General features: G+C 48.2%; 1 protein-coding gene across 4 annotated transcripts; it reads left to right on the top strand.

Moving 5' to 3' along the window:
- Positions 1-21,149: 21,149 nt before the first annotated feature.
- Positions 21,150-31,896, top strand: CD40 (CD40 molecule). 4 transcript variants are annotated; one of them, XM_032606841.1, is made up of 9 exons: positions 21,150-21,274; positions 24,328-24,433; positions 24,756-24,881; positions 25,152-25,298; positions 25,655-25,748; positions 28,383-28,444; positions 30,476-30,562; positions 30,684-30,712; positions 31,209-31,896. In XM_032606841.1, exons 1-9 carry the CDS (start codon positions 21,224-21,226, stop codon positions 31,374-31,376), a joined length of 870 nt encoding a protein of 289 aa, XP_032462732.1. In that variant the 5' UTR covers positions 21,150-21,223; the 3' UTR covers positions 31,377-31,896. The 4 variants fall into 4 exon arrangements, with proteins under 4 accessions (XP_032462732.1, XP_032462731.1, XP_032462735.1 ...); XM_032606840.1 differs by having other exon boundaries at positions 30,476-30,574; positions 31,209-31,526; XM_032606844.1 differs by lacking the exon at positions 24,756-24,881.
- Positions 31,897-50,914: the final 19,018 nt, after the last annotated feature.

The raw sequence follows: 50,914 nt of genomic DNA, 5'->3' as shown, positions 1-50,914 counted from the left end.
TTCACTGAATGTTTATTATACACCTACTAGGTGGCCCTATGATTTATTATACACCTACTTGCTAGGCACTATCATAAGCAAAGGCAGACCCATCCCTGCTATCTTGGAGATGCTGTGCAGTGGAGAGATAGAATTAGGCGAATAATCACACTTGTGTACAAACAAAAATAACTGAAGGAAAGAAATAGGGATCCACTCTTTTGTCTAGTCTTTCTCCTTGTGAATAGTACAGGGTGTGTCTGATGCCTATGAGCAGATATGTTTGGCCTTCAGATCCTTCCCATAATTCATCATGGCACCTGGGAAAATGGAAGCTGTGTGTTTTCTTCCGACTCCACTGAGAGGTTCTGAAGGCAGATAGGGACTTCTACTCCCAGGAGTTTCCCCTTTATCCCAGGTTGTTCACTCACTAGGTGAGAAGGCTCAGGATTTTGTGGATTCACCTGCTTTCCTGATATCCTTTTCTGGGTCAGGTTAAAAACCACACTGACTCAGTTTAGAATCTTCTGTTTCTTTCCTTGATTACCCCTTTTTGATGTTTATGCCATAAAGTTGTACCCTTTTCTTTAAAAAAATTTATTTATTTATTTATTTATGGCTGCACTGGGTCTTTGTTGCTGCTCGCGGGCTTTCTCTAGTTGCGGCGAGCAGGAGCTACTCTTCTTCGCGGTGCACATGCTTCTCATTGTGGTGGATTCTCTTGTTGAGGAGCACGGGCTTCAGTAGTCATGGCACACAGCCTTAGTTGCTCCACGGCATGTGGGGTCTACCCGGAGCAGGGCTCAAACCCATCTCCCCTGCATTGGCAGGCGGATTCTTAACCAGTGCGCCACCAGGAAAGTCCAAATTGTACCCTTTTCACTGTTTGGTTGAATTCTCTTAATTTTGGGGGGTATACTTTAACTTAATTTTTTATCTTTACTTTTTGGTTAGATACACAAGGACAGAGATTCTGTGACTCCACTGCATCCTGCTATTTTTACCCACCCAGAAGTTTCACATTATCTCATTTACTCTTCACAACAACTCTATGTGATAGATACTATATATTTTTAAATTTTTATTTTTATTTCTGGGTTCTCTATTCTGTTCTGATACTATATAATTTAAACTTTAAAAATTCCTTAACATTTCAAACATGCGTTAAACTACATAAAATAATATAACACATACCTTTCTACTCACTACTAAGATTCTCCTTCCATTTCCTTCCCCTCTCTTCTAGAGATAATCACTCTCCATACACTTTCAGGTATATTTTGTATCTTTATTATAAAGAAAAAAAATATCCATAATCTGTGTGCTATTGTTTACTGTGTTTAGAGATATATTATGTATCTTTTCACAACTTGCTGGAAACTGGACTAGGTTTTCAAGATTTAACTGTGTTGAAACATATAGCTAGTTTAGTGGTTCTTAAATTGTGGTCCCTCGGCCAGCAAGCAGCAGTAGTAACATTGAGAACTTGTTAGAAATGCAAAAAATTGGCTCCACCCGCGATCCATTGAATCAGAAACTCTAGGGATAGGATCCAGCAATTTGCCCTTTGCCAAGCCCTTCTGGTGATTCTGATGCACCCTAACGTTTGAGAACTACTGCTCTAAATTATGCATTTTTTTGTTGCATAGTATTTTATTGTATGAATCAGTCACAGTTTATGTATCTGTACTAAGGAACACTTAGACTTCTATTACAAGGAGTGCTACATTGAACACATTGGTACATACCTCCTTGTGTATACATGTCATACTTTTCTAGAATACAGACTTAAGAGTGGAACTGATGACTTTGTACTATATCACATCTTGAGTTTTAGGAGGTTTATAGCCAGATTGCTCTCCAAAGAATTGTTAATACATACTTCTGCCAGCAATGTATAAGTACCATTTCTAGATATCTTTGCCAACTTTTGATATTTTCAGACTTTGTTCATTTATTTTTGCTTATGACAATAGGTGTGAAATGATATCTTTGTTGTTTTAGTTTTAACTTTCTTGAATTTAGTGATATTGAGCATCTTTTCTTACAGGCTATCCAGGTTTCTGCCTGTTGATATTTCCAGACCATTTTTCTAACGGGTTTATTTATGTTTTTCTTATTGATCCACAGGAGCTGTTTACATATTCTGGATACTGATCTTGCGTTAGTTAGGTCTTCTATCTGTGGTTTGTCGATTTACTTTGTTAATGGTATCTCATCATTCAAAAGTTTAAAATTTTAATGTAGTCATATGTTTCAATCTTCCCCTTTACTGTTTGTAGTGTTCAGTGTCTTGTCTGAGGATTCCTTCCCTCTTGTGATGTCATGTAGGTATTCTCCTAGGTAAATACTATTAGTATGTCAATCTTACAGGTGAGTCAGTTGAGGCACCGAGAGCTGATATGACTTGCCCAAGGCCACAGAGACTGGAGGTGAGTGACTTGGGCTCTTGACCCCCCGGGTTGCACTGCACTCCACAACTGAGGAGTCTCTTGCCACCCCGCTCTGCTAGTTGTCTCATGAGACCACTTCTCAGCCTTTTTCTATTGATGTGGAGGACGTGCAGAGTTCAGACAGGCTGCAGGTTAAGTGCAATTCTCATTTACTACATCACGGAACCCTCTGGCTCTAGACTTCATGATTCTTAGAAATATTTTGAAATTTTTCAAATAATTTCAGATTTACAATAGAGTTGCTAAAGTAGGATGAAGAATTCCTGAATGTCCTTCACCCAGATTCCCCAAATGTGGACTGTGGAATCAGACAGTCCCACGTCCACTACTCTGCTTCATCACTTTCTAGCTGGGCAAACTTGAGCTTGTTGTTTAACCTCCCATGTCTCATTATCTTATTTATTTATTTTTTAATGTATTTTATTGAAGTATAGTTGATTTACAATGTTGTGTTAATTTCTACTGCACAGCAAAGTGGTTCAGTTGTATATATATATGTATATATATATACACACACACACACACGTATGTATATATGCATTCTTTTTCGTATCCTTTTCCATTATGGTTTATCACAGACTATTGAATATAGTTCCCTGTGCTACACAGTAGGACCTTGTTGTTTATCCATTCTGTATATAATAGTTTGCATCCCGTCTCATTTTCTTCATCTGTAAGTTGGGGATAAGAATAGGACGTACCTCGTAAGGTCAGTATGAAGTAAGTTAAATTAAATGAAGTAGCACATATCATGCCTGGCTCACCACGTGGCCTCATCAGCTCATAGATCTCATCTAGGTTTATTTTATGACATTATGGTTTGCACCTTTCTATAGATTTGCTTTTGCTAACAGTTGTTAGATCATCCCTAGAAAACAGAGGCCCTTGGCTTTTCATGGCCTACTCTGTTCACAGATGGAACAAATGTCGCTGGAAGCTGGTCCGTGCGTCCTTTTCCCCAGGACATTGAGGTGGCGGTGGAGGGGACTTTATTGTGATGATAATGAGTTCCTGGTGAGCCCAACAGACCTAATACTCCTCAAAGCAAGATTCTGCCAACAAAGCGGATCAGAATGACTTTGCCCCCACTTGGCAAGTGTGTTGTACATTGAAAGAGGTGGCTCCAGAAATGCAGTGCAGTCACCCTAAGGTCCCTCCCAGCCATCAGGGAGTCCAGCCTCCACAACACACCCATTTATGTCAGGATAGCTCTATGCAACTGTGGTAGTCAGAATAATGTCCTCCAAAAGATGTCCACAGCCTAATGTCTGGAACCTGTGGATATGTCACCTTATATGGCACAGGGACTTTGCAGATGTCATTAGACTAAGGATCTTCAGGTGGGGAGATAGTCCTCAATTATCCAGGTGGACCCAGTGTAATCACAAGGGCCCTTATCAGAGGGAGGTAGGAAGGTCAGAGTCAGAGACGGAGATATGACAAAAGCAGAGCAGGGGTGAGAGACAGAGATAGAGATAGAGAGAGGGAGGGGGAGAGAGAGAGATCAGAAGATGTTACTGCACTGCTGGCTTTGAAGATGGAGAATGGGGCCATAAGCCAAGGAATGCTGGAGGCCTCTAGAAGCAGGAGAGAGGGAGAAGACAGATTTCCTCCTAGAGCTTCCAGAAGGAACACAGCCTTGCTGACCCTTTTTTTTTTTTTTTTTGCGGTACGCGGGCCTCTCACTGCTGTGGCCTCTCCCATTGTGGAGCACAGGCTCCGGACGCGCAGGCTCAGCGGCCATGGCTCACGGGCCCAGCCGCTCCGCGGCATGTGGGATCTTCCTGGACTGGGGCACGAACCTGTGTCCCCTGCACCGGCAGGCAGACTCTCAACCACTGCGCCACCAGGGAAGCCCAACTGACCCCTTTTTTAAAAATAAATTTATTTATTTATTTTGGCTGTGTTGGGTCTTCGTTTCTGTGCGAGGGCTTTCTCTAGTTGTGGCAAGCGGGGGCCACTCTTCATCGCGGTGCACAAGCCTCTCACTGTCGCGGCCTCTCTCACTGTGGAGCACAGGCTCCAGACGCGCAGGCTCAGTGGTTGTGGCTCACGGGACCAGTTGCCCCACTGCATGTGGGACCTTCCCAGACCAGGGCTTGAACCCGTGTCCCCTGCATTGGCAGGCAGATTCTCAACCACTGCTCCACCAGGGAAGCCCCCCAAGTGACCCATTTTTTACCTTTGACTTTCCTCCCTCCAGAAAGTTTATAAATATATATTTTTCTTTGCTAATTTTACCATGATTTACTTTCTTCTTTTAAATAACTAAATCTTTAATTCAGTTAAGATTGGTTTTGATGTATGATGTCACAGGTAGGTGCCATTTTTGTATCTTTTCTTTATTATAAAATAGAACATTCTTTTCTATAGGAGGATTAAATTAAAGGCTATTCATTGTTTTCATAGTATTCCTTTTTGGGGCGATTCACACCATTTCAATTATTGTTACTCTAGATGGAATATATTTAGTTATTTTATTTCCAGAGCCATGTAAAATATACTAGTGAAAACATTTAAAGAGAATTCTTTGACATAGGTAATTGAATGCTGTTTGTACTCCTCAGATGACCAGGGAAACTGATTAATGCCTCCCTTCCCTTGAAATTCTCAAAGGATCCATCTCCTAATTTGCCTACACAGGTTGGGGTATAGAAATAGAATATAAATATAATAATCATAAAACTGTTTAAGGATAATATCAGAGAGTAAGACAGTTCAGCTGAGTCAATGGCTCACTCTTTCCTGGCGATTATGATTCAGCGAGTCTAGGGTAGAACTTGAGAATCCATTTTTTTGTTAAAGAAACCCTCCCAGATTTGCAAACCACTGGGCTGGGTAATTAAAATTGCAGAGATAGCATAAGTAAATGCTAGTTACCATGTTTCAGAGTCCCTTACAAATAACCCCAAATGAGAATGTTGACTCTCTCTTACCAGGTTTAGAACTGGAAAACCGGCCAAGTCAGTAGAGACAAAATCTGAAGGCTGAGTGTTCCAGATTCTAACTTAGTGATGTAAAGCAGCCATTTTATCCTTGTTCATCGTTTCTGGGAATCAGGAATTTGGGAAGGGCCTGGTTGAGAAGTTCTGCTTCAGAGTTAGTCAGACAGTGGCTGCAGCTGGAACAGCAGGGGGATGGAGTCGCTGCAGGCTGGCTGGACATCTCGCTTCACATAGTCTCAGGGCCTCCCCACGTGGTCTCTCCACATGGGCTAGTTTGGGCTTCCTCACAGCATGGTGGTTTCAGAGCACTTGTGCTCCTTAAATGGAGCTCAGGGCTCTGAGAGAGTGGCTGAAAGAACCAGGCAGGAGCTGTATGGCCTTGTATGACATTGCCTTGGAAGTCGTATCGCCTCATGAGGCTGCCCAGATTCAAGGGGAAGGAACATAGGCCCACCTCTCCATGAGAGGAATAGCATGGTCCCACTGTAAGAAGAGTGTGTGAAGAGGCTTAATATCATCAAAACAACCCAATCCAAAAGTGGGCAGAAGACCTAAATAGACATTTCTCCAAAGAAGACATTCAGATGGCCAAGAGGCACATGAGAAGATGTTCATCATCGCTAATTCTTAGAGAAATGCAAATCAGAACCAAAATGTGATATCACCTCACACTAGTCAAAATGGCTCTCATCAAAAAATCCACAAACAATACAGGCTGGAGAGGGTGTGGAGAGAAGGAAACCCTCCTACACTGTTGGTGGGAATGTAACTTGGTACAGCCACTATGGAGAACAGCATGGAGGTTCCTTAAAAATCTAAAAATAGAGCTACCGTATGATTCTGCAATCCCACTCCTGGGCATATGCCCAGAGAAAGACATGGTTCAAAAGGCTACATGCACCCCAATGTTCACTGCAACACTGTTTACAATAGCCAAGACATGGAAGCAACCTAAATGTCCATCGACAGAGGAATGGATAAAGAAGATGTGGTACATATATACAATGGAATATTACTCAGCCATTAAAAAGAATGAAATAATGCCATTTGCATCAACATGGGTGGACCTAGAGATTGTCAGACTGAGTGAAGTAAGTCAGACAGAGAAAGAGAAATATCAAATGATATCGCTTATATGTAGAATCTGAAAAGAAATGATAGAAAATGAACTTATTTACAAAACAAACAGACTCACAGACTTAGAGAATGAATTTATGGTTACCAGGGGGGAAGGTGGGGGGAAGGGATAGTTAGGGAGTTTGGGATTGACATGTACACACTGCTATATGTAAAATGGATAACCAAGAAGGACCTACTGTACAGCACAGGGAACTCTGCTCAATATTCTGTAACGTCCTAAATGGGAAAAGAATTTGAAAAAGAATAGATACATGTACATGTATAACTGAATCACTTTGCTGTACACTTGAAACTAACATGACATTGTTAGTCAACTCTGCTCCAATATCAAATAAAAAGTTAAAAAAATAAAAAGAAGAGTGTGTGGATCGGAGATATAGCTCTGGCTGTCTCTGGGAAATAGAGTCTGCCCCAGAGTTATCCCTTGCCTCCACATTCAGTGCACCTGACCCCAAGTCTTTCTCAAATCTGTCCACTTCTCTAGGTACCTTCTCTAGGTACCTCTGGCCACCACCCAGTCCAAACTATCATCACTCCTAGCTTACCTCCAAACGAGGCTCCTTGCTTCCACTTTTCTTGCCTCCAATTCTTTCTCTTCTACAGCTAGAGTTTGTTTGTATACATACATATTTATAAGAAATCTGATTGTCACTTCCCATTGTCCTTTGGGATAACGATAAAACTGCCTTCAAGGCCCTGCAAGATCTGGAAACCTTCTGCCATCCAGCCTCATTTTACACCACTGTTCCCCTTGCTTTCCAACCTGCAGCCCCATTGGTGTTATTTCAGGCCCTACATTCACAGCATTCTTTCCACCTCAGGACCTTTGACCCTCCCATTCCCTCTCCTCCCTTTTCTGCCACATCTTTAACTCCTATTCATCCTGAGGGCTTTAATTTAAATCTCACTCCCCCTCTCCATTCAGAGTAGAGAGATAGTATAGCATGGTAGCTAGGAGAACAAATTATGGATTCAGACTACTTGGGTCCAAATCCTGGCTCTACCATTTACTAGCTGTGTGACCTTGGGCATGTTACCTAACCTCTCTGTGCCTCAGTTTCCTCCTTTGTAAAATAGAGATAGTAAAAAGACCTATTTCGAAGGATTATTGTGAATGTTGCTGAGTTAACATATTTAAAACACTTAGAACAGTGCCTGCCATGCACTGCTCAATGAGCATTAGCTGGTCGTAGTTTGCCAGCCTATTGCACACTCATAGAACTGTGCTCTTCTATCTTAAAATTACCTTTCCAGTCAGAGGTTATGCAATGGGATATGCAATGGGTTACCTCCTAATCCCACAGCTGAGGATAAAGAGGTACTAAGTATAAAGCAGGGGCCCTTGACCTGAGGTTCACGAACTGGGAAAAGCCTACTTCCATATTTTCATTTACTTCTTACTGAAATTAAGCATTCATTTCAATTAGGAATGTAGTCAACAAACAACAGTATTAGCAGAGCCTGCTATATTGTCTCCAATAGAAATCACAGATATTTCATATCACAATTATTAGAGATGTCTTGAATTATTGTTTGCACATATAATTACTTTGAAATTATGTAAATTTTAGACTCACCACTAGATCTTATTAGTTAAACCATTAATAAAGAAGCACATACAGTGCTATATCACACATTTGTCTTTTTTTTTGATGACTGTATTTCAATATAATTGATTTTCTTTGTAACCCTATTTATCATATTTTATGCATTTTCAAACATTTTCCTGAAAGGGTCCCTAGGCTTCTCCAGATGGTCAGAGGGGTCCATAACACATAAAAAAACTTAAGAATCTAAAAAAAAGTAGTCAATCACTCTTAGACATAAATCGTAGCAATGTTTTCTTGGATCTGTCTCCTAAAGCAAAGGAAATAAAAGCAAAAATAAACGGGATCTAATTAAACTTGAAAGCAAAGGAAACCATCAACAAAACAAAAAGAAAACCTACTGAATGGGAGAAAATATCTGCAAATGATATGACCAATAAGGGGTTAATATCCAAAATATATAAACAGCTCATACAACTCAACATTAAAAAAACAACCTGATTTTAAAAAATGAGCAGAAGACCTGAATAGACATTTTTCCAAAGAGGAAATGCAGATGGCCAACAGGCACATGAAAAGATGCTCAACATCAGTAATCATCAGGGAAATGCAAATCAAAACCACAGTGAGATCTCACCTTACACCTGTCAGAATGCCTATCATCAAAAAGAACACAAGAGGGGATTCCCTGGTGGCGCAGTGGTTGAGGGTCCGCCTGCCGATGCGGGGGACACGGGTTCGTGCCCCGGTCCGGGAAGATCCCTCATGCCGCGGAGCGGCTGGGCCCGTGAGCCATGGCTGCTGAGCTGAGCCTGCGCGTCCGGAGCCTGTGCTCCACAACGGGAGAGGCCACAACAGTGAGAGGCCCGCGTACCGCAAAAAAAAAAAAAAAAAAAACCACAAGAAACAAATGTTGGCGAGGATGTGGAGAAGAGGAAACCCTCATATGCTGTTAGAGGGAATGTAAATTGGTGCATCCACTGTGGAAAACAGTATGCAGGTTTCTCAAAAAACTAAAAGTTGGGAATTCCGTGGCGATCCAGTGGTTAGGACTCTGTGCTCTCACTGCCGAGGGCCCGGGTTTAATCCCTGGTTGGGGCACACAAGCCACGCGTGGCATGGCCAAAAAAACCCCACAAAAACCCTGAAAATAGAACTACCATGTGATCCAGCAATTCCTGGATATACATCCAAAAATACCAAGACAATAATTCGAAAAGATACACACACCCCAATATTCATAGCAGCATTAGCTGCTATGAATATTACAACAGCCAAGGTATGGAACAACCTAAGCGTTCGTCAGCAGGTGAATGGATAAAGATGTGGCTTATATATACAATGGAATAGTACTCAACCATTAAAAAGAATGAAATTTTGCCATTTGCAAAAACATGGATGGACTTGGAGGGTATTATGCTAAGTGAAATAAGTCAGAGAAAGACAAACACTGTATGATGTTACTTATATGTGGAATCTAAAGCATACAACAAACCAGTGAATATAACAAAAAAGAAGCAGACTCACAGATATACAGAACAAACCGTGGTTACCAGTGGGGAGAGGGAAGGGGGAGGGGCAATAAAGGAGTAGGGGATTAAGAAGTACAAACTATTATGTATAAAATAAGCTACAAGAATATATTGTACAACACAGGGAATATAACCAATATTTTAAAATAAGTATAAATGGAGTATAACCTTTAAAATTGTGAATTGCTATATTGTACACCTCTCACATATACCCCAACTATATTTCAACCAAAAAAAAGAAAGTAGTCAATGACTGGGATGAGGCACTCTTCTCAGGGTACACTAAGAGGTGAGTCAGTCACTGTCTGAGGACTTTATACATATCCTTATTTAATCCTTGTAAGACCCTAATAGGTAGGTAGGTAGGTATTACTATTCCCATTTTATAGATGAGAAAATAGAGGCTCAGAGAGGTGGGTAAATTACCCAAGGTCACGGGACACTCTACTAGTGGTGAAGTCCATGCTTTTAATGACTTCAATATCCTGCTTCCTATATAAATCCTCTTAGTCCTTCCACTATCCTGCCAAGTAAGTATCCTATTCCTCCATTTTACAGATGAGGAAACTGAGACTCAAAGATGATTAGTTATTTTTTCTCACAGATAAACAACAGAGTCAGGATTCAAACCCATGTCTGTCAGGCTCCAAAGGCCATGTGCCCCACCGTGCCCTGCGGAGTTGATGAAAGGTACCATCAGGCTTGGAGAGCGGATGGTTTATCAGATATATGACTCAGGCAGACCTTTTCATGCCATCCACTAGGATAGACTGTTTAGAAAGAAATTACTTTTGCTGCTTTTGCTATGGGGTTACAGAGCGCTGTATGGAACATCTTCGTGGATGTGAAATACACACTGGCATCTGGGAAACTCCATTAGCTGCTATTGTCTAGACAGAGTTAAAAGTAGGAAGCAGGAGATAAAAGAATACACAAGTAGGAAGTTCTGTATTGAGCTCATGCTGAAACGGAAAGAACCATTACTTTGAAACCATTAATGATGAACTTGGTAAAGATCAAAGTAGTCTTGTGACCTGTAAATCTAATGAAATGAAAATGAGGTAATGGTATGTTTTATAACTGTTGAGGATCTGAGAAGCTGGAAATTATCTCAGCGTGAATACCGTAAGGGAACAGGGAACAGGGAACAGTGGAAGCCGTCTAGAAAAGGATCTTTATTCAGCTTTATTTATAGCAGGTATTCGTCTTGTCTTTCAAAATGGGGATCACAAAGGAGTTTGTTTCACCTTGCTGGGTGTATGAAAATACAACGGTTGTCACAGTCCCTACTGCTTCCTTCCATAGAACATAGCATGTACAAAGGAGGGAAAGACAGAGAGTGCTATGAAGAGGGGGCTGAATAGCTGGAGCTAAGAAAGGTGACAGGAGGAAAGAGAAAATAGGAGAAGAAGAAAAGAACTAAGAGATTCTTCCCACCATCACCCAACCCCTATTCTCTGGACCTGAGCTGTCTAATATGGTAGCCACTAGCTATATGTGACTATTTACATTTATTAGGAGTAAATAAAAAACCCACTTCCTTGGCTGCACTCACCACCTCCCAAGTGTTTAATAGGCACATGTATTTCGTGGCTATCATATTGGATGGCACAGACACAGAATGTTTCCCTCACCCTGGAAGGGTCTATTGGACAGCACTGATAAACACCCAATTCTACCTATAATTGTAGGAGAATTTGAAGTCCAGGACAAGTGGAACCCTGTGACTGTAACATCCTCAGCCCATGGGAAGACAAGAGTAGAATCTTCTGAAGTGGGACAGGTGAGTGCCAGGCTCCTGTGTGACCTGGCACATATACTCTCTAAGACTCAGTTTTCTAATATTAATGAGTAATATAAATATTTTACTGGATATTATAGGAAAATTACATAATTAACTAAATTCTTATGATAACCATGTGAGCTATTAGGCCCTTTTGTTTTTTTTTGTGTGTGTGTGTGTGGTACGCGGGCCTCTCACTGTTGTGGCCTCTCCCGTTGCGGAGCACAGGCTCCGGACACGCAGGCTCAGTGGCCATGGTTCACGGACCTAGCCGCTCCGCGGCATGTGGGATCTTCCCGGACCGGGGCATGAACCCGGGTCCCCTGCATTGGCAGGCGTACTCTCAACCACTGCGCCACCAGGGAAGCCCTAGGCCCATTTTAAAAAATAAATTTATTTATTTTATTTATCTTCATTTTTGTCTGTGTTGTGTCTTCGTTGCTGCGTGCAGGCTTTCTCTAGCTGTGGCGAGTGGGGGCCACTCTTGGTTGAGGTGCCTGGGCTTCTCATTGGGGTGGCTTCTCTTGTTGCACAGCACGGGCTCTAGGCGCGTGGCTTCAGTAGTTGTGGCTCAAGGGCTCTAGAGCACAGGCTCAGTAGTTGTGGCGCACGGGAAGCATGTGGGATCTTCCCGGACCAGGGCTCGAACCCGTGTCCCCTGCACTGGCAGGCCAATCCTTAACCACTGCACCACCAGGGAAGCCCCTGATTTTAACAGAGGAGAAACTAGATTTTAAGACTGTGCTCAAGGTCACATGGTCAGGAGCAGAACCTGGCTTTGGACTCAGGCCTCTGACTTCAGAGGCCACATTCCTACCCACCTAACTACCCTGGTTCCTCATATGCAGATGAAGCCGCCTTTGTTGGATTCTCCCAGAAACAGAAACTGAGACAAGGACTTAAGTGCAGCTGGTTTATTTGGGAGGTGGCCTCAGGAAGTACACAGGGGCGAGTGGGGAAGTGAAACAGGGAGGGGAAGGAAGCCATTACAGGGTGGGTTAAGGACCAGGTTACACTGTGGGCAATGGAGCTTAATCTTGATGGGGGAGACAGTGTAGAACATGCACCTCTGAGTTATCCCACCTAAGGAACGAGGGAGATAGGTATTCATCCATCAAATCCTTGTCATTTGTAGATGGCTGTTCCCCAAAGCATTAACTCTGGCACTTATGACTTGAGCTCAAGGGCTAAACAAGCTCCAGTAACCACACAAGGCCCCCCAGGCAGAGGCCACAGGTGCTTGAAGTAGGGAACAGGGACGTGTATATGGAGGGCATGTGAGTGGGGTACCAGCAAGATGCTACATAGGAGATTGGACTGAGTGCTCTCTTTAACAAATTAGTGGCTAGTTGAGCTTGGCATTAGGTATTTTTACATCATAAAATTTGAAACCATAAGGATTAACAGTCTGCCAGAAAATGTTTACAGGGAAAGCCTGGAGGTACAATTAGACATCTGAGCTGATTTTCAACATGGATGACGGAGTAAAGGGTTAATATTGATATACAAAGATCTCTTTGAGAGGGAACGGGTCAGGGCACAACGTCTATAAGAATGACATAGCCGTTGAGGATACAACATAAACTGGTTAGAACCAACTAGGTCCAAGATGGCAGAAGATTCGACTTCCAGTAGACCTTGAGCCTCATCGTACACTCATGGTAATACACTAGTGTATGCTAAATGACTCACCAGCTCCATGACAGTTTCCGAGGCCGACCATCAAAGGTCAAAAAGTGGGCAGTGGCCCAATTCCTGGAAATCTCTGCCCCTTCCCCAAAATAGTTGGAATAATCCTCTTACTCCTTAGCCTATGAAATTACCCAGCTCATAAAAACTAACCATCCCATATTTCAGTCCGTTTCACCTTCTGAGATGGTCCACAGTCTGTCTGAGGAGTATGTTTCTCCCAAGGCCATTCTCGCCTTTTGAGACAGACCACATCTGTCTATGGAATGTGTATCTCTCTAAATAAATCCACTTCTTACCTATCACTTTGTCTCTCACTGAATTCTTTCTGTAATGAGACGTAAAGAACCTGAGCTTCATTAAGTCCTGAGACCAGGTGTGTGATCTCGATGAAAAGACAGTGAGTTCAAGTCCCAACCTGGGTTCTGGCTAGGTTCAAGTCCCGGCCCGTGGGTTCGAGTCCTATCTGAATTGTGCAGTTTCATCTTCATTAGGTCTGGGACTTCGTCTAGTTAGTAGTGTAACTTCAACATCTGACACACAGTAAATACTCAAAGAATATTTGTTGAATGAATAAATGAAATTGATAAGAAAAAGACAGTTTGGTAGAAAAGTGGGCAAAGGATATATACCGTTAGTTTATAGAAGAGGAAATTCCAATGGTTGATAAACCTTTGATAGGGTGTTGAATTTCACTAATAATTGGGAAAGTGTAAAAGCAACAATGAGATATCTCTCTTCATCGATCAAACTGTCAAATAGTAAAATGAATGATGACGTCTAGTGATGGTGAGAATGAAAGTAAAGGTCCCTTCATACAGTTTTTAAAAACTATTTGAAAATATCTGTTAGCATTTACAATACACACACCCACAAATTCCATATCTAGAAATCTGTTTTATAGAAATAAAAGTACAAATGCCTAAACATATGTGTACAAGCATGTGTGTTGTTACAACATGCTTTGCAGTAGTAAGAACTTGGATGCAGACTTAATGTACGTCAACAGAAGAATGGTTGAATCAATTGTGACAAGTCCACACCATGGAATATTACAGTTATTAAAAAAGGTATGTGTCAGATCTGTGTCTACTAGCCTGGAATGATTTCCACCATATATTGTTAAGTGAGAAAGTGATTGCAGAAAAGTGATAAGATTTCTTTTTCTATGAAATAAACAAACATATCGGACTTCCCTGGTGGCGCAGTGGTTAAGAATCCGCCTGCCAATGCAGGAGACACAGGTTTGATCCTTGGTCCGGGAAGGTCCCACATGCCACGAAGCAACTGAGCCCGTGTGCTACAACTACTGAGCCTATGTGCCACAACTACTGAAGCTCACGTGCCTAGAACCTGTGCGCCGCAACAAGAAAAGCCTGCGCACTGCAACGAAGACCCAAAGCAGCCAAAAAAACAAACAAAAAACTCCCCCAAACTAAACAACCAAACATATCCTTAGATATGAAGGAAGATACCTAACAGGCTGTTACAGGGAGGGGATGGTAAAGACAGAGAAAAAAAACAGGCATTTATGCAAGTGAAAATAATACGTATGGTATAATGTTATAGGAAAATATAGAACAGGAAATTTACCTATGATATCCTTGGGAAAGAAAAATCTGAAGGTATATATGGACAATGACAACAAGGTGACACGTACAAATAAACATAATGATTTAATTTCAGGATGGGACCATAGGTAATATTTTGGTCTTTTTTTTTTTTTTTTTTTTTGGCCGCTCTGCTTGTGGGAGCTTGTGTTCCTCGACCAGGGATTGAACCTGGGCCACGGCAGTGAAAGCGCCGCGTCTAAACCACTGGACCGCCAGGGAACTCCCCTTTGTGGTCTTTTAAAGTGTCTGCTTCATATATATACCGTGAGCAGGAAAGAGTTGATTATTCATTGGGCTTCAGCTATATGAAAAGATGCAGAATTGTATTTCTTCATCTAGATTCCCAAACTTTATTTTCTTTCCCTTATTAATTCGCTGAGAAGAATAGCTCTTTCCTCAGGGTTTGGCATTTTTGAAGGCAATCAGACTTTTGACTTTTGAGGATATTTCCTCCACATTATTGGGCCAAGAAAGTATCTGCATTCTTTGTTTTGGGGGTCTGGTATATGCCCAAACTTAGGAGGAGGAAGGGAAAAGGAGAAAATGCCTTTCCACATAAATAACTACAACTCGTGGCAAATGTTCTGAAGGACTGTGGCAGTGCAAATAAGTTGTTTTGGCTGCTCAGCATCTAAACATCCTTCTTATTTGAGGAGAATGGGGCAGGGGCAGGACTGACCAAGGAGAACAAGAGGACACAGATAGTCTTTCCTACCTCCTGGCAACCAGAATATGGAGCGTAAGCCATGATGGCCATTCTGATGTCCCTTCCCAAGACTTTGAACCTTGAGGGAATGCTCAACTTCAGAGTCATTTAGAGGTTGTATTAGTTAACCATTGCTGTGTTAGAAATTACCCTAAAATTAGTGACTTACAAACATTTATTATCTCACCGTTTCTGTGGGCCAGCAATCCAGGAGCAGCTTAGGTGGGTTGTTCTGATTAGGGGGTCTCTCACAAGACTGCAGTCAAGGTGTCAGCTGGGTGTGAAGTCATCTGAGGCTTGACTGGGGCTGGAGGATCCACTTCTAAACTCTCTTATGTGGCTGATGGCCAGAAGCTTCGGTTCCTTGCCATCCACGTGGGTTTCTCTATAGACTACTTGGGTATTCTCATGACATGGCAGCTGGCTCCCCCAGAGCACCTGATGGGACAGAGAGATAGGGAGAAAGAAGGAGAGAGGAAGGAGAGGCAGAGAGAGTATATGCAACAGAGCACATAAAACTGAAGCCTCAGTAGTTTTAGAAACTAACCTTGGAAGTGACATATCATCACTTCTGGTTTCTCCTGGTCACACAGACCAACCCTGGCGCAATGAGGAGGGTACTACCCAAGGGTGGGAAGGCCAGGAGGCAGGATCACTGAGGGCTCTTGGAGCTGGGCTAGCACAGAGCTGGTTTGTAAGACCTGTTCTGTAGCAGAGTCTTGACTGTGTCCTGCCTCCTGTGGTTCCTGCCTGAGTCTGATTCTTCAGCCTTCCCATCAATTCTACGAGTTGCCTGACATCCTTCCAACGCTCTCTTCTATTTCAGTTCGCCAACTCTGTCTTCTTTTGCTTGCAATGGCAACCCTGACTAAAACGGGTGCTACAGGAGAGGACAGCGGTGGGAAAGGTGAGTTGGTAGTGGAGGAACTCACTTTAGATAAGGTAATCAGGGAAAGCCCCTCTGAGGAAGTGCCATTTACCCAGAGGGCTGAATGGTGAGACAGCCAGCAGATGTAGTGTGGAAGGACAGACATTTCAGGCAGAGGGAGCAGCAGGGACAAAGGCTCTGAGGCGGGAGTTGAGAGGCCTGGATGGCTGCAGTGTAGCAGGCAACTGGGCAAGTGGAGGGAGAGGTCAGCGGAAGCCAGATCACGCAGGATCTTGAGGTCATGGTAAAGAACTTGGATCCCTTCCGCCAACCGAATCCATCTCTTATTCCAGACATGAGAGTCTGAGAAGGCTGAGGATCAGACCTGAGGTCCCCTTGTCTGGGTATCAGGATCAGCTAAGGCAGTGAGTGGCTTTAACCAGATCATGATAAAGAACTTCTTTGTCAACTCACCCGTCTGTTTTGCTAGCTTGTGGGTTTCCTTAATTTCTGGTTGGGTTCTTTCCTGAGTTCCTTAGTTCCCTTTGATAAATTCCAACCCAGCTCTGCTGAGCTGAGGGGAAAGATTTTTGTCCACTGTTGGGCCTGGGAATCCCAGCTAAAGAGTCCAGTCATCTGGGGAAGATGGGCAGTTACCCTGGATGGTGTGGGAACAAGCAGGTGGATTCCAATGGATCCCTTCAGTCTCATTTCACGGTCCCACATTCATTCAAGTTGTTCAGCATCCAGCATATGCCTGGGCTCCCTGTGGGCCTCTGGCTACAAAAATCCTCTTTTCCAGGAATCAAGTTAGGTATGAGGGATGGCCCAGTCCAAACATTATTGAGTGACAGTTCCCTGTTACTTAGGAGCTGGTAAAAGCCACTGGCCCTATGTACCCTGCATTCCAAATGGGAGTCAGATACTTCCTCTCCGAGGTTTACTAAAGGGGTAGAACTTGTCCTATATCCCCTAGCCCAAACCTTGCTTTCCTTTTCCTTGCCCATATAATAATCCTGGGGAGGGAGGGCTTCTCTGGTTTTATTGAGGAATATAGTGTCTATGGCAGAAGACAATCCCCACCTCCACACCTTTAACTGGGAGTCCCTCCTGGATATTGAGGGGTGACTTCAAGAAGGGGATGCTGGGATGCTGTTCCCCAGTCGGGGTCTACTTGGTGGTGGACTTGCTATGCTTATCCGAGCAGGGAGGGAGAAAGATGGAGAGGGGAGGAAGTGTAGTAGCTGGCCAGGATGTATGAGTTTCTCTGGGTCAAGTGGATGCTGCAGTAATTAGCCAGGCTTGCCGGTACCCCACTCAAGCAGGCTGACTGCTGAACAAGAGGGTCCCACCAGTGGCAGGCGCCCTGGTGGTGGGGCACGGTAGGAGAGCTCAAGTCTGAGCTGGATGCTCCTTGTCAGAGAACCTTGCAGTGGAGAAGCCCTTACCTAAGAGACTTACTTATGCACCCCATGAGAAACCATGTGTGGACCCTTGCTTCCCTGGGTTAGCCAGGGAAGCAGGGTCAAGCAACAGGGAGAGGGCTATGTTGCAGAGGGCTGTTCCTGCTCCCTCCTCCCAATTTCAATAAAGGGAGGGTGCTAGGGCGTGTCTCCCAACGAGGCCACGCCCCCGCTTCCACTTTTTATCCAAACAGGTGGGGTCCCGGCACAAGTCGATCCTCGGATCAGTAAGGGAGATGATAAAATGAGATTTAAATTGAGTTTGAGAATAAAGCTTTCAAGGGTGGAGGTTTAACAACAGAAAGTGATCCAAAAGGAATGCAATCTGCCCAAGATGTCATTAAAGGATGGAAAACGGAGATTCAACACAGCAGGGCTGAAAGCAGGGATGGGGGGAAAAAGCTTTATTATTATATCCCACCAGGTTGAGTTGCCTCAATACACCGGTACTGTGAGTAAACAGAATAACTGAGACATGGCTTGGTAGGACTGGAGTCTGGCTTAGGCAAGCAGCTCCAGGGTGCTGAGAGGGCCCGGGGAGGTAGGTGTGCACATCCCAGGTTGGCTGATGGAGAGGGCTTTCCAGAGAAGGGGCACCTGAGTTGAGCCTTGAAGGATGAGAAAGAGTTGATTCAATGAAAGGACAGTGGGAAAGGGCTTTCCAGGGAGAGATGACAACACAGTCTGGAGAGTAAGTTGAAGGCAGAGAGGACAGTTAGAGAGGCAGGCCAGGAACCCCATGGCCTTGAGGCCCTGTGGGCTTAAGGAGTGAGGGCTCTGGGGAGTTGATTCAAACCTGGGAGCAGCACAATTAGGTTTGCATCTTAGAACCATTTAGTAGCCGGATCCTGGCAGTGCTGTGGACTTGAGCTCTAGGCATGCTTCTCATCCATTCACCTGGCCCTGGGACCCCCACCTCCCTGCAAAGGCCATTTCCTCTGTGATTCCAAAATCCTGGGTCCCCACTCTTTGGAACGTCCTTTGCCCTACTCCCATCACTGAACCCTTCATAGTTCCACCCTTTGATGGGACTCTGAAATATTGCCACCTTCCCCATAAGTCATCATCTCTCTTTCCTTCTCCAGCGCAAGGAGACTCGATGCCTTCTCTGGGCCCATGCCCGCCAGCCCATGTCTCCTTGGGATATGCATATACTAAAATATCTTCCCTTTATCTCATCTGGTCTTCACCCCATGGGGCCACCCGAAGGCTACTATTTATTCTTTCACATAGTAATTTAAGCTGCTTTAATTGCTGCTATGATATGTTTTATATAACATAATTAATGTTTTAATTCTGTGTACTTGCTTCCCAAGGCAGTTTTGTGAAGGGCCCAATTTTAGAATCAAGCAAATAAAGAATAAGTAATGGCTGAAGTTATTATAGTAACTCCCTCCCTAGCCCCCTTAGGAATTAAAACTGTGCTTGTCTTTTCAGTGTGGGTTAAAAAGGGAAAAGATATTTTAATGTTCTCTCTATCCCAGGCATGCTTGTGTGGCTTTCATGACGTCCTCTGGTCTTAGTTTTCAAGTGTTCTGGGACTACTGGTGTCTGACCATCAACTTGAGGTCTGTGTTGGGACTACCAGCTTTGTATCTTCTTCCCGATGGAGGCTGTGCTTAGAATAAGAAAAACCTACTCATTTATTCATTCAGCAAATGCGTATTGGTGCCCAGGCCTGGCATAGATTCAGTCCTGCCCTCAATGAGCTCACCATCAAATAGGGCCAGGCGGATGGGGGTGATAATCCAGCATGTTAATGATGTGGGAACGTGGGGGCAGGGGCGAAGGTGGGGTGGAGTATCTACCTTTGTCTCAGGGAGTTAAGAGGAGGTTTAACTGAAGAGGAGGAGAAATTTAAACTCATTCGAGGAAGGAGAAGGAAGGAAGAAAACAGCAAGACACAGAATAAACAACTGTGTGTTTGGAAAGTGGGGGAACGGCAAGTATGGCTGAAGCCAGCGTGCATGGAGGACACGGCAGGGTGAGTGGAGGAGGAGAGGGTGGGTCTGAGTGGAGACTCAGCTGTGACAGGAGAAGGAATTTGGAGCATCCTGAGGGCCTAGGGGAGCGCAGAGTTTTTAAGCAGTGAAGTGCCCCGATCAGACCAGATCCTACAAAAGAGAACTGCAACAAAGTGAACAATGAGGGGGAGAAAGAGAGAGAGAGAAAGGGGGGTGGTGGTGGTGGCGGGGGGAAGCTGCCTGGAACATAGCAGAGATTCAACAATACTTATTGAATGAGTGAGGCTGTTGCCCAGGTGAAAGATACTGAGCCTCCGAATTAGGGTGGTGGCAGGGGGGATAGAAAAGAGGCGACGGATTCCGGAGGTAGAATCTGCAGGTCTGCAAATGTGCCCTTTGCAGCGGAAGCCAGGAGAATGCGGTTAGCAGCCCTCTCCTCTCCCATCCTCCCTGATCTGTGCAGTTTGGCCTTTTGGCCCAGTCCAGAAATTCAGAGCTTGGCGGGGGGGGGGGGGGGGGCGGGGCATCACCCCAACCACTGTCTAGTTCAAACTCCTCAGGTTTCATTGAAGAAAACTAAGGCTCAAGGAAACTCAGCCCATCAGAAGCAGAGCCTAGGCCAGAACCCAGGTGCTTCCTGCTGCAGAGCAGCGTTAACACTGGTTCAAGAACAGCTAGGAGGGTTTGAACTGGGGAAATAATAGGTACAAGGGTGTGTGTGTTTCTGCAGAACTAGGGGGTCTCCAGTGTCCTAAGATTCTCAGGAGGTCCTACGATCCCACGAAAGGCTGATCTACTCTAAGTGCCTGTCTTCAGGCGGTGGATGGGAACTGGGATGGAACACAATCTGGTGGGGGCTGCATGGATGGATGGCTGGCTGGCTGGCTGGCTGGCTGGATGGACGGGGAGGCTGGGACGCTGCGCCCACGCGAGGGAATTTCCTTTGAAAGAGAGCGAAACTGTAAGGTGAGAAACTCTTTTCCATGAAAGGCCTCCCCAGCCCTCCTCCCACCACTCAGCTGTGACCTTCCCGTTTTCTGGGAACTTCCTCAGGCCTCTCCATCGCGGTGTGGGACGCTTTCGGTTCTGCCGGGATTGCCGGAGGCGGCGGGGAAGAACGCGGGGCGGTGGGGGGAGTCTTCCCAACACCCATAGGGATCTCTCTTCACTCCCTTCGCGTCCTCCCCATCCCCAGGAAGCGGGCTGCCTCCTAGGCCAATTCAGTTCGGCCTTTGTAGTCCCGGGGCGGGGAGGAGTCTCAAGAAGGGATCTCCTCGGAACCACGCCTCCCGATTCCCCCACCCCTCCCCGCCCAAGGCACGTCCCTAAACTCCTTGGGGAATTAGACTACCCGGGACTGTCCTGGGGGAAATCCCAGAGAGGTGACTTGCCCGGAGCTCCGCCCCCGTCAGCGAGGCTGGTCGCGATTTGTCCCCTAAGACCCGTCCCTTTCCTGGGAGGGTCCATGGGCTGGGACAGTGGAAGTGGAAGAGGCCGGGTCCTGGCGCTTTCTCCTCCCGCCGCCTGGTTCTCACCTCGCCATGGTTCGTCTGCCTCTGCAGTGTCTCCTCTGGGGCAGCTTTCTGACCGCCGTAAGTTGAGTTTCTGTTCCGACCGGAGGCGAGAATTTGAGATTAGAGAGTAGGGAATGGGAAAAGAAACAATACTTCGGGGAGGGGACCTTCCAAGCTGATTTTGGGGGGACAGGAGGGTGGGCGGAAGCTGGGTAGGGTACCCCGGGTCCGGGCTGAATGAGGTGGGCTGCCTCTCTCTCCTCCCAGGTTGGGGTCCCAGGTAGCCCACAGAGGGCGCATAGTGGGGTCGCTGCAGGAAAATTGCCTAGCCAGCGCAGATGGGGTTGGGATTTGGGGAACCTGAAGGCTTGATCTGGTCAAAAGACTGGAGTCTGGGTCTGCCTCAGAGGCTGGCCACAAAGAGATGGTGAGGGGTTTCAGAAGCGGGAAGGGAGGCCAGCCAAGTGAAGGGGCGGGTCTGGCTAGTTTCCTTTCTTTTTCCCATTGTGGATAGACGCCAGCCTCTGTGAGTGGTTCATCTCCTTGCCAGCTGGGGCTGCCTTCTTCCAGGGCATCTTGTGGGAACAAGGGATGAGTGTAGAGGCCCAGGTGCTTCTTTGAGAAGGCAAGGAGCTTTGAACACTCCCACCACCGGCCGCAAATCCTGGGTGATCCAAGTTAGGAGGAATACCCAAGGCTGTGTCTCTGCCTCCTGAATTTAAGACGACATAGAGGACCCTCGGGGGAGCTGAACAGTTCATGGGACCATGAAAGGGCTAGGAGACCAGCAGGGGTTTCTCTAGGCACGAGAGGGGCTCAGATATGCCCAACCAAGCACATCTCCGGGATTTTCAGAGTTCCACACTTGACTCGCTTTTAGTTTAAGTGTATTTTTGTAGTTCCTCATTCTGGAGGCTGGGAATCCCCCAAGTACCGGACACTCTCATCCCAGCCCCCCTGGTCTCCCCCTAACTTTCAAGGGCTGTAGTTTCTGGCATGAAGGCAGGGCAGGAGTGACCCATGAAGTAGGGGGTTGGCAGCAAGGGAAGAGATTTCATGGGAAAGCTGCTTTGGTCCCAGAGCTTTCATTTTCACTCTAAGTAATGGCCCTTAGGGAGAAAGGAGGCACGAAGAGGGCTCTTGGAGGAGGAGTGGAGGAAAAGCCAGGGGAGGTAGGGTGAAGGGTGGTCGTGGTTTCTCAAGAACAATCTCCCAATTTTAGCTCCAGGTGGAGACTAGGCTGTGACAACAATAACTGGGGCTATTTGTTGAGAGCTTCCTGTGGGTCAGGAAGCTTTACACGCACTCTAGGTCTGATTTCTTTCAACCGCTGCGTTATACAGGTGAGCAAACTGAGGCTCAGAGAGAGAAAATGTCTTGCCGCAATCCTCATAGCTAGGTGGAACCTGCATATAAATCTCCATCTGCCTGATTCCTGAGCCTGCCTCTCAGATGGTGAGAGTCTCCAAGCCTTGGCCCTAAACTCCTTTGTGTCAGAAGGATCGAAGCTGTGAAGTGGGAACTGGGGATTGACAGATTTACAGAGGAGGAGCTGTATTTCTTGTGTGTTTGAAAATGGCGTAAAGGACTTTCATTGCTCCGGGAGTGTGGTGGGAAAGTCCATAGGCTTGCGGGGAGAACATTCATGGGGTAGTGTGTTGCGATGTGATGGTGGGAGCAGTAGCCTTTGCTATTTCCTTCCCCATTTGGGGTCAGATACACTTTTGTAAGTAATTTGCCCACCCAGGCTGAATGAGAGCCACCAATTAGGCAGGATCCTGGAAGCCAGCCAGTTAGCCAGTTTGCTAGGCATCCAAGCAGATACTCATACATGTATGATAATTAAAGCTGCCATTCAATGAGCACCTACTATGTTCCAGATACTATGCCAGGCCATGTACATCTATTCTTTCTCATCTTCACAACCTAATCTGTGGGGCAGGTATTATCACTCCCATTTTAGAGATGTAGAAACTGAGGCTAAGAGAGGCAAAATAGCTAGTTAAGTGTTACAAAGTCAAGACTGGAGCCTTAAGCTATTTGACCCTTAAAGCTGTGTTCTTTTCACAGGCTCTTCCCAAAGTGTGGGATGATTTAGGCAGCACGAGGACATAGAATTAACAACATAGGTTCACTTTACAGTTCTGTTTAAAATCCTTTTCATTTTTTCAAGAAGGAAGTGGCTGGAGCTAGAATATAGTTAATACCTCTCAAATGCCTGCTAATCCTCCTTTTTAAACAAAAATCAAGAGCAGGCCTGAGGTAGAGGGCTGTCAGCAAGCAAAGCAATCAGCTGGGGTTTAATAACATCGTTTTGTTTCTGTTGAGTTTATTTTTAGGGTTGCCTTTTATTTATGAGAAGTGATGCTGGTTTTTCTCTCATGGCAATGATGTGAGGTTTACATTGAAAATAAATGTATTTAAATGAACAAGAAGTAATGAATAGCTTGGGTGGTACCTGGATGTAGTGAAAATAGTGCAGATGAGACTCAAGTTGTTGGAGAGAGGGAATATTGAAACCTGAGCTCTCATTTGGATTCTATCACTGTGTGACCTTGGGCAAGTGACCCACCCTTTCTGGTCCTCAGTCTCACCATGTGTAAAGTAAAAGAGTTGGATTTTATTCTTCCGGCTTCTCCATCCTTGCATTTCATGAGAGAGGGGTTGGATGATCAGATGATGAGGCTTGGAGAGGGGAAGAGGGTGGGGAGCAAAAGAATAGAAGGAAGAGGCCAGGTGCTAAATATAGCCCCAGTCCAGACTAGGACCAGCTGGAGTCAGCCAGCTTCAGGACTCCAGGGGAGATGCTGGAGTCCTCATGTGCTCTTGGGTTTTTGGGTAGAGGAAAGACTCAGGAGTCAAGCCAAAAGAAAGATCTGTTTAGTTCAGTGACTATTGTGAGTTTCCAGCGCAATTACTTTGTAAAATACCAGATTGATTCTCTGGGTGCCTTTGTCATCATACTAGTTGGCAGTTTAGTTAAAAACAAGCACAAGTAATATGCAGGCGCTGTTTCTCTGCTTTGGACTTCCACTTCAGTTCTAACCTCTGTCTTGGCTGATTTGCACCTGTCTGCCAAGGCTATATCGGAGATTTCAAGATCCCTTCAAATTGCCCAATTGTGTTTTTAGGTCCACCCAGAAAACCAATACCTTCATGCAGAGAAAACCAATACCACTTCATGCAGAGAAAACCAATACCTAACAAACAGCCGGTGCTGTAATTTGTGCCCACCAGGTGAGATGCTAACCCTTTAGCCCCATAGTGGGACCCCTCTTGGTTTGCTGGCAGATACAGACCCCCTGTGTCAATTATAAACTCGTGTCTTGACCCCTGGCATTTTCCATCCCTGCCCCAGGATGTTCTGGGGTCCCTCTCTGCCCACCCAGAACTTAGGGTTCCTATCTCTTCTATGTCCCTTACCAGACTATGAAAGTTGGAAGAGTCTGAGACTGTCATCTTTGAATCTCCGTCCCTAAAGCCCAGCCTCATCAGCTTGCAATTCAGTGTCTGACTCACTGAGTTAGCTGGAGCTACCTCATTTCCTGATGTTTTCCAGGACAGAAACTGGTGAACGACTGCACAGAGGTCACCGAAACAGAATGCCTTTCCTGCAGTAAAGGCGAATTCCTAGCCACCCACAACAGAGAGAAATACTGTCACCAGCACAGATACTGCAACCCCAGTGCGTGGGCTGCTGGGGAAGGGGCACTTGGGAGCTGGGCTGATATTCCAGCTCATTGCTGACAGCACAGCCGTTCTGTGTGTTTGTTTGTTTTTTATAGCGAGGGTCTGTTCTGATTGGTTAGAGTCTGGGTTGTCTTGGTTGTTACTTAATTTGATTGCCCTTCCTACTTGGAAGAGGGTCTAAGAGAAAAAGAACAGGAAGTAGGATCGGGGCCCCCCAAGCATGGCCAGTAAGGGGTTCCCATCCTTCTTGCCCATCCCTGCCCAGACCTAGGGCTCCAGATCCAGACGGAGGGCACCTCAATAACAGACACCGTTTGCATATGTGACGAAGGCCATCACTGTACCAGTCACACCTGCGAAAGTTGCACCCCGCACAGCTTGTGTCTCCCTGGCTTCGGGGTCAAGCAGATGGGTAAGTGGTCTGTCTGGGAATCAGCTCTAGAGGCAGGAGAGAGGAGGTGAAGGCCAAAGGAGCGGGGCTGGGCAGTGGGCACTCAGGCCTGGTGGGGAGGGACCAACCTACGCTGATATCTCCACCAGAGCAGGTGGGAAATAGAAACTTTGCCTCCTGCCTCCTGCTGTGGGGATCTGCCTTGAGAGGGCAGTGGGAGAAGTCTTCCTGGGGCCTGCCTGCAGCAGGACAAGGTATATGCTGGGGGGAGAAGGGCTTAAGGCAGGATGCTCTTCCAGGCCTGCCTGCCTGCCAGTTCCCTTGAGAGCCAGACAGGTGGTCCGCCGTGATGATTAACTCCTCCTCTACCCTCTCAGCTACAGGGGTTTCTGATACCATCTGTGAACCCTGCTCAGTCGGCTTCTTCTCCAGTGTGTCATCTGCTTTTGAAAAGTGTCACCTTTGGACAAGGTATAAGGACTCATCCCTTGTGTTTCCTGCCCCGAGAGGGGCATGGGACCTGCTTCCATTCTGTCCGGCTACCTGCCCTTCAGCCCCTGCTCCCCATGTCCACACACACTTGTACACCTGTAGAACTTCTAGAGTGACCTCGTGGCCAACTAGACAGACACTTTTCAGCATTTCTTGCCTTCTCTCTCTTGGTGGTAATAGATACCGCTGATCTCTGATCTTTGGTGAAGCCCTCCCTTCTTGGGGGCACCGTGACGCCTCTCTTCCATTCCTTGTACCCCTCCTCTGCTCCTCCTTAACTGGTTTTCTAGCCTTTATTCTAGGCTCTACTCTCGCATCCATCACCTTGCCCGCCTCCCCTGGACCATCTATCTCATCCACACACTTGGCTTCGGCTACCATTGCCCTTGGACGTTTCCCAATCAACGTCTCCTGTTGAAATTTGTCTCCTGGGTCCCAGACTGTCATATCTAACTGCCGAGGGTATACCTCTGTGCAGACAACCCACAGGCACCTGCCTGCTCCCCATACACGCTGTGAAAGGCACAAGCATGCCTCTGGGCACCCGTTCCAAAGTTCCCCTTACCCCCATCCCCAAATCAGTCACCAGGTCCTGTCCATCTGACCTTCCAGATGTTTTGGGACTCCTCCTCCTTTTCACTTATCCCCACCGTCACCACGTTAGCTTGGGCTTCATCACTGTGGTCTAGAGGATGCTTTAGCCTCCTCACCAGCTTCCCTGCCTCTACCCTCTCCCCTTCAGCTAGTTCTCCATCCCTTTGGCGAAGGAAACTTTCCACCATTCATTTTGGATCACGGCACTCCCTGTTTAAAATGCTTCATGGCTCTCTGTGCCTTTAGGATAAAACCCTGACTCCTGTGCGTGGCCTTCGACCTTCTAGCTCCACTTCCTGACCTCTTCCCACATCGTGCTGCTTGCAGTCCTGTCAACACACTGTTCGTTCTCTTGCATCAACCTCTTCTGCCTGGAATACCTTAAACACACGCCTGATTAACCTTTTACATTTAATTTGAAAAAACGAGTAAGACAGGCGTGAGGACAGAAGGCACAAAAGGGCCTCTACTGATACGCTTCCCTTTCACCCTCAACCATCCAGCAGCCACTGGACCATGTGTGTCCTTCTAGAGAGTCTATGCGCAAACAAATACATGCACACACATGCAGACATATTTTTCACACAAATAGTAGCATCCCATATATACTTTGTTATTTGCTTACTGTCTGCCTTTCTCCAGTAGACGGCAAACTCCTTAACTATAGAGACTTGACTTTTTTTATTCCACAGATGCATCCCTTATGCCTAGAACGGTGCCTGATGCATAGTAGGTGCTCAATAAATCTTTACTGATAAATGTTCGATGAGAAAGGGAGGCTCCTTTGTGTCATAGAACCAGAGCACTGGGTTCCAAACTCACTCAGCTTAGAAGGGGTGGAAGTGTGACCCTCATCTGAGCCTCGGTGCCCTCATTCAGAAAATAGGAATGACCTTCATTTTACAAGGTTTGAGGAAAAGACATGTAACGTGCTTCGAAAACTCTTAGGCACTCTTCTTGTGTATGTGCTTTCTTTGAAGCTTCTTTCTCTTTTTCCAGCTTTAGATGTTTTTTCCTTTGCAATGTCCTTCTCTGTCCATCCCTTTCCATTCCTCCTGGGACCACTTTGGCCCAGTCTTCATCGTCTCATGTTTGGAGTCTGTCAGTGGCCTCCTGGCTGGCCGTTTTTCTGTCATTTCTCCTCCTGGGAGCTCTCTGGCCAACTAAGTCCTCTCACAACTTAAGTCATCCAGTTGGATGATGACATGACCCACTAGCTGAATCCAGCTGAAACCTTCATGGCTGATTATCAGTGATCTGGTTCTAAAGACCCAATTTTCCAGAGTTTCCTTATACCATCTGGCTCATCACCCACCTAATCCCCCATATCATGTTGTCCTGCTTAAAGAGAATATAATGATTCTCTAAATTTTACATCCCTCAAGGGCCCGCTCAGCTCTGACTTCCCCAGGGAAGCCTTTCTGGATGACCCTCAAACCAGAGATTCTCAGCTGAGCAGTTTTCTCCCTCAGGGGACATTTGACAGTATCTGGAGACATTTTGGTTGTCACAGCTGGGGAGGAGAAGGCTACTGGCGTCTAGTGGGTAGAGGCCAGGGAAGCTGCTAAACATCCTACAATGTACAGGACAGGTCCCACCACAGAAGAAGGATTATGTGGCCCCCAAATGTCAGTAGTGCCGAGCTTGAGAAGCGCCCATCATCCCTCCATTCCAGCCGTTGTGGATTCTGTCTCCTCTTCTCTGAACAATCCCCTGTTTACGTGAGCCTGTATCACAAGGCTTGGCCCTCATCAGAGACTCTCCTTACTCCTTCAAGATATACCATCATCTTTCCTCTGCACTCACGAGTTCCGTAAGAACAGCATCTGTGTCATCCTCATAATAACCAGCCCGGGAGGGTGCACATAATATGTGCTCAGTGAACCTGGACTTGTTGGTTGTTGGCTGTCTCCCTCTGGGGTTGGAAATCACATGGTTGGGGAAACTTAATGCCTCTTTCTTTGTGTGTGTGTGTGTGTGTGTGTGTGTGTGTGTGTGTGTACACGTGTCTGTACACAGCTGCGAGAACAAAGGCCTGGTGGAACAACATGCAGGGACTAACAAGACAGATGTTGTCTGTGGTGAGTCCTGGAGAACGGGCCCCAGCAGCAGGCTGGGAAGGTGGGGAGCTGAGGGGAAGACTGGGGCACGTGGAAGCACCAGTGGGGAAAGAGGGAGGGGAGGTAAAGCAAGAGGAGGAGCAGTATGGAATTGTGGCAACCAGCTCTGCCACTTATCTGTGGAGCCTGGGCAAGTTACTCCCCCCCACCGAGCCTCAGTTTCTTCATCTGTGAAATGGGATACTACCACCTCCCTTAATAGGGTGGTGTAAGTACCTGGCATGGGTTCTGGCACTTTGGGGGTGCTCCCTCAGTGCTATTCTGCTACCCTGCACGTTGAGGACCAGCATGGTGTGACTCTGTTTCCTCTCAGGGCCGTAGTTTTTTTTTTTTTTGGCTGCACCATGCAGCTTGCAGGATCTTAATTCCCCGACCAGGGATCAAACCCGGGCCACAGCAGTGAAAGCCCAGAATCCTAACCTCTAGGCCACCAGGGAACTCCCTCAGGGCCTCAGTTTTGATTTTAGAATGAGGAGGTTGGCATACAGCACAGGTCACAGACTCACATAATTACAGGGATTAGGCAGGATCATGTTAATGAGTGAAAAGATCAGGGGTAAGAAAAATACACTCTTTTCTTTTCCTTAAAATCCACTTTCCTCTTGGCAGGGCTGGGACTAGAGTGAGGTGAGAGAGGCACTTGCCTTGGGCACAGTATTTAAGGGCGTGCCAGAAAAATGCCGTAATCAAGATAACCATTTGATGCAATATTAAAAAAAATCAAAATTCATGCAAAATATCCATAACGAACAGAATAGCAACCTTTTAAATAAAGACAGGATCCAACCCTGTATTTGTACAACCTTGTCTCACTTGCCTCACCCTAATCCCATCCCTGGTTCCAATAAAACTTTATTTAAAAAAACAGGCAGCTGGCCTGTGGGCCAGACTTTGCTGATATGATTTTTTTTTTTTTTTTTTTTTTTTTTGAGGTACGCGGGCCTCTCACTGCTGTGGCCTCTCCCGTTGCGGAGCACAGGCTCCGGACACGCAGGCTCAGCGGCCATGGCTCATGGGCCCCGCCGCTCCGCGGCATGTGGGATCCTCCCGGACCGGGGCACGAACCCGTGACCCCTGCATCGGCAGGCGGACTCCCAACCACTGCGCCACCAGGGAAGCCCTGATATGATTTTTTAAAACATGACATTAAAATATGACTTATCTTGATTACTGAGTTTTTAAAGAAAATATTTATTTATTTGGCTGCACTGGATCCTGTGTTACGGCATACAGGATCTTTAGTTGCGGCATCCGGGACCTTTAGTTACGGCATGCGGGGTCTTTCAGTTGCAGCATGTAGGTTGGCGTGCAGGCTCTTAGTTGTGGCATGTGGGATCTTAGTTCCCTGACCAGGGATGGAACCCAGGCCCCCTGCATTGGGAGTGCAGAGTCTTAACCGCTGGACTACCAGGGAAGTCCCAATTATTGAGTTTTTTTGGTGTCCCCTTAAATTTTGTCCTGAGGCAGTGCTTCACTTGCCTTACCCTAGTCCTTACCCTGTCTCTTGGTCTTTTTTTCATTTTCCCATTTAGAATAGAGACTTAGGCACAAGAAATACTTTCCCTTCTCCTCCATTCTTCTATAACAAAGGCAATGTTACAGACATAAATGATGCTGGGCCTTGGTATTGGGCAAAGAGTAGGGAGGGGTGGGAGTGTAGTGAGCCGGTAGAGACAACTATCACCACTCAGTTCTGGCCAATGGGTGCCATGTGGGCTGCTGGCCCACTAGGGCTGGATCTTCCCAATTTGCAAGAGAAATCAGATATCCAGATTTTAAATATACAATCTCCCATTTTAAAATGTCGGCAAATATTTAAAAAAAGAAAAAAAAAGTGCCAGTCACACTAAAGACATCTGCTGGCCACATTTTACCAGGAGCCACCTGTTTGAAACTTCTGATATGGATGGGTTTAGACATTGAAGTCCAGCAAAGTGCAGCAGCTTTGGGAAGGGCGGTGGGGAGCCATCGCTGAAGTCTTGATCTCTCCAGGTTTCCAGAATCGGATGCGAGCCCTGGTGGTGATCCCCATCACGATGGTGATCCTGTTCACTGTCCTGTTGGTATCTGCCTGTATCAGTGAGTCCCCAGGTGGGGAGGTGATGGGGGAAGAGGCAGCAGAAGGTACAATTGACGGGTCACCTGTTTCCTGATCTGGCCTCAGTGACTCCCCATCCTATATGTTTTTCTCTCTCTCTAGGAAAGATGGCCAAGAAGCAGGAGACTAAGGTAGGTCACCCTGGGGAACCGGCTGAGTTTTGTCAGACTGGAAAGAAAGACTGATTCATTGTTGCCTATATGGCAGAAACATTGATTCAAGGTCTGTTCCCTCGCCCCCTCCCCTGTGCTCCCGGGCTCTTCCCCTTCTCTCCCTCAGCACCAGCCTTTTTCATCTCCTGAGCTCACCTTCCCACAGAGCTGCCCTAGCACCACTGGCAAAGTCTGACATTTGCTCTTCTTTCCTGGCATTGGATATGTGGGGGAACCGCATCTTTGGGGCCTTGGTGTGGGATCCATGGGTGGGTGATGGAGGGACATTTCCTTAACCCCACTGGCTCCTACTGCGGAAGCTTCTTGACACCCTCGGTGTGGCCAGCAGGGGGCAGGACGCACCCGTGGAATGAGCACTGACCCTCCGTTTGGGAAAGGGGAAGGGGTGAAGAGTGGAATCGCTTCCAAGGAAGGGCTGAGATGCTAGGGGTAACCCCAAGCCTTGTCTCCCCAGGCCCTGCACCCTAAAGCTGAAAGGCAGGATCCTGTGGAGACGATTGATCCAGAGGATTTTCTCGGCCCCCACTCCACCCCTCCAGTGCAGGAGACCTTACACTGGTGTCAGCCGGTCGCCCAGGAGGATGGCAAAGAAAGCCGCATCTCCGTGCAGGAGCGAGAGTGAGGCTGTGTGTGCCCAGGAGCGTGGTGGCACCGGCCTGTGGGCACGTGGCTGGAGAGCCTGGGGCTGCTGCTGGTGAGGGCGACAGGCCCTCTCTGCCTGCACCCCTGCAGTCCAGAAACAGTTCACCTCGGGGAACCTTTCACCCCAGCCGTGGAGCCCATTCAATCTCCCAACTTGATTTCAAAGATGGTAACAAAACTTTGGGGAGGCCGTACAAGGGTATCCACCAAACCTTCCAACCCAGCGGTTCGGTGCCGACAGGTGTAACGCGGTGACTTCTGTGAGCCCAGGAGGCATATGCATAGATACACGTCGCAGCACTGTTTGTGACAGTGAGCGACTGGAAACCGCCGAACTGTCCATCAACAGGGGACTGGCTAAATAAAACTGTAATATATTTATGCAACAGGATCTTGAAAACACTGTCATGGGGGAAGAAACAAAAGCAGGTTGTAGAATGGTGGGCATGGAAACATTTTTTTTTAAAGCAAGTAACCCAAAACAATATATCTTCTACAGATATGTGTATAAACATAGTATATGTTATATATGTCGGTATGGCAGGGGGGTTCTGGAAGGACACACAGAACATGCACAGCTCAAAGAATTGTAATGTCTTGGTTGGGGAAGAAGGGTCCGGGGGAGGGTTGGTTAAAGAAAGATTTGACTCTCCCATAATGCTTCATTTTTTTTCCCCAAAAGGAGAGTGAATTCACAGACTGCTTATGTAATTAAAAAGTCATCAAACATGTAAAAAGAAAAAAGGGGGCGGACATGCTGGGTGACATGAGCTGCTTCACGTGCTGTCAGGCTCACAGAATGAGGGCACTTTCTGAGGATAAATAAGGACGTCCCCCAGGCTGCTGCCCTTCTAAGGTGGTTTCCACACGCACTCACGTTTGGCGTCATGTTTGCAAAGGGCTTTCCCCATTTGATTCACATTCACAACAGTAGTCTTCGGGGCAGGCAGGGCCAGCATCCCTCCTTTCCTCCCTCCCTCTTTAACAGAGGTGGAAACGGAGGCCCAGAGAGGTGAAGTAATTTATCTATGGTCACACAGCCGTTCAGAGTGGTGCCCCTCAGAGCTCCCCACTCCTAGTCCTATGCTGCTTCTCCCAGCCCCACCTGCTCTCTGGAGCCTGCATCTGTAGCCCCTTCCCAGGGAGCTCCTGGGCCTTCTACCTCCTTTTGACCTCCCAACTGCTACAGGAGCTGCTGCTTCTCGGTCAGATGGTGTCCCCTTCCCCCTAAGCAGTATCTTAGGATAAAAATAAACCGTCCTGTTCTCTTTTCCTGCTGTGCCAACTGAGGGGGAGCCTAGCCAGGAGGAGCAGCAGATGGAGAGGGAACAGAGGGGAGGGCAGGGGAGGGGAGAGGGGAAGGTTGTAGGGCAATAAGGGGAAGGAAGAGGATTGCAAAGCCCCAGCACAGAGGTTCCTGGTGAGGGTGAGGCCAGCCTGGTTTACCCCAGGGACCTCACCCCAACCCTGCCTTCGTGAGAAGCTGCTTTGGATTTCCCAACATGTCCCGCCGCCTGGAGGATGAGCGTGGAGAGGGCTTGCCCCAGTGGAGGCGGTGAGGGCAGCTGAGAGCCAAGGGAGGGGCACCTGGCTTGGCAGGCTTCCCAGAAGAGAACCATTTGGATGCACCAGGGGGAGACGTCTGCTTTAGAAAGCAGGGCAAAGTGGTGGTGGTGTGGAGTGGGGGGAGGGGAGCTCTGGGACCTCACCTTTATCCCCTACCTGGAGTCTAAAATGCTAGTGTTACGTACTGTACATGACAGTATGGTGGAAAGAGACAAAAGACCCATCTCTGCCACCTATTATCTGTGTGGCTTTGGATAGGTCACTTCACCTTTTAGCGTCTCAGTTTGCCCATCTGGCAAATGGAGACAATACAACGGGCAGACGCCACGGGTGCTTCCTTTGTTCTCTCTTAGGCCCTTCGTTCTCAATCTTGAGCATGTATCAGAACCACCTGTAAGACTTGTTAAAAGACAGATTACTGGGCCCCACCTCCAGGGTTTCTGATTCAGTAGGTCTGGGATGGAGTCCAAGACTGTGCATTTCTACAAGTTTCCCAGGTGATGATGCTGGTCCAGGGACCACACTTTGAGAACGACCACCCTTGGCATTCATATTTCTTGATAAGCAGTCGCTTTCCGATTGCAAGCACTTGGGATTGCTTACCTCGGGGCTTTCCTTGGTTTTATGTTATTTATTTGGTTGCGTTGGGCCTTACTTGCGGCAGGCGGGCTCCTTAGTCGCGGCTTGCTGGCTCCTTAGTCGTGGCGTGCGAACTCCCAGTTGCGGCATGCACGTGGGATCAAGTTCCCGGACCAGGGATCGAACCCGGCCCCCCTGCATTGGGAGCGCGGAGTCCTAACCACTGTGCCACGAGGGAAGTCCCTCCTTGGTTTGAAAAAAATGCTTGGTGCAGGTGTAGGGCAGGTAAGATATACCTGGGAGAGCTAATGCCCCCAAAACTCTCAACCAAATAGGAGTGAAAGTTGGAGGATACATGACCCGGCTTCCTTGCCCTTGGGAGGGACAAATCTGAGGTGTGCTCTATACTGTCTCCTAGGTTCCCTAGAGGGCTCGAGCCACAGATGCCCTCCATGGCTGTCTTCCCTTCCCTGTGTCATTCTCCACCACCCCACTGGTGCTTCCTGGGTTCAACTCCCCAGTAAACTACCTGCATTCTTTCCTTGTCGCAGAGTCTGCTTTTGGAGAAGTCCCCCCCTAAGAGTCAGCAGAGGTCAAGCATGAGAAGGTATAATTTTGTATATCTTGGCATCCCCAGCAAAGAGAAGGGGTTGTTATTCCTGGCACCTGTAGCAAGTTCTGGGTTCTAAATGGAGCTCAGCCAGGAACCTTCTGTGTGACCTTGGGAAAGCTGCTCTCTGGTTCTGAGCTTTTTTTCCCCCAGATGTGATGAAGGGTTGGGATTCTACAAGTTCTGCCAATTCTAAAAATAAGGCGATCAGCCCACTGTAGTGTCTGCTCCGGCCTGTGGATGAATGGGTGGGTGTGAGGCTCACAATAGCCAGAAGGTGGCGCCAAAGTAATGCCCGAAGACTATGGCGCCTGGCTTTTGCCAGCTCTCATTTCCTCCCTCCACCGTCCATCCGCCTGAGCCTCCTGCGACCTCTACTAACTTCATCCGTTCCCCAGGTCTCCCTCTCCACTGCTTCCTTCTTCTTAACAAGCATCAGCTGCATTCCTACTGTGGCCTCTCGCCGAGCCGGGGTTGTGCATGACAGCACTAAGAATGCACATGGACAGAGGGCTCACTATGCGCTAGGCACAGTCCTAAGAACTTCACATGCACTAAGTCCGTAGGACAACCCTGCATAAGGCACAGTCTCTTCTAACGCCCATTTTACAGATGGGGCTCAGAAGCTAAATGACTTGCTAAGGTCGGAAGAATCAGAGCTGGGATTTGGACCTAACTAGGTTGATCCAAAAACCTTTGCTTCTTACCCACTCAGCGAGTAAAAAAAAAACAGGCGCATGTTATCAGGCCGTTAAAAGACAGTGTGACTGCCCAGGCGGAGCGAAAGCCCACGGCAGGAGCAGCTCACCTCTAGGACAGCAGTTGTAACTCAGTGGAGCACACAGGAGCTGGAAAGTGAGGGAGGCCGGGTCAGGAGGAGTCAGGATGGCACAGACTCTGGCAAAGCGGCGAGGCTCTGCCCGTTTTGGTGGGGCAGCATCTACGGATTGCTTCTAATGGTTGCCCTCCAGGGATGAGAGTTATGTATTGCTGGGGATCCAGATTTCTATGTGAAATCTCCCAATGTTTAAATGCTACCAATCCCAAAAATAAAAGAAAAAGAAAAAAGAAAAAACAACAACTCTGTGAGAACCCAAGAAAGCATGTCACAGAGGGTTGGAATTAAAAGAGACTGGGAATTTCATTGTGTCCGACACTTTTGTTTTCTATATGGGGAAACTGAGGCCGTGGGAGGGTCCAGAGCCAAGTTAGGCAACATGTCCTAGGCAGATTGTCTCTTTTCTCTGCACCCCATCTGGGAGGCTGCATAGAGGTCCTTAGGCTCCACCCTGTGACCCTGGTTAACTGGTTCTATTCAGCATTCTTTTTTTTTTTTTGCGGGGCATGTGGGATCTTAGTTCCCCAACCAGGGATTGAACCCACACGCCCTGCAGTGGAAGCACGGAATCTTAACCACTGGATCATCAGGGAAGTCCCCGGTTAACTGGGTCTAAAGCATTGAAACTCTAGGACCGAGGGGCCGGGGCTGAGCTGGGTGTAGATGTCCTCTTAATCCTATGACCCCACCCCCCCATCTCAGCCCCCCAGGCATGCACTCACATACTCTCCTCTTAAGCCTTTAGGGCCCTGTGGTCGATTCCTTGGGCAGCAGAAGTTATTAAAGACTCTGCCTGAAGGATTTCTCTCCCCCCGTGATTCTGGCACAGAAAATTACAAACCCACCGGCAGGGGTGGGGAGATACAGTTTTAATTTGAAAAAAAAGGAAAAAACACACATGCTGTGGTCCTGGAGTCTGGGGGATGGAGACGCTCATGGCGGGGGCATGTCCTCTGGGACGCACAACGTTGCTGCTGCGGCTTCGTGTTGCTCAGTAAAATCAGTGAGCAGCTTTCGCCCGGACAGACGGGGCGGGGTGGGCGGGGTGCCCTGCTTCTCTACTCCAGTCCCCCCTCCCAGTCCCTGGGGGCTCTCTGCCTCTGTCCCGCTGACTGGCACGTCCCGCTGGGCCTTGGCGCCGAGCTAGTTCCCTGCCACCTCCTCGTTCCAAGACCCCCTCCCACCCTCTGCAGTCTCTGCGCCTCCCCCACCGACCACCTCCTTTCCCTCCTCCCAGCCCTCGCGTCTCACCCTGGTTCTCTTTTGAACAAGTACTATTGTTTGGGCTAATCACAAAAGTCACACCTGTGCGTTGCACTCCCTGTGCCCCCAATCCAAGCAACACACAGGAAAATCAGTCCCCCTGTAAGTCCTCCCCACACCCCAACCGAGAGCTACAGGTCCCTCCAGACTTGTGTTCTGTGCCAAAAATATTTTTTCAACTTGGGCTGTTATTACGTACCCTGTTTTGTAAGCAGCTTCTTTGCTTAGCTGTGTACGGCAGACACCTCTCCATGCCAATAAATGTAGATCGACAACGTGCTTTTTAGTTGCTGCATAGAATTCCATTGTCCAGCTGGAGCCTTGATTCAAGTGAGGGCTCCACATTGCTGGACATCTAGGCAGCTTTCCTCTTTTCCTCTTCAGCCCCTTCCTGCTTCTACGGCGTCTCCCCCACCCCTCCGCTTCCTCTTTCACTCTCCCTTCCTCTGCGGAGGGGTTGGGGGTCACTGGTGTTTAACACCCACTCCCCACCCCCCCGCCCCGTGTCAGACGTGTGCCATCTCATTAGTGAGCCTGTCCCCTCAAGTGAGGCAGACAGAAGCCACAGTGGCAGCGAGAGGCCTAATTGAATGTAACTAATTATTCACTCCTTTAAATGGGCCTGGGAGGGACAGAATTACTCACTCTGAACTGGGGAGACAGGGAACTGGCCGGCTGGCAAACAAATCCTGAGGCCTGTGGAGCCAGCTCTCCTTGGAATACTAATTAGGCAGGAGTGCCGGGATCAAATCAGGAACCCAGCTGCCTCTCCCGTCCCCCTCCCATCCGGGAAGCCGGGGATCCGGAGGTGAAACAAATACCGCGAGTGAATCTAATTGCCGGCCCGATCCATCCTGGACCCTGGAAGGGTTACTATGGGGGCTGGGGGCTGGGGGACATGAAATGCTGAGCCTTCAACCCTCGAGGAAGGCAGGGGGCTAGAGTTTCATGGGGGGAGAGGCAGGAGGGCCCAGCAGCGCCTGGAGGGATGTGCCAGGGTAAGGGTGGACAGCAAGAAACCTCAGTCCCACCTGGAGCTATGGGGACCCAGCTGGCTCCCAGGAGCATCCCCTTTGCTCCCAGGCTACCAGGGCCAGACCATGTGCTAAAGACCGATGGCCACAGTCCTCATGGCAGCCCTCCTGGGTGGCAGGCTCCTTATCTAAGCTGAGGAACACTGAGGCTGGGAGAGGGGAAGTGAGTGATTCATCCCAGATCAGAGCCAGCTGGGGCCAAGCTGGGGCTCAGCCCTCTTTAGATACCAAGCTTGAGTTCCTAACACTGAGAATGACCCAAACCTCATTCCTGACAAATTAAAATGTCTGTGGGGTGGGGGTGGGATGGTAATAGTTCAGGCGTCGGTATTTTTTTAAGAGCTTCTCAGTGATTCAAAGATTCTACCAGGACTGAAAACCACTGGTTACACCTTAGTTCCCTGTGAGTGTCTACTCTGGGTGGTAGGGGGAGGTGATGGAAGAAGACCTGAATGTGGCCCCAGGCGGCTCGATTCTGGGCAGCTCCTGCAGGTCAGAGGTGAGGCTATGGGGAGATGCAGAAAGGAGAGTGAAGGTGTGTGTGTGTGTAGTCATCATGATTCTGCCATTAATGTGCCAGGCACTTCTCACACATGATCTAATTTGATCCTCACAACAGCCCTTTGAGGGGGTATAGTTATCCTTACAGCTGAACAAGGTGAGGCTCAGAAAGGTTGAGTAAGTGGCCCAAGGAAACACAGCACAGCAGGTATCCCGAATCCCGTGCTCCTTTCTTATGCGGCTTTGATTCTGCTATTGCATTTGGGATCTCTTCTCTAGCAGGTGTTAGTGTGGGTGTGCTACTATTCTCTCTCTGTGTGTATGCTTGTTAGATGTGTGTGTATGAGCGCGCTTTTCCCTCCCAAAAGGGGATAGCTGTTCACAAGCCTCCCGTTCCTGCCCAGCACAAAGCCTCCTGCTGACCAGTGAGAGGAAGGAGGAGAGGGCACAGCCCCTGCTTCTTGTCCCCTTTCCCCCCAGCCAGCTCCAGTGCCCAATCAGGAGACAGCCTCTCCTCGCGGCTGGGGGCTGGTGAGGGGCAGGGGAAGGTGGGTCATCCTGCCAGCCAAGTGACAATCAGCCTTGTTTGGAACTAATGTGGAGAGAAAACCCTCAATAGTTCTAGGGCAGGGAAATTCCCCCTTCTGGGCTTCCCTGGTGGCGCAGTGGTTGAGAATCTGCCTGCTAATGCAGGGGACACGGGTTCGAGCCCTGGTCTGGGAAGATCCCACATGCTGCGGGAGCAACTGTGCCCGTGAGCCACAACTACTGAGCCTGCGCGTCTGGAACCTGTGCTCCGCAGCAAGAGAGGCCACGATAGTGAGAGGCCCGCGCACCGCGATGAAGAGTGGCCCCCGCTTGGCGCAACTAGAGAAAGCCCTCGCAGAGAAACGAAGACCCAACACAGCCAGAAAAATAAATAAATAAACAACTGTGGGGTTTTAAAAAAATAATTTAAAATTAATCAATACAATCATAAATAGCATGTAGGTCAAATAATAAAGCATAATTAAAATTAGAAAAATATTTTAAAAAACTCCCCCTTCCCCATGAATGTGCCGCCCCCTCTCCTGCCCCCAGCGAGGGTGGCAAGGAGAGATGGATGATAGCCAGGCACACTCACTCCTCTCCATCCACCCTCGCTAAGTGCAGGGGACTTCGTGGGGGCTTCATAGCGGGGCAGTACATTTATGAGCCCAACCCAGATTCCCCAGTCACCTCACTGGCCGATCCATCTTTCTGGAGTCAGGGATGAAATGAAATTATTGTGAAATAAATCTACAGATGATGAAGGCTCTGGCAGGGTGGAGGCAGCAAGGGTGCGAGGGGCAGAGGAAGCTGAGGCTCAGGTGGGAGGGCCGTGGCCACCCTTGCTTGGCTGAGACCCAGAGAGGGGATCCTGCTGACTTTCCTTCCCGTTGAAGTCTTTGGCTGGGGTGGGGCAGCTCTGTTCCATCTCTGCTTCCAAATCTCTTTTGAAGCCCCTTGCCCAGCAAGACTCATACCCACGAGACTGGATGCAGGACCCTACCGCTATGAGGCCCTGAGTCACCGGTACTTCCAGACTCCCAGAGTCAGAGACATAGGCAGGGCAACCTGAACAGGGCAGCTGGACTGGGGGAGGGGTTGGGTCCAGGGCAAGGGGTGGAGGCAACAGAATCAGGGCCAGGATCATGGTCCTGGGCCATGCTCCACCTGTGGTCCACCTGTAATCGTCCTCGGAAGACCAGGTCCTTGGAGGCCCCCTGCTGTGTCAGGTGTTAACTCTTTAATTTCTGGGAATGAGGAGAGAGTCAGGGAAGGGATCAGTGTTGAGGGGGGCTGCTTGACGAGCTTGGGACAGCACCTAGTTACCAGTATGTTTGGCAGTACAGTTGACCCTTGAACGATGTGGGGCTTGGGAGCGGCCACCCTCTATGCAGTGGGAAATCCACGTGTAACTACAGTTGGCCCTCCATACTCGCAATTCCGCATCCAAAGATTCAACCAAGCTCGGATGGTGTAGTAGCATAGTATGCATTGATTGAAAAAAACCTGCGTATTGGTGGACCTGTGCAGCTCAAACCCGTGTTGTTCAAGGGTCAAGCGTGGTTCAGTATGTTCGCATCCCCTGTAGCAGGATGGTGTGCTCCAGCTGAACGCCAGTCTTGGAGCAGGGCAAGGGTTTGAGGCAGCAGCTCCCCAAAGCCCCATGCTTCCTCTCTCTCCCCGCTGGCTGGCAGTGTCTGGGTCCCCTCCCCAAAGACCCTGCATGACCGCAGGGGATGAGCCCGGGGCTGAAGGGCACGCAGGAGCCTTCCTGCCTCCCCCAACCCGTACCTCACCCAGCTCTCAGGGGATCCCCTCCTGCGCCCTGAGCGTTGAGCTGGAAGTGGATGCAGCCAGCTGGCTGGGATGCGATCATCCGGCCTCCTGGGCAAGGCCAGCTCTTGCCATGGGAAATGGTGAGAGTCAAGGCTCTGCAGCGGTCACTGGGCAGGATGGGCCTCCCCTGCTCTCCCGGATCTTGTCCTGGGACTCCCCTCCCCCTCCTCTTCCCAGGAAGGGGCACAGTGACTCTGAGGGATGGTAAAGTGCAGACAGCCTGACCATCGTTTCGGGCTGGGTGGGGGGCCTGATGTGTGAGTGCAGCCCCGAGGCAGCAGGGCGGGGATGGAGCCGGCTCTGCAAATGAGATTCGTGCTGTTATGTATGCCCGCTCAGGCTGAGGGCCCTGGGCATTAACTAACCTATCCAAGGAGTTAAGAAGTGGGGAGGGGCCTGCAAGCAGAGGGGTAGCAGGAGCTGAAACACAGGCTGCAGTGGACGGAGCACGTGCTGGAGTTTGTGTGTGTGTGTGTGTGTGTGTGTGTGTGTGTGTGTGTGTCCCTGGGGCGTTTGTGCCTTTTTGTCTCCCAAAGTGTGTATGTGTTTTCCTGGTTTATGTGGATGTCCTTTTTTTTTTTTTAACATCTTTATTGGAGTACAATTGCTTTACAATGGTGTGTTAGTTTCTGCTGTATAACAAAGTGAATCAGTTATACATATACATATGTCCCCATATCTCTTCCCTCTTGCGTCTCCCTCCCTCCCACCCTCCCTATCCCACCCCTCTAGGTGGTCACAAAGCACCAAGCGGATCTCCCTGTGCTCTGCTTCTGCTTCCCACTAGCTGTCTGTTTTACACTTGGTAGTGTAGATATGTCCATGCCACTCTCTCACTTTGTCCTGGATGTCCTTTTAAAATGTGTGCCTGAGTGCTTTGCTTCCCGCTCATGTGTTGATATTCTCTTTTGTGTGTGTGTGTACACAAGCACACACTCCCAGTGGTTTTGTCTGTACATGCCCCGGTCATACCCCAGCCCCCTCAGCAGCCTGCAGGTCTAGACACAGCCTAAGAGACAGAGCTGGTGGGGGCGGGGGCAGGGCACCCAGAGGGCGGTCTGGGGAGAGCTGGGCCCTGGAGGTGGCCCTGGCCTGGCAGGGAACAAAGGGGCAGTCAGTTGAGAGGCCATGAGAGTGCTGGCTGATTGAGGAAGAGGAATTAGTGAGGAGCCGCCCAGGGCCCTGCAGGGGGGCAGGCGTGGGGGGCCTGGCACCCTGATTAGGGAGCAGGCTTCACCTGAGCCTCAGGCAGCCCGGGGTGGGTGGTGGGTTGGCGGGGAGCCCAGGGCTGAGCCAGGGACAAACCACAGCAGGGCCTAAGCTGAGGACCTGGACTGATGACCGGGGTCCCCGGGGATGGCGAGACAGGCTATAAAGAACAGATGTCACCGTGACCCTAGCAGCTCCCACCTACCCAGAGCTCTCGGTGGGCCTGGCGATGGACCAGGCATCTGTCAATCAATCCTCACAACATGGAGGCAGGTTCAATCATCAACCAGTCTCCTGAATGAGGAAACTGGTGCTCAGAGCCGTGAGGGAATGCACAGCTACTAATCCAGGTTGGCTTGATCTCAGAGCCCTCCTGTTACCTTTATGCCACCATCCATGACAGTCCCCAGCCCTCTGCTGTATCATCAGTGGGGAGAAGTTGTAGCGAGACAGATTGTAGGGATGGAAATAGAGGGATTTCTGAACCAACCTGACCGGCAAAGCAGACTGACCTGGGAGGTGGTGAAACTCCCATCACTGGAGGTATGCAAGGAGCGGCTCACTGACGAAGGGCTTCCTTGAGAGATAGGAGGTTGGGTTCCATTTTCTCCATCATTGTAATATGGACTTGAGTCAGAGCCCCTGGGTTGGAATCTTCACTGTGTGACCCTGGGCACCTTGCTAGCTCTCTCTGTGCTTCAGTTTTCTCATCTGTGAAATGGAGGGGTTAAATTCTAACACTGCGTGTTAGGCGTATGGCAGAGTGGGAAAGGATGGGGGTGTGGGGGTGGGGATCAGAGAGAGCTGCGGGAAAGGAGGGCCTTAAGATGAACAGAAAGTAAGGTGGAAATGCAGGGGTTGGTTCTGAGGCTTTTGAGGGGTTAGGCTCAGGTGACGTCACCTGAAGATCCCTAGGCTCCTCTCTTCAGACCAGACCTCACATCTCCTTTCAGGGCTGTTACTCCTCCCTCCCTCCCTGCTTTTCCTGCCCAGTTTCTCCTCTATTCCATTCTCCATCCCCATTCATTTGACCATGTCACCTCCTCATCCACAGCCTGCGATGACTCCCCTTTGCCCACGGATGTGATTCTCCAAGTGCGCCAGGAGAACCCAGGGAGGTGGGGGATAATCTTAGGTGGTGCATGACCTGGGGTTCCTTTGAGGCTTTCCAGTTCTCTTTCAATACCATCTCTTTTGGTGGTGGTTTGTCCCTCACACCTTCTACCAAAGGGAGATCAGGCTCAGACCCAGAGCCATCAGCAAGCGATTGCCTCTGTTCGAACTCAACATCACTGACGTGTTTTCGAACTAGGTTTCTCCAACCATTTCCTTCCTCTCAAAACGCCTCTCCTCTTTGCCCCTCAACTGCACGCTTTCTTCTTCGTATCCACTTCACTGGCTGCTTCTCCCCAGTGTCCTGGATTGTCCTCTGGGGCTGGGCCTCTAAAACTCATGTACCATCAGGCCGCTTCTCGTCTGGGGCTCTATCCAATCCCGTGGACTTCAACACCACCAGTGAGTCCCAAATACTTCTCTTCAGACTCAGAGAAATGTCCAGCTGCCTTCTTGACAACACCACTCATATGTCCATCTCTACCTAAAAGTCCAAAATGGAGCTCTAGTTACCCCACACCTCTGCCTCCCCTCTTGCCCGCCCTGTTGCAGGAGATGCTTAAACCTCTAGGGGTTATCCTTGGTTCCTCTCTCTTTCTCACCTGCCGCACCCAATCCATCAGCTATACCTGTCAACTTTACCTGCAAAACATATTCTGAAACAGCCACTTCCCTCCATGGCTTCTTGCCCTGGCCCAAGCCATCCTCATCCCTCACCTGTGCATTACAGTCATCTTCTCACTGGTCCTGTTGCTTCCACCTTGAACCCCTACAGTCCACCTCACAGCAGCCGGAAAGGCTTTTAAAAACATTAATCAGATGATGTCACTCCACTGCTTAAGAGTCTCAAAGGGAGTTCCCTTATGCTTAAAAAATCCAAGCCCTTTGCTCTGGTTTACAAGGACCCATGTAACTGGGATCCTTTTCTGTTTGTTTCTCCCTCTTCATCCCCACGTGACTCTCCCCCCTGCCCACTCTGTTCTGGTCACACGGAGCTCAGTTCCACCTTATTCTCTCTGTCCGGGATCCTCTCAACCTTGATCTTTGCAGGCTCAGTGTCTTCTCTTCCTTTACCTGTCCACTTGAGGGTCACCTCCTCAGAGAGGACTTCCCTGACCATCCAATAGCCAGGTTACCCCCAGACGGGACCGCATCTGCCTCTTCAAGCACAGCAGGACATGACATTTTTATCTGTTTCCTTTGTTTGGTTTTTGCTTTTCCCCATATACTTGTAGACCAAGAACTTTAGTTAGTAAAATGTTCAGTAGGAACTTTAGTGGGAACCTGTCTGGTTCATTGCTGTATCACCAAAGCCAAAGAATGGTGCCTGAGTCGTTGGAGATGATTGTTAAGTATTTGTTTCTTGAATTAATGAATTATATATGTTTTTACAATCACCTTTGATTTATGACAGCTGTCACCGATTTTTCTACTTTAGATAGTGATATAAACTTTCCTTTTAAGAATAAAGCCAAAAAAGGTCTTATAAGAGACTTGTATCTAGAATATTTAAAGAACTCTTACAACTCAACAATAAAAAGACAACACAATTACAAATGGGCAAGGGATTTGAGTAGGCATTTCTCCAAAGATGACATACAAATGGCCCATAAGCACATGAAAAGATGCTGAACATCATTAGTCATTAGGGAAATGCAAATTAAAACCACAATGAGATGCCATTTCAAACCCATTAGAATTTGGCTGCTAGAATGGCTAAAATGAAAAAGAGACAATCTTTGCAAGTGTTAGCACAGATGTGGAGAAACTGGAATGTTCATATATTGCTGGTGGGATTGTAAAATGGTGCAGTCACTTTGGAAATAGTTGGGGTTATCATATAGCCCAGTAATCCCATTCCTATGTATATACCCAACAGAATCGAAAACATACATCCACACAAGAACTTGTATGTGAGTGTTGACAGTGACATTATTCAAAAGAGCCAAAAAATAGACACAGCTCAGATGTACAACTGATGAATGTGGTATATCCATACAATGGAATATTATGTAGCAATAAAAAGGAACGAAGTACTGCTACATGCTACAACATGGATGGACCTTATCACCAGTTTGCTAATTGAAAAAAGCCAGTCATAAAAGGTCACATCACGTATTGCATGATTCCGTTCATCTGAAATGTCCAGAACAGGCCAATCCATAGAAACAGAAAATAGATTAGTGGTTGCCAGGAGTTCTGGGGGGAGGGGAAATGGGAAATGACTGATAATAGGTGATGGAAATGTTCAGAAATTAGATAGTGGTGATGGTCGTATGACTGTGAACGTGCTAAAAACCACTGAATTGTATACTTTAAAATGGCGGATTTTATGTTATGTGAATTATATCTTGATAAAGTCATTATCAAAAAATACAGTAAAAAAAAGTGATCATGGAAAGAAAAAAGCCAACAGTTGTACAGAAACACATGGACCTCTGGCAAAAATCATGGAAGAGGAAAGTGAGTAATTAGAAGTTGGCTTATAGGCTTACAAGGATAAAGTCTAGACATCGTAGTTTAACATTCAAGGCTTAACGCCAGCTTCGTGCACAGCTCTTCTCCTTAATCTGGCCACATTGGGCTGCTCCCTATCTCTGAAACTCTTGGGAATCTTTCACGCTGCCTTGTCTTTGCAAATCTTGGCTTATGACTGGGATGTCTTTCTCCTTCTCTCTGCCTGGTTTAATTCGGTCCAGTCAATATCCATGGGATTGCTAGGTGCTGAGGCATATGTAAGGCACCGTGCTTGGTGCTGGTGACACGGTACAGAGGAGCAAGAAAGACACAGTCTGGGCCCTGAGCTGGCTCCCAGGCAGGATGAGGGAGATGGATGAATACCTGGCAACAACCAAGCTGGAAGAAGAATCTGGGATCCGGGGAGCACTGGGGCTGCAGAAATACAGTGGAAGAAACTAATGCAGCCTGAGAGATCCAGAGGGGACGGAGGGGACGTTTCAGCTGTGCAACTTAGTCAGGCAAAGAATAGGGATAAGAGTGTGGCAGGCAGAGGGAACAGACTAGGTGAAATCCTCAGGACAGAGCACAGCAGGTTGGAGAAGTCGTCAGGAGGTGGACATGGCTGGAATGTAGCCTGAGAGGCGGGGAGAGGCAAGAAATGGTCTTAGAGGGAAAGTGATCAGGTGACTGGTGCTCAGGGCCCTTGGTGGCCATGCCAAGGACTCTGGATTTCTAATTCCAGAGCTCAGTTAGATTCCAAAGAACATTATGCTTATTTTTTCTTCAAATCACTGGGCACCCCTGGCATTATACATCCATCTGATCATTGCCTGCCCCCCTGCTAGAAAGGACACGAACTTTGTACTGTTGACTGCTGTGTGCTCAACGGCCAGAACAGCTCATGCAGATGCTCCGTAAATACTTATCAAATGTATGGATTTACGTGCCTGTCTCCTCTGCTTAACAGTTACTTAAAGTCAGGGAATGGTTGGATTCATCATTGTGTCCTCGGGACCCAGCACAGAGCTTGGCACACACATGCTGCTTAATAAATATCTAGAGAATAAGTGAATGAATGAATGTCTTCTCCAATGGGCTGCAAATTCCTGAAGGGCAGGGACTGCCCGTTTTATGTCCCCAGTGCTCGACACATTGCCTGGCAGAGAGCAGACACTCAGTAAAGATTTGTTGCACTAATCAAGAGTGTCCTCTGGATGCGGTCCCTGGCAGGCCTGCGGTGGGAGGTCAAACTTGCACACCTTCCATGATACTAGCTTCCAGGCAGGCAGGCAGAGGAGATCCCCAGCTGTCAGAGTGTGTCAGGACCTGGGGCCACAGGTCTTGCAGACAGGATCAGCCTGGATGTGCCGGGTAGCTGGGAGACTGGGAGCATCAAGGAGCATTTCCTGAGGGTCAGAGGCCCTGCCTCCCTCTGGCGACTGGCAGGCAGCTCCACTAGTGAGGTGTGAGTGCAGCTGGGGGTGGTAGTGGTGGTGATGGTGGGATGGGACAGATGGTGGGAGACAAGGAAACCCCCATGTTCTCTTCCATCTGTTACATTTAATTGACTTCCTGCAGAAAAAAAAGAATAAACCAGTTGCAAGGATGAAATTGCTAATTAAAAGACCCTCTGTGGCTTCCCTGGTGGCACAGTTGTTGAGAGTCCGCCTGCCTATGCAGGGGATGCAGGTTCGTGTCCCGGTCCGGGAGGATCCCGCATGCCCCCATGAGCCATGGCCGCTGAGCCTGCATGTCCGGAGCCTGTGCTCCACAACGGGAGAGGCCACAGCGGTGAGAGGCCCGTGTACTGCAAAAAAAAAAAAAAAAAGAAAGAAAAAAAGATCCTCTGATTAGATAGACAAACATTTACCAATTATGCCTAACCCTGTCTGTCCCTCTTGTGTCTGCAAACTCCCCCGTCAGTACCATGGCTGCACGACACCCAGCTGGTGGCTTTTCCACCAATCGCTCTCCTGGAGCTCATACTGGCTACGGGTGAAACAGGGTAGGAGAGAGGCAAGTACTGGCAAATAGTCATTCAACAAACACTCACAATGCCTATTGCATGTTCAGGCTCAGTGCTGGGCCCCAGGGAGCTGGATCAGGATTTCCACGCACAGTTCTTCAGGTTATGTGCTGCACAAAGGTTCATCCCCGGGAGAGTGGGGCTCCATTTGTCAAACTGAGACCCCTAGTGGCAGAAGAAGACTTTTCTTTCTTTTTTTTTTTTTTTGCACAGTGGGCCATTAGCTTGACAAGCTATGTTCAGGGGATCATGCTTGCTTTTTTCTAATCCATACAGAATGAGCTAGTGACAGCTCTATAGAGATGAATATAATTCAGTTCCTGATCCAAGGGCTCTTGGGATAGCCGGGGAGAAAAATATACATATGATGAGTCATTTAAAATTTACTGAGAAAAAACCCATTTATTAAGCACCTAATGTTTGCCAAGCACTGTGTTAAGTGCTGGGGGAGAGATACACATTTCCTGCCCTCCAGGAGTCCAGTCTATTTGGAAGAGATAGATACACAAACCTGGGTCTGCCCTTCCTGTTTTCTTTTCCTTCCTTCATTCCAAATAATCCTTAAGAATACCTGGGAGATGAGTCATAGCTCTGGACTCACACAGCCTGCATTCAAATCTTGGCTCTCCCTTGTCCTGGCTGTGTGACTTTGGGCAAGTTGCCTCACCTCTCTGTGCCTCAGGTTTCCTCTCTGTAAGTTGGAGATAATAATGGTAGCAGCATCTTGGGGTTATTATAGTCATTAAATGAGTTAATGCATGTAACTCATGCCTGACACACAGTGAGTGCAATAAAGGTTAGCTATGGTTATTATTTTTTGAGTCCTATTGTGTGTCCCTCGGGAACACAGAGCTGTACCAGTCCAGTTTCCTCTCCCCTTAGAACTCACAGTGTGGCACGCACACAGAGAAACCCATTAACATACACAAGCTCACATACACTTGGGCTGTGCTGAAAGGAAGTTGTGATGGCAGGGTGTGGTTTTAAAATGAATGAGTCTTAGCTTAGAAGTCAGATGAGTTGAGGTTGCCTTACACCCAGGCTGGGGAAAATGGAATGATTGCCTGGTAAGGTCATGAGCTCTCCATCACTGGAGGAATGCCAATGTGTGAGGTTGCCACAGAGAAGATCCCAGCTGTGGGAGAAAGGCAGGTCAATTCCATCAGGCAGACACTGGTTTTGGGGTGTGACAGCCCCCTCCTGGGACAGTGGGATAAGTTTTCCAGGACCAGGGAATTCCCTGGCAGTCCTGGACTCGGCTCTTTCACTGCTGGGGCCTGAGTTCGATCCCTGGTTGGGGAACTAAGATCCTGCAAGCTGTGTGGCGTGGCCAAATTAAAAAAAAAAGAAAGAAAGAAAGAAAGAAAAGAAATACTAAAGTTTTTCAGGACCAGCTGGGCAAGCCTGGAAGCCTGACACTGGGCAAGGCCCTGGGAGCCCATTCCACTAACAAAGGGATGGCCAAGCTTCCCTCCATGAATGTCTGTCCATTCCCTGGGGCAAGGCCCTGAAAGGTGGGGGGAACCACAGACAGAGGCAGAAAAGTGGCAACATTCAGCTCCTTAGGAGGCCCAAGTTGGGGTGGAAGAGAGTTGGGATGGCTCAGTCCTGAAGAGGTGACTTGGGAACCCACTCTGCTGTGTGACCACTTCTACTTACTCCCTGTCTCAGCTTCCCCACCTATAAAATGGGAAGAGAATGGACCAGATAATTGTCAGCATCCAGCCCTTGTTTCCCTTCTCCCATTCCCAAATTACAGACAACACATATCAAGTGCTCGCCAGCCATGCGCTGGGCTAAGCCTATTGCATGCAGCATCTCATTTAAATTTCACAACAACCTAGGAGGCAGGCACTATTATCGTTATGCCCACTTCACAGATGAAGAAACTGAGAGGTAAAGGAAGTTGTCCAAGTTCTCCCAGCATGGAAATGACAGAGTCAGATCTCAAATTCAGGCCTGGCTGACATTGGGACCTGGGACATCAGTAACCTTGTCCTCCTGCCTGCCACTTCTGCTAGGCTCCCCGGCATGGCCACCACCCTGTGCCACATCCTAGGAACACTCCTCCCCTCCCCGTCCCCCTGCTGGGCTCATACCATGAAAACCCCATGCGGAGACTTCTACTCTAGAGGGATATATATTATCTAAATTTGATAAGACAACTTAATTTCACTCCGTGTCTGTTACCAGCGATAAAACCAGGAGACTTTTATGACCCAGCATCCTCGGCAAGATTGTCAGGAACTTATTATACAAGGTCTAACTGGATTTCTCTCTGCAGATGGCTGGGAGCCATGGGCTGGAACACAATTTGGCATCACATTTGGGGGAATAAATGCAAAATGCTTGTTCCAGAGGCTTAGATAAGGAAGCAGGCCTCTGAGCTTCCCAAGAATCGGATCTGCCTTTCCCAGGCCCCGAAGGGTGATTTGGGGAGGATTTACCCTGTTGGCGGAGGAGATGATGATGGGTTTTCTCTCCCCCTCATCCCTTGATCCTCTTCACCCAGGGAAGGAATGTGGAGGTGTCTGAGCCTTGGGCTTCAGAACAGAGGTTTCTGGAGAGTGAGAAGTTCAGGGCAGAGATGGGGGTAAGGGAGGGGATATGAATGGGTGATGGAGGGTGAGACCAAAAATATGAGGATTGTGTGTGCTGATAGAGGGTAAAGGATGAGCCACAGGACGGGGAACTGGGTGGGGCTTCACTTGCTGCCTGGGGATCCCCCCAAGACTCATTCCTTCCTCATGCCCTGGGATGCCTGTCTCCTTCCTCAACACGCCTCGAGAGCTGGTGTGTGGACCCTCACACACAGGGCCCCTAAACAGACCGCATCCGTCAGATGTGAAGTTCACATACTTGGGCTCGAAGATACCCCAATATTTTAAGGTTCACTCTGAGCATATCCCACATTCAGAGCTCACTTCATAGTCTGATATCTCCTAGGTTTGGGCTCACAGACAGACTTGGGGTTCAGCTCAGTGTTAACACCAGATGCTGAGTACAGCCTCCTAAACCTGGAACTTCACAACCAGGGCCAGCCCCAAGTTCAGAGTTAACTCCCTATACTGACCTCCCCCAAATATGGGTTCAGCACAACCCCGGATTTAGACGTCTCCTTAAACTAGACTCTAACCCTTAGCTTGGGCATCCCCAGCCTTGGGCTGCCACCAGAATCCAAGGAATCACCCTCAGATTCAGGCATCACCCCCAAACAAGCTCACACCAAACCTTGAGGTCACCTTAGGTTCTGGCTCTCCCAGTGCCCACCAGGGGCAGAGATACTGTTTCACTGGCAATGACTTAGGAAGCAATGACCTAGGAAGTTTCAGGTCTGCCCTGGCCCTTACTACTGGCCAGGGAGGCAGCCGAGCTATTTTCGTCTGTCACCCAGCCCCTGATGCCTCATTTATCTCCCTTTCAGTGGACTCGGGACGCCATTAAAGGAAGTCTTGTCTCATCTTTTCAGCCCTCTCCTGCCTCCTCTTCCATCTAGAATCCTCAACACAGCTGGGCCTTTCACCTCCCAGTTTTTGGAGGGAAGAGGGTAACATTTATTAAACATCTTCTGTGTACCAGGGCCTGGCATGACTGTGGTCTCATGGAACACTCACCATAACCTTTGAGCTAGATTTTTTTTTTTTAAATTTTGGCTGCGTTGGGTCTTCGTTGCTGCGCACGGGCTTTCTCTAGTTGCGGCGAGCGGGGGCTACTCTCCCTTGTGGTGCGCGGGCTTCTCATTGCGGTGGCTTCTCTTGTTGCGGAGCACGGGCTCTAGGCGCGCGGGCTTCAGTAGTTGTGGCTCGCGGGCTCTTGAACGCAGTGAACTAGATTTTTATCATGCCCATTCTGCTGATGAAGATACAGAGGCACAGAGAAGTTAAGTCACTTTTCCAAAGATACACAGCCCTGAAGGGTGGGAACTTTGTCTCTGCCAAGGTCCTGCCCCAGAACT

This window comes from Phocoena sinus, chromosome 15, assembly GCF_008692025.1.
Source record: "Phocoena sinus isolate mPhoSin1 chromosome 15, mPhoSin1.pri, whole genome shotgun sequence".
Classification (NCBI taxonomy): domain Eukaryota; kingdom Metazoa; phylum Chordata; class Mammalia; order Artiodactyla; family Phocoenidae; genus Phocoena; species Phocoena sinus.
The sequence above is the reverse complement of the archived record's forward strand: the minus strand, read 5'-3'. Positions and strand labels throughout refer to the sequence as shown.

What these genes read in the sequence shown, in the direction of transcription:
- CD40 (XM_032606840.1), top strand. Translation starts at nt 21,224, where the DNA reads ATGGTTCGTCTGCCTCTGCAGTGTCTCCTCTGGGGCAGCTTTCTGACC. An exon ending in CTTCGGGGTCAAGCAGATGG is followed by an intron (nt 25,299 to 25,654) that starts GTAAGTGGTCTG and finishes CTACCCTCTCAG; the next exon opens with CTACAGGGGTTTCTGATACC. An exon ending in CCAAGAAGCAGGAGACTAAG is followed by an intron (nt 30,713 to 31,208) that starts GTAGGTCACCCT and finishes TTGTCTCCCCAG; the next exon opens with GCCCTGCACCCTAAAGCTGA.